The sequence below is a fragment of the Mustela putorius genome, unplaced genomic scaffold, assembly GCF_011764305.1.
Source record: "Mustela putorius furo isolate JIRA1106 unplaced genomic scaffold, ASM1176430v1.1 tig00537227_pilon_pilon_pilon, whole genome shotgun sequence".
Lineage (NCBI taxonomy): Eukaryota > Metazoa > Chordata > Mammalia > Carnivora > Mustelidae > Mustela > Mustela putorius.
Window position 1 is genome coordinate 2,252,036 of NW_025422368.1, and position 72,089 is coordinate 2,324,124.

Consider the following 72,089-nt stretch of genomic DNA (forward strand, 5'->3'; position numbering starts at 1 on the left):
GATGACATAGTCAATTAAGTGCCCAGTTCTTTTTTTTTTTTTTTTAAGATTTTATTTATTTATTTATTTGACAGAGATCACAGGTAGGCAGAGAGGCAGGCAGAGAGAGAGAGAGGAAGCAGCAGCTCCCTGCAGAGCAGAGAGCCGGATGCAGGGCTCAATCCTACGACCTTTGGACCATGACCTGAGCCAAGGCAGAGGCTTTAACCCACTGAGCCACCCAAGGCCCCCCCTCCTTTTTTTTTAAGATTTTATTTAAGTAGAGTGAGAACACAAACAGGGCAGAGGAGCAGAGGGAGAGGGAGAAGCAGACTCCCACTGGGCAGGGAACCTGATGTAGGGCTTGATCCCAGGACCCTGAGATCATGACATGAGCCAAAGGCAGACACTTAACCAAGTGAGCCGCCCAGGCACCCCAAGCACCCAGATCTTGGTTTCAGCTCCGGTCATGATCTCAAGGTTGTGGGATAGAACCCCACGCTGGTCTCCACACTCAGCCCAGAGTCTGGTTAAGATTCTGTTTCTCTCACTCTCTGCCCTACCCCCTCCCCCACTCTTTCTTGCTCTCTCTAAAATAAATAAATCTTAAAAACGCAAATTATTTTAAAAATTAAAAATTCTCGATTTTGTTATGTACATTATACCACAATAAGAAATCATAGTGGAGGCAGAGGCCATAAAAAGTTGGTGCTACTATCTAACTAGGACTAAAATCCAGGCCCACTCTAGGCTGAGGAGCTAGCCAAAAAACGAGCCTCCTAGAGTCAAAATAAAATCTGGAACCACCCCACCCCCATCCACTTCACTACTCTACCATAAGATAGGTTGCTTCTGTTCTTAAGGATTTGAAAGAAAAACAACTACATTACAAATGGATTTCTGTTATGCCTCCGAGCTGGAGCTGCACGGCTTGAGTCACTAGGAGCTGCTGTGCATGGCTCTCCTTGCTCAGCAGCCAGCAAATGAAAGAAATCAAGCTAACGATGAGGAAAGGCAAGCTCCGAAAATGCCCAGGCTCAGAGTCCTGGGGAACATGCAGCTCTTTCTGGCTCCATAAGGATAACTGCGGAGAAAAGGGATGAGCTGAACTGGTAGAGAATGAAACAACAAATTGAAAAGAGCTACCAACTGTCAAGGTTGGAAACATTCCTATGAAGAAAATAGTGGTAGCTGCCTTAAGAGGCCAGAGAAGCAAAGAAACCACTCTGAAGCAAAGAAATTGCTCTGCCTCTACTCAGAGGCAGGGAAGACAGAGGCCAGCAAGAGTGGAAGAAAACAAAAAGTGCCTCTTGGGCTAGAGAAGAGGCTACACAACAGAACACCAGTACAATGTTCTCACGTTTCCACCAGGGGCAGGCTGGGAAAGAGGCTGGCCGGAAAAGAAAGGATGAGCCTCAAGCCAGACAACTGGAAAAAAAAATCCCTGACAGGATTCCAGGGGGGAGGGGTACTAGGCAGGGAGTTTGGAAAACCAAAAACTTTTCTTTGGGTCACTAGAGAGAGGAAGTCTTGGAGAAGTCAGGCAGTTGCTCAGAAGCCCGATCCACTGACCCATCCAGTGCAGAAGGATACTTCACTGCAACATATCCATATGGGGGAGCCCAGTGAGCAAGGGCTCCAGGAAGCTGAGAAGAGGCTGGCTTCCCACCCTAGGATCCAGGGAAGGTCTCTGCCTCTTAGCAGCCTCTGCCCCTGCTCCCTGCCTCCACCCTCTGTAGGTAATGAGGTGAATCCAGCAGTCATTAAAAGGAGAAGAGCTTGATGGTATTTTCTGACTCAGGGCAGCCTAGTCAGACTCTTAATTTCTCTTTGGAAATCCATCATCTGGGATCGAGCGTCATAGCACTCTCCCATGTAATCCTCGGGCTCCTCCCCAGTCATCAGAGCAATTCCCCTGTCTCCAATGATAATGCAAAGGAATTGCATTGTGATCTGGGAGGATTTTGCCTGTTATTTATGCCCTCGTAGGCAGGTGTTTAAGAGCTCCTTTCTGAAGTCTGCCCTCAGTCCCTATTACAACATTGAAAAGCATTTGTTTTCTTCAAGGAAATTTTTTCAAGGGACATGGATTTTATTTGCAACAGAGGTCAAAGAATCACCATCTACAAACAATGAGTAAAGAGAAAGGAGGCTAAAGGTAGATATAACTCATAATTATTTAAAATTAGTTTGTGGGGTATACTATTTGTAGGAGAAAAGGCTGTCCTCTATCTCCACTGAGAAGTCAAGAGGGAATCCCTATCTAACATTCAACAAGTTTTTATAAGATTTTACACCCATTATTTCAACCAATCTTCTCAAGCATCTTATATGGGAATGGGGAAAGTAGGTATTAGTATTATGATGCCCATTTTGATTAAAAAGGATAGGTGAGTAAATGGAAGCCCAGGGAATGATCTTCCCACCAGGAAGAACTAAGGCTAGGCATTGAGAAGAACTTACCATCTGTAGAAATTGTGAAACATTGAAATGCACTACTAAGAGAATGTGAGTCAATCCAACTTGTCACAGCCACAGGAGGACTCTGAAAGAAGGCCAAGGGGCTTTGCTTGTCACATTACATCAAAATTGCTGGAGTACTTTGTGCCTCCTCAAATTTCTCAGAGCCTGTGTGCCCTTAGAACCAACTAGAGGATCTGGCACATAACAGGTACTCAGTAAATGTTTGATGAAGGAAGGGGAGGGAGGTAAAAGGAGTGGAAGCAGGGCTGAGGACATTGTAGGGAAATGAACAGAGGTTGAGAGGAAAATAGGAAAAGGAAACAAGAGCTAAAGAGGGACAGAGGAAAAGGTATAGGAGCTACCAGTGGAAGAGAAACAGACATTGGCCGGGGGCGGGAGGGATACAGGGGTAAGAGAACTAGAGAACTAGGTAAGAGAACTGGTATCCACAGGATACCAGTGGAACCAGAATGGGGACAAGGTCATGGGAAAATAAGGAGGTGGGGGAAATTTTCTGTGCAAGAGGCATTCCCTCATAGCCTCACAGTTGGTGCCTACAACTGGAAGAGGTAACATCTCAGGGACCCTGTAAGTTAGGTGCTAAGGATATAATGACAGAGGAACTGAGCACAGGACAGACAAGCAGGAGACAGATATTTTTTCAGCAAACATCCTGTAGCAAATCTCTGAGAATGGAGGAGCCAGCATTGGCAGCTACCTCACTCTAAAGTCACTAGACAAGTCAGGCAGGTGAAAGGAATTTGGGGAGCACACAGAAGCTACTGTGCCTAAGACATGATCTCATTTTGCTGGGGACCTGAGCACACACTTCAGTTCAGAAATGATTACAAAGAGGTATGACTGGAGCAAAAGTCAAGGTACTCTGGGACAGGAAGCAAGTTTTGAATCCTCAGTATGCTAGGTGTCTTTTGGTAAGTCACTCAAGTTCTCTGGCCCTCACAGGGAAGGTAAACAGAATGGTATAGTCAGGAGTTTACAATATCCAGTCCTGGCACATGTGATACCTGAGCCACAGAAGTGACAGCTTCTTCACTGAAGAAGCTACCACCCCACCATTATCAACCTCTTTCCCCATGATTCAGTGCCCAATGCCCAACAGCAGCAGACCATGTTGAGGCTCCTTGAAGAGCTGGAGAGACTCAGAAATAGGTTCCCATTGCTGCAAGGGCAGTTTCAGGAAGACTCATTGGACTGTGGAGACCCAAACTTAATCTCTGGTTTCAGAGGAAAGGCCCAGCTGGCTATAGTCAGGTCAGGATAGCCCTGCTTGAAGGACTCCCCGAAAAACCCCAGACCACCCCACTGGTAAGAAGGGTCACTGGATTCTGCTGCTTCTTTTCATCCACAGATTTCTTAAATGTAATGAGATATCAAAGGAGATAACTCAATCAGTCTTGGAACTAGAGACTCTATTCCCACCAAAGGCCCCTACCCTCACCAACCTCCCCAGCCCACCCCATATCTTGATTCTTTTGAGGAGGCAAAAAGGTAGCAGTTCTCCCTTATGGCTTTTCCTGACCTGCTACCAGAAACAGGTGAATAGAAATGAAGATTTTGGCCATCACCATGGAAACCAGCAGTCTCTCTGGCTCCCCCTCACACACGCTCCCCCAGCACCTCCTTCCCTCCCACCTCTAAGTCATATCAGCTCATAAGATTTCTTTGTGGCCAATACACCAATTCGTTTGAAACAAAGAACAGAAAAAATCACTGGTTTAGAGGGAAAAAGGCTGACCTCTAGCTTTCTGACCACTCACCTGAGCTGAGGTTCCCTCCCTACGATCACAGATGCCGCTTCTGTTCTCACACAGATGCTCCCCTAATCCCTATCGTTCAACCCCACTAGCCCTCTGATCCCGTCTCCCTATTCCCACACAGTTACCCTCATCCAGAACTCGTGTTCTACTGGGCCCCAAATACAGATCCTTTAGCTGCTTAAGCCCCCAGTGTAGACCTGCTCACCCTCAGTCTGCCATCCTCCAAGGCCATGTGACTTCACTCCCTTCTAAACCCATTCTTCAAACCACCCCTATGCATATTATCCCCTATTTTCATGTCCCAGAGCCTTCATTCTTAATGTCCTCCTACTCGGATTCCTCATTGCCCCCTGATTCTCAAGCATTCTGTAATAACAATAGTTCTTACAAAATATCGGCATTTCCCATTATCCATTCCCCTTTTCTCTCTCAGTCTTAATTCAACCTCCAAACTGGATGTTTGAACACCAAGGTCCCTTGAGAGAAGAGGGAGATAAGGGAACTCTCTCAGTGCTCTCTTCTCCTGACCTTGGTTTTGCCATGGTCCAGCCCCAGTCCCCACCGGGGGCTGTGAGATTTAATTAGCCTTCCCAGATTACCCTGAGATTCTTGAGAGAAGATCCAAAGACTATTCCGAGCTGGGAGGAATTTTATCGGCGTCTTTTACGGCTTTGTTTGTTCTTCAATTTCTCCAGCTCGGACTCTTTATCCGAGTCTCTTCAGTCATAAAACAACCTCAAAAGGACAAGCTGAAACCAAACTGCATAGAACCACCTTGATACCTGCCCTTAGCCCCACCCTATGATTGGGAAGAGGCACCTAGATCCCCACCACTGTCCCCTCAACCCACCAAGTACCCATCCCCAAACATGGTATCCCACTGCCACCCCCATCTGGGAAAATGGAAGCAGAAGATGACTCAGGGGGTCAGGGAGGATCAAGGCTTGTTTGGAGCTTTGAGATCTCTGAATAAAAAGTAAAAAGGGTGGGGAATTGTGAAAAAGTCAGCTGAAGCGTCTGGGGCTCAGAAGCAAATCACTGTTCACCCCACCCACCCACTTCCCAGACTGAGGTTCTTAGTTTTTCACAAATGGGTGCAAAACAGGTTTGCATCGAAGCATGAGCATTTTAAGCTAGCCTGAATAGAACTGCCCATGTATTTACTTCTCTAGGGAGTTGAAAATTGAGAAGACAGACACATTTATTTAGGATAGACTCTGCCTGTTTCAGCCAGATGAGCTAAAAAATTTTCCATGAAAGTTCAGCCTCTTATTGTCCTGGTCAAGATCCAGAATTCAGTGGAGAAAAGAACTCTCACAGAGGGCTAAGCATAGGGTCTTTTATGTATCTAGAAAGTTATTTAACCTCACTTTTCAAGAGCAAGACAAGTAAAGAACTGGCCACAACACTGGAAGACATTCAAGGTGACCCTATAATGAACTCTCAACCTTTGCAAAGATACCTCCAACTTCTTAGTTTTCCCCTGAAACACTTTTTTTTCTCAATTGCCTCATCCATTTTCACAGCTTCAGTGATTATTTTTATGTGAGTGAGTTCTGAATCTGTGTGGGAGTGGGGGGGCCTACCAGCAATTTAAAGTATAATTCATATTCCCTCCACAACCAGCCTCTTCTAACTTCCTCTTTTTCTATTACAGTCACCACTATTCTACTAACCACCACTGAGAACCTCCAGCTTCATCTTTGACTCCTCTTTCTTTTTCCCTCTTCTCTCATCTTACTCATACTCCCCACCACTAGCCCATCAAAGTCCCTCAGTGACCAGGTCTGTTCATCATGCTTTCACAAGGGTGGGACCTCCACACTTTCATGTCTGTTCCCACGCCATCGTCCTAGTTTAGTCTTGTAGCCTCTCTCATCTAGACTTCATTAGCATCCTAACTGGTCTCCCTGCCTCTGTCTCTTCTCCAAGTTATCTTCCCACTGCCTCCAGAATAATCTCATTTAGGGGCGCCTTGGTGGCTCAGCCAGTTAAGCTTCTGACTCTTGATCTTAGCTCATGTCTTAATTTTGGGGTCATGGATTCAGGCCCTGCACTGGGCTCCATAAGCTTACTTTAAAAAAGAAAAAAAGAAGAATTTTATTTAAACCACTTTGTGTGTCATTTTATCCCCTCTACTACAGCCTACAGTTCAATTCATATCTTTTCAAAGATCCTCACATGAATGCTCTGTGCCAGATAAATGGGTCATTCATTCCTTCCACAAATAAGCGTTTAACATCTAGCTACTCTATCTTTGGTGTGTTGAGAAAGCAAATGTGAATATATATCATCCTTGACCTTAAGAAGCTCAGAGAAAGCTCTGTTTGGTATACCCAGAATATTATCTTTTAGTTTCCTGCTCTCGTGTCTTTATACCATTTCATCCATGTAGAGTGTCCTGTCTAGTCTTAAATTTTTCCTTAAAATCTACCACTTCCATGAAGACTTCCCTAGCCATCCCATCATGATTTCTCCTCCTTTTTCAGAATTTTAGTAGCACTTAAATCTGTATCACTCACTAGGTATTGTCTTACTGCCTTGATGTATATTTTGTCAGTGCTATACTTGAATATACACTATCAATATTAATATTACCTATATATATTATATAAGATCTATATTTAACATCTTCAAATGGACTTCAAGCACTGGAGGTAGGGACCCTGCTTTCTTTTTGTCACCCCAAGACATTTAACACAGTGCCTTACACACATGATTGTGCATGCAATATAGTTGGACACCACTCTGGCCAACAGAAAAAGCAAAATTCCAGGATAGAAATGCAGTGTAGAGTCGTGGAAAAAGCAATGGTTCTCAAGTCAGAAGAAGTGAGCCTGCCTCCCAGCTCCACCAGTTAGTAGAGACCTTAAATTCTGAGCCAACTGTGCAGAGTTTTATGAGGATTTAACTTGGTAAGAAAACATATGGAAAGAGTAGATAAGTGCCTAGCACCTATTAATAAGTACTCCATAAATATTCATTTCCTTCATTTATTTCAGTTTGGTTCTGGTAAGAAGACAGGTTGGATGGAATAGTGTCCTTGGACCTTCTGGCTCTAACCTGTACAGGTCTCAGGAACATAACCAAGAGAAGCATGACCTACTCAATCATTGCTGGATTTCTCTCCATCTTTATTCTTAAAACCCTAAACACTTAGCCTACTTTTTATCATTTTATCATTTTGTTATATCCCAGCACCTATTCTCTAGGAAGCTTTCCACTTGATTTTTATCCAGGATTGCCCAAACTAGAAAATTAGTCCCAGAAGTCCAAGTCTGGAGAACTGATTTTCTCCATCCTCCCACTTCCTAGGCCCTACATCATCGATTAATCTTCTCTGAAAATTATTGAGCCTTCTAGGGTATTATGTCAGAGGGTCTCAAATTCCCTTCCCTTCTCCTCATCAGGCTCAACTGCCACTTCTCCCAGTATCTCACAGATATTCTGAAAAATCTTAGGACAATGACCTGAGCAATGAAGTGGCCACAGAAGGCTCATGGAAGTCTAGCACCTCCTTGTTCAATTGAAATAAATCAAGGGTAATCCATCCCAGAAGGAGATGAAGTGACTAAAACATTATTTTCATTTTTCTTTATTTTTTCTTTTTTTAAGATTTATTTATTTATTTGAGAATGTGTGTGTGTGAGCGGTGGAGATGAGCAAAGGGAGATGGACAAGTAGACTACATGCTGAATGTGGAGCCCAGTGCAGAGCTTGATCCCAGGACCCTAGGATCATGACCTGAGCTGAAATCAAAAGTTGGACACTTAACTGACTGAGCCACCAAAGTGCCCCTCAATTTTTCTTTAGATTGAAGTAAGGATCAAAAAACAGAAAAATAAAGAAGAATAAAAGGGTAAAACCCAGCAGAGGGAGAGGCATCCACTCCCATCACTGCCACCTCAAACAGCCACAGCAGGCCTCCACAGGGGCCAGGAGAACTCCTCTAATGGAGAGAAGGGGAAAGGGAGGGATGAGTCAGCGGGTATTGGAAACAGAGGGTTTTGTTCAAGGAGAAGAAGTCTGTGATGCAAGCTCTAGGGAAACAATGTGCTCCCTGTATCTTCACCCCCTCCCCTCCACCTCCTCTCCCCACACCCCAACTAGGTCATTGACCAGGTCTCTGGTCAGAATCAGAACCGAACAAACTTGCTAAGAGCCTGTGGCTTCCATCTAGCCATTCCACACTCATCAATCGTAACCTTCACTGTCATCCTGATCTTTCCTCTTCTCGGGGGCCTTTGGGTGCCTCACAATCATCCCTAATTTTAAGTCATCCTTTCTTAGCTTGAGCTTTAGAGCTTAAGCTTCCCGCTGTGATTCCACAATGCTCTCTCTCCTTTAAGCTAGCAAACCTGTTTCTATTCTCTCTGCCTCCAAATCCTCACACTGACCTCTGCCTGGCACATCCTTTTCTATTTTCCACCTAGATCTAGCCCTTCCTTTCTTTCAAGCCCTGCCCAGGATTCTCCTCCTTCAGGAAGGCTTCCCTAAGTAAGCCAAATTTCCAATTCCAAAAATTTCTCTTTTACACTGGTACCCAGTTTGCAATTTCCTGTGTATGCATCTATCAGACTCAAACTTGTATAGCCTGATGCTCCTCCTACCCCTCAATAATTTTGAGAGTTTTAGGTTCAGAATCGAGCATAAAAAGAGTCCAAGTTACAGAGTTATAAAAAAACCCGAGTGGCCAACCTGGGGAGGGGAAAGGCAGTAGTGATGGTGGAAGATCAGGAAGGTGGGAATGTGGGATGTAGAATTGATGGAAGAGGCAACCATAAGAAAACCATCATTAAGCTTTTCTTCATCATCTATGTACACATACCTCTGGGCTGGGTTATACAGAAAGAAATTATATTGATTAGCCTCCTGCACATTCAAGTTTCATAATACAGTCACAATAAATTAATAAAAAAAGGACAGACAAACCCAAAAAGGAAAGATCAGAAGGCTGAAATATTAAATAATAATATCCCACAGAAATCAGAAGTAAATATAAATTGAGACTAAAGATGAAGATATGTGCAAAATGAGAGGGAAGGACAGGGTTTGAGAAAAGGAGAAGGGAAGGGATAAAGTAGGAGGTGGATTTCCAAGTCCAGCCATCCTGAGCCCAAGGAAGTCACCAGCTCATCTGTAATCCAGGAAGGAATCCTTAAAATGAAGGAGCTCTGGGGATGTTTTGAAGGATAGGGAAGAGATGGTTTGTTAAAGAGCACAACCCCTGTTTGAGAGAGAGTGGAAAGCAAACAAGTACAAGAGGATCATAGCAGATAAGCCTGAGGAGGGGGGTGGGAGGCAGTGTTCTGCTCCCATCTCAATCCTCCACCAGTCAGCACTGTAATCCCAGGCTCCCGTGGCTGCCTGGAGTCGAGCACGATGCATAATAGTTAGACCCCGTATCACAAATAGACACAGGGCTCCTAGTTCCTATTTCACAGTGCCTGGCACCTAGCTGGTGCTCAATAAACACCAAGGAATAAAAGGTTGATTAATTGATCAAATATTTTAATTTCAACAGAATGGGGTGAAGTTTGATATCAGAACTTACTTCCTGCCTGCATGAATGGGAAGACAGTAAGAGCCAAAACCATTTATAGGCACAAAATTGTTCCACAGATTCTCAGGCCAACATGGACCTCTAAAATGTCTTGTTCTCCATCTCTCACTTGTAAGAAAGAAGGAAGGTGATACTTATTATATCCCTACTATGTGCCTGTAGTAGGTGCTTATGCATCGAGTATTTCATTTATGCAAGCCATATTCCAGCCCAGCCCTTCCAGAAAGACTGCTTATACTTTTTCCTTTAATATCCCGCAGAGATGGTAACTTCCTACTTCCATTTTTAAGGCTTTCCTTTTGACTAAGGGCCATACTTTATGGTACAATTTAAACTCATTTTCATTCAAATTTTCTCTCATATAATCCTTCCCTTATACTTCTCCCTATCTTATCCCAGTTCCCCCTACATACCTCCCACATACACATTGTTTTCTTCTCTTCTGCTTCCTTGCTCCCTTTTTGCACCCCAAAAGCAAAAACCCTCTCTAAACCAGTGAAAGGTAGATGGAAAGAAGGAAGGAGAGGACACTAGGCTAAGATGGAAGCCTTGGGCCCAGAAAGACGAACGAGGGCGGGAGGAGAGAGCAACCCGCCCTCCGTCAAGGTGGCTTTGCCTGCAGTTTTTATTATGCATCGATTTTCTTATCCATCTTCTTTAGAGCCTCTTAGATCTTCAGGCTGCGGCTGTTTCTCCAAATTGTCATTCACTCCAAGCTCTCCAGCTCCTTGCAGCAGCTAAGGGGGTGGGGGGGAAGGAGGGGGAGAAGGCAGCCAAGAGAGGTGAATGAGGGTTGCTAAGTAACTGTTGCCTAGGAGCCAGTACCAAGGAGCATCCCAAGCTGCCTGCTTATTCCAGCCTACCCCCCCTTCCACATCCTCCCCTCACTTAAGTTGTCTCAGGTCTATAAAGCAGCTTGATTCTGTCACCTTTGCCAGCTGCAGAGCTATTTCCTTAGACTCCAGTGACTGAGAATCTCACATTCCCAAACCAGGGCAGGTCATCATGGGCACTCACCCATCTGTCCTTCAGATGACACAGTTAAAAACAAATTATTAAAATGTTTTAATTTAATTGACAAAAATAAAGATCCTGAGTTAAAAGGGCAGACAAGGGGGCCAGGTGGAGAGCCAGAGTGTGTCCAGCTCCCTAAGTGGATTTGAACCCCGTCAGGGAAGCTCCATGATCTGATCTGAAATTTCGTGAATTCCAAGAACAGAAGATGTATCTTGTTCCAATAGCAGATCATTTCCAAATTAAAATGATACTTTGATTAGTTAAAATTGGGACGATTGGGGCGCCTGGGTGGCTCAGTGGGTTAAAGCCTCTGCCTTCGGCTCAGGTCATGATTCCAGGGTCCTGGGATCGAGCCCCAGATCGGGCTCTCTGCTCGGCAGGAGCCTGCTTCCCCCTCTTTCTCTCTGCCTGACTCTCTGCCTCCTTGTGATCTCTATCTGTCAAATAAATAAATAAAATCTTTAAAAAAAATAAAAAATAAAATAAAATTGGGACGATCTTCTGATAAGGATTATCCATAACTGCCCCCCTCAGTCAAGGCAGAGACATCAGACAGTACTACATGATATTTTCTAACAAATGTACCATTCAACTCAAATAAATATTAGAAATTCACACCCCTTCAGAGGTAGTAGAGGGAGTAAAATAGCAGAAAAAACTGAAGGGAGTGCGCAGGGAGAGCGTCACTCTGGAAAACCAGTCTAGAATTCAAACTCTACCACAAATAACTTAGAAGGCAGATAATCATTCTTCTGCCAACAACCCCAGATAACCCTGGAGTCACTGTCTCTCTGTGGCTGGTTTAGAGGAGCATGGACATTACCCTGGGCTCTCAAAAGTACCCCCATTTCTAAATTGACTAAGGGCATTCTCTTCACTGACCCAAGTTCTGTCATATACCATTTGTTCTCAGGATGGCCAAAAGCAGCCCTGTCTTTGGTCAAAGGGTTTCTCAACCACACTCTTGTCATTACTGAGAAAAGTGTATTCCATGGTTTCTTAAAGAATCTATCAATTTTCTACTCCCAAGAGTCAATACATCCTAAATTTTTCTGATGCTGCTTTCAGGCCAATCAGTAACACTAAGGATGAGAAGTCCTTATATGTAAAGATTTCCAAAATGTACTTGTACAGTATAGCACCGTGGTAGGTAAAAACAAGACTTTTAAGTCATAAGCATAATTTCTTGAACAAAGAACTTTACCTCTCTAAGCTTCCATCTCTCATCTATAAAATGAAAACAACATCACCTATTTTGTGGAATTCTTATAGAATTACAGGAGGTGGAATTTTTAAAATATTTGTATATATTTATTCAATATTTGTATACATTGTGCAATGATATGTGTAGGATCTTAACATAAGTGCTCAAAAATAGCTGCTGTCATTATTGTCACCATAACTATTATGATTCTGGTCTGCTCAAAATTAGGCAATGGACAAATGGACAAATCAAAACATGGAAACTCTCACCAAAAAAACCCAAGTTTATATGGCCACCCAACTTCCAAACATGAGCTAACTGTCAGTGAAGTAAAGCTGGAAGGCTCAGGCTATATCTAAGAAACAATATGAACCCAAGAAGGTAACCTCCACTGAAGGTGGGATAAAGCTGCTCTTGGGGCCTTAACCTTGGCCCATACTGTATTCCTAAGAATTCCCCAATAAGTCCACCAAACAAAGTCCAAATTAAGAAATTGATAAGAGGGGTGCCTGGGTGGCTCAGTGGGTTAAACCTCTGCCTTTGGCTCAGGTCATGATCTCAAGGTGCTGGGATGGAGCCCTGCATCGGGCTCTCTGCTTACCTGCTTCTCCCTCTCTCTCTGCCTGCCTCTCTGCCTACTTCTGATCTCTCTCTCTCAAATAAATAAAATCTTTAAAAAAAAAAAAAGAATGAATGAATAAAGGAGGACCAAAGGTTCCCTCTGCCTGGACCCCTTAATCTAACCAACTTTATTTAAGTATCCGTCACTTGCCTCTCAGCCCCATCTATTCGGGAAGATGGGTCAGAAGGCCACTACCACACAAGTCCGTGTCTATCAGGTTCTTCTTGATGTCTGACCACCATGCCTTTTGCGTGGTGGCAAAAGTGCCCACAACTCACTCCCTCAGAGATGCAGCCCTTAAAAATGTATCCTTTCATCTCTTCCAAGTTGGAATCACAGCTGAAGAAGGTTAAGAGGAAAAGAAAAGGAGAAAAGAGGGAGAATTAAGGCAGGAAGAACTGAACAGACAGTGGGTGAAGAGGGGTTAAAAGGATGGGAGGGAGGGAGAGTTTGCAAGGGGAGAATCAAAAGAATGAAGAAGCAAGAGTAGAGTAAATGAAATTTATAGAACATTATCCCCAACTCCACGAAGTGGTTGTAGAAAGAAATAGACCTGGTGAGGAGGGAAAAGGGGAAGAAGGGAGAGGAATAGAGAGGGAGGCAGACAGCTGTTCTATAGGAAAACAACATGAGTTTAGGCCTAAGGGAGAAATCCCCAATATACACGTTGCTTTGGTGTTGCAGAGTCTTTTCTGGAAGGGACTTGGGACTTAAAGCTGTTCTCCCTGAAAGTGACGGGTCACAGGAGCACCTGCTGAAGGGAAATTTGACAAGGTAAACTCACGTGCTGTGGAATAGAGGATCGGGGAAGTGATTAGCAAGCTATTTCCTATTTCAATCACTTGGATGATGGTTAAAAAGGGATAAAGTATGAAAGCAAGGTAGTTAAGAGAGTCCATGATTCTGACCGAAGCCTCTCCTTCTCTTCCATCCCCTAATCCACTGAACCAAGAGAAAATAATTGGACCCTCTTCCTTCCTCTATCTGCCATCCTCTCATCCTCTATCTTTTGAAAAAAAAAAAAAAAAAAACTCCTTGGGAAAATCTGTCCATATTCATCCACGTTAATGTCAGCTCTGACACCAGAATCTGTCCTGGCCTGCCCTAAGCTACATGCCCCATCCTGTCTGCCTCAGAAGGGAGCCAATAATGCTGCTGCCCACTGAGAGACTCCAGAAAGGACCTTCAGCTAGAAACTAGAGTATTGGTATAGTTTACAGATTATGAACTCTGCCATGGATTTAAGTCTGGGCTCCCAGGGTTCTGGAGTCAGCTTCACCATTCCTCTGCCTCCACGTATCTTTGGGCCTTGCTCTTCCTTTTCCTCCTCCAAGTAGTGTTCATTCTATCCTACCTCGCTTGCCTGTACCCATAGCATGAAGTCGCTTGCCAGATGTGAAACCCACTTGAGCCCATCTCAGGTGCCAGACCTAATACAGATGTTAGATCCTGCGTCAGGTGCAGCAAGAGGCCCAACTTGGACAAGAACTTGGCTGTTTGACTTCAAGGGCTCTGTAGGTACCACTATTCCAAAGTGCCTGTCGGTCTCCAAAGATGAGAAGTGTGTCTTTTGTATGCCCTGAGCAGTGCAAAGTATAGTTCTTCCTTCTCCAACAAGTATCTCTTCAAAACAAAGCAATGTGAGTCCTCTAGGCATAATTCTGGACTATGGAGCATAGAGGAAGGACTTCTCTTGAAGCAGATGTACAGCATTTACCCTTGTACAGGACAGCCTTGCACGGAAGCTGGTCCCAGTGGGGTGGGCAAGGTGAGGGCTACAACTTCAATCAGAGGATCTTATGGTAACCTAAGTAAGACTTCTCAGCCATCTGAGGGTCCCTCAGCATGACCAAGGAGGTCAGGGCCTTTGTGAGAAGAGGAACCATTACTTTTGAGCTAGCAACCAAACTGTGTTATTCTAACAGGAAGCAGAGCTCAAGCAGGTGTAAAAACTCCAGTACCAGTACCAGTCTCAGATTCTCCTTACCCATTCCCAAGGCTTTCTTAATGTGACCACTCCTCTACAAGAAGCAAAAGCTAATGCTACCAACTTGTGCCAGCAGGAGGCGGGCAGGAGAGTAGAAAAAAGAAGACCCGGGTAATGAAAGAACTAGCTGAGGCTGCCTGGAGATTGGCAGACCGCATGCTCCTCACAGCTTTCGTGGTCTTCAACCTTGGAGCACAGATCCAGGAATGACCAGGGTGAGTCTCGAAAGTCAATCAGGGGATATCTTCCCCCTCCCCCAAATCCAAAATCCCTGATCAGCTCCCCCAAGAAGGACAGAACCCAGAACCCACTGAGACTGAGGTGGGAGGTAAAAGGGAGTCTCTGTGACAGCAATTTGCCTCTCTCTTTGTGTACTTCTGTCTCCATCTCTTCCCCAGCTTCTCACATCCTGGGGCATTATTTCAGAGGCCTCTACCTTGATCTGTCTCCAAGTCTCTAATAAGATCAAAGCTCTTAACACCTGTTTTGCTTGCCGACTCCTAGGCTAGAGAAGAGGGGGCAGGGTCCATCCTGAGGCAAGGGGAGGGCCTTGACTTCCCCTCTTCCCAAGGCAGTTGGGAGGTTGGGAAGTTGGACCAAAGGAGGAACCAAATCTAAGGTTGGGTTAACAAAAACGCCCCCTGGTGGGAAGGTTGCTGTTCTCTTTCTGTCGTTGATTTTATTATTACTGCTCTTCAGGTTTAAATTGAATTAATTTATAATAATAATAGGATAAATATATTACAGTGTCCATAAAGGCCTTTCCTAACATCCCTATCTAAAGAAAATTCCCTGTTATTCTTTATCACAAGATCCTGTTCATTTTCTTCAGGTGTTTATCAAACACTAATTATTTGAACACTCATTTTCTTGTTTATCTATTTCCCACTAGGAAAAGCTCTAGATTTGAATGAGGGAAAGAATGAATTAAATCTACTGGTGGAAAAAAAATTTCCTAGTTATATATCTATACCTGGAAGTATCATGTCCAAACCTTTATTAGCAATAATATCCTTGGGGCGCCTGGGTGGCTCAGTGGGTTAAAGCCTCTGCCTTTGGCTCGGGTCATGGTCTCAGAGTCCTGGGATGGAGCCCTGCATCAGGCTGTCTGCCCAGCAGGGAGCCAGCTTCCCTTCCTCTCTCTGCCTGCCTCTCTGCCTACTTGTGATCTGTCTGTCAAATAAATAAATAATATCTTTAAAAAAAATAATATCCTTGGGATGCCTGGGTGGCTCAGTTGGTTAAGCCGCTGCCTTCGGCTCGGGTCATGATTCCAGCGTCTAGGATCGAGTCCCACCCACATCGGGCTCCTTGCTCAGCAGGAGCCTGCTTCTCCATCTGCCTCTGCCTGCCACTCTGTCTGCCTGTGCTCACTCTGACAAATAAATAAATAAAATCTTTTAAAAATATATTTTAAAAAATAATAATAATAAAATAAAAAATAATAATATCCTTAATCAATAATCATAATGGCCCCTACTTCTACATCCCTACCCATGGCCTCTTCCCCTACGACTCTATACCAGGCATGAAAGTCATTTAGCAATTCTTTTGCTCTGTGTTAAGCGCCATGGAGAGAATATAAAAATATACAGGGCACAGTCTCCCCACTCCAGAGGTGGAGAGTTGAATGGTGGAGAAAGGGAAGACACGAGGTAGTCACAACTGAAAACAGTGTGCAGAAAGACAGCTATGAGAAGACTGACAAAAGGAGTAGAGGAGGTCAAAGGAAATAAATTGTTTCTGGTACGTATTACCCAGGAAGGCTTGGGCAGGAGGTAACTTCTAAACTGGAGCACAATGACTGTAGGATTTCACTAGTCAGTGACTGGGAGGATGGAATTCCAAGGAAAAGACATGGCAACTGGGAAGGACTTTTTACTTCAGGCATTATTTGATATTGAATTTTGTTCATCATTAGAAAGTGAACTGCAAGGACCAGTGAAACTGAAGATTAAAATGCAGAAGCTGGAGGCTTTGACTAGGGAAGACAGGAGCCAGGACCTGGACCCTGGCTCAGGATCCATTTCTCACTTCTCTTGCGTCTGTCTTATTTAAGAGGTATGCGGTTCAAGTGGGACAGGGTACCCATGATGCCTCCATCTATATGTCTCTCATCACCTCTCTCCCCCCACTGAGTTCTTTATTAACAACAAAATGATTTCTTAATCTCATTACTGAGAAAAACACAAAGCACAGAAAAGCATATGTTACACAAATTAAGTGAGGTAATTTGCATACCTGGAGAAAGGGAGAAACCTCTCCTCCTTCTATCCTAGTCAATTTTTCTCAATCTTCGGACACTATATGTCAATAAATATCTATATTTCCTCCTTCTCTGGACAAGAGATGCTGTTAAATGTCAAATGTAAAGTAAAGTTTGTCATAAAAATCCCTCATAAAAAAAATCTCCCAACTACCAGCCTTGGCAAATGGAGGAGGAGAGTTCCTGGGCTGTGTTTGCCTTCAAACCATGTGCAGGTTGTCCTGCCTCCTGCTTCCAGGAGCTTTGCTTCAGGTTTTCTTTTCTTTTTTTTTTTTTAATTGCTTCAGGTTTTCTAAAGAAGTAAACAGACGCATTCAACTCCTCTTGCCATCCCTGCTTCTGTCAAAGCTCATTGCTTTCTATGAAATTAGTTTCACAAATGATTCGTTTCTCATAATCACAACCCTAGATTTCTTAATTAGTAAAATTTTTTTAAAGGATTTTATTTACTTATTTGACAGACAGAGATCACAAGTAGATAGAGAGGCAGGCAGAGAAAGAGGGGGAAGCAGGCTCCCCACCAAGTAGAGAGCCCGATGTGGGGCTTGATCCCAGGACCCTAAGATCATGACCTGAGCCGAAGGCAGAGGCTTAACCCACTGAGCCACACAGGTGCCCCCTTAATTAGTATAATTTTTAATTCTCCTCTTTCCGGGATGGCTCAAATGGAGAGTTCCACTTGAAAGCAAAGAAGTAAATAAAATGACTTCTCTTAGTACCTTCCATCAGGGGGTTCTAGGAGAGGGGAGGTGGTTACGTGAATGGTGTACATACAAGGGCAGCTGTGTATTAGACTAGAAAGTAAAAGACAGGAGGGGATTGCCTTGCGGCTGCTGTTTCTCTTTCTCTGCAAACCTCCTCTGATTATAGCAGATTTATAGGGGCCCCAAAGCAGCCCAGCATCTTAGCCATAAACTTCCCAGAAAGAAAACTCATTGAGGTTCCCTTGAGAGGCGATGAAAAATAAATATCAGGGTTTGGTACAAACACATCAACCAGGGCCAGGGGTGGAAGGCAGCCAGTTCCTTATAGCTGGTTTAAGTCCTTCAGGATTTGTGTACACACACACACACACACACACAGAGCACACATGCACATCACACCCAAATATGCTCATGTTTATAGACCTACCGAGATAAATGTACCCCACTCCTCCGTGCATATTTCCACTCAAATTCAAACACTTATGTCCATATAGTATGCACACACACACATGACTTTCAATGAGTTGCTTTATGACCATAATATACCCAGCCTCTCCCCCTTCCCAAGGCTCCTGACTACAGGGTGGGGCACAGTGAAGGTGAATGAGAGAATGTCTGAGTATAAGCTTGCATGTGTCACTAAGTGTGTCTCTGACTACATTCCATAAAACAAATAGAAATTGTTTTTTCATTATTCATTATTTGGAATTATCCACTGTCTTTCAGTTACTTCTATGCCATCAAGTTTCAGTGGTCATCTATCCCTTACTAAGCCATTATTTCTTGCAGACTGTAGCTCAGGGTTGAGCAGTATGAGTTTTGCTCAAATTTGGTGCAAATCCTAGCTTCACTACTCACTTTGCACAGATCACTTCACCTCTCTGAGCCTTAGATTTGACTTTTGTAAAATGAGGATAACAATACTCACCTCATAGAACTTCTGTATTAAATAGGTGATGGGGGCACCTGGGTGGCTCAGTAGGTTAAAGCCTCTGCCTTCGGCTCAGGTCATGATCTCAGAGTCCTGGAATCGAGACCTAAATTGGGCTCTCTGCTCAGAGGGGAGCCTGCTTCCCCCTCTCTCTCTGCCTGCCTCTCTGCCTATTTGTGATCTCTGTCAAATAAATAAATAAAATCCTTTTTTAAAATAAACTAAAAAATAAATAGGTGATGATGGAAAGTGCTTAAAACACAGTATAGGGGATAGGTGAAGGAACTATTGTTATCATGATCATTTGAGGGGCACTGGAGATATAGAGAAGTAATTCATAAAAGAAATGTTATTTTCTCTTAGGAGTTTTTACAATCTCATCAATAAGGCAAGAGAAATACTGGAGTGGAAGGACAAGGCAACCTAAAACTCTTCTTTGAACCTGAAAATGCAACATATTCTCCTAAACCCAAACCCTGTTTTAAAATTTTTAACAAATTTTATTGCTTTAATAAGATTGTTTCTTCTTTCTCACCACCTGACTCTCATTCTTTCTCACTCCAGGCTCTCATTTAAGGAGTTGACTGGAGAATTCTTGGGAGAAAAAAGAATTTGAGTGTTCATTTTGTGCATTTCCCTGATTCTGGGCAGGAGCCCATCTGAGGCATTCCAAACCCAAGTGAGACAGCCATGTGAATGACCAGAGAGACTGCACCTTCCCAACTCCTCCAGTTACCCTCTAATCTCAGAAAATTCTCTCCAATGTTCAATCTCAAGATGTTTTCCCTCAATATTGGCCTCTTCTTATCACTCATTATAATTGTGGGTGAGGTATACAAACCCTCAAAAGCTGAAGAAAAGGGGTACCTGGGTGGCTCAGTGGGTTAAAGCCTCTGCCTTCGGCTCAGGTCATGATCCCCGGGTCCTGGGATGGAGCCCTGCATCAAGCTCTCTGCTCAGCAGAGAGCCTACTTCCTCCTCTCTCTCTGCCTGCTTCTCGGCCTACTTGTGATCTCCATCTGCCAAATAAATAAATAAAATCTCTGGAAAAAAAAAAAAGTTGAAGAAAATTCTCAATGCCCACCTGGTAAAATTGTTGCATTGCCTATTACCCCAAGTCTCCAGAATTATAGGTCTCATGTATTTTGTTATTAACCCATTAGAAATCATCAAAAGATCCCTTACAAAGCATTGATTTGGTCGCTACTGGGGTATAACCCCTTACCCAGTCATCTGGTCTCTCCTTAAAGCTTTTGAAAGATGAAAATATCTTTGAAAGTAAAAATATCATGAAAATATCCTAATTCCCATGACAATTAAGAACTCCTATTTCAATCCCTCCAACCCCCATAGGCTCCTCAATTAGCATCACCAAATTATCACTCATTTGATTAAGGGACAGTACAACCCTGAGGCGGGGCATGACTAACATGACCTCCCCAGTCCCTTTCAGTCCATCACATGAAGTAGGGGAAATAAAATTGGCAGCACTCCCAACCCACGCAGAGCTCGCCCCAGGGGAGCCCCTGAGGACCAGGCAGACTCCAGCGTGGGCACGGCAGGCATTTTCCCAAAGTGGGCAGAGCGCCAAACCCTGGCATAGTGACTGGTGTGGGAGGCCTAGAGACAGGAGGGGAGCCAGGGCCCACATTTCTCCCTCTTCCCCAAATTAAATTTCCCCAGTGTAGATCCCTCCTTGAAAGAGCATACAAATCACTTGGGAGCTTATTAAAAATGCAGATTCTGATTCAGTACATCTGGATTGGGGCCTACGATTCTGCATTTTTAACAAACTCTCAGTAATACTCATACTGGTGGTCCACAGACCATACTGTGAAAAGCAAAGCTCTAGATGACTGTAGTAGTTTCTACAACTGTCTCCCAAGAAGTCTGTCTATCCATATCCTTCTCTCTGTCTATCCACCAGATGGCAAAGAGAATCGTATCTCATTCCTTCCTAATTCAGAAATCTCCCTCCATGGCACAATATACAATACAAACTTGGCTCATAAATTCCCTTCAAATGTGAAAAAACACATCCCTCACAACAGTCTCATCCTTTCATGACTCTTTAACGTCCATGCAGCCTAGAATTACTGTCCCATTTCTTTTGTAACTCACCTATCCCTCTCTTATTTCCCAAATTGCTCCATAGGCATCTTCCTCCAGGAAGTGTCTCTTGACCAATACTTCTCTCTCAGTTTTTTTTTTTAAGATTTTATTTATTTATTTGACAGAGAGAAAGATCACAAGTAGGCAGAGAGGCAGGCAGAGAGAGTGGGAAGCAGGCTCCCTGCTGAGCAGAGAGCCTGATGCGGGGCTCGATCCCAGGACCCTGAGAGATCATGACCTGAGCCGAAGGCAGAGGCTTGACCCACTGAGCCACCCAGGCACCCCTCTCTCTCAGTTTCTACTCAGACCTTCCCTTCCAAAGGAATGAGGCCTCCATCCCTATCCAGTTCCTAATCCTTCTTATTTCAGTCCATTTTTCCCCCATTTGGAGTGTAAAATCTCTCTCTCCAAAGAATCTTAGATACTCTCACAAGGTTTTTGCACTGGTCTCTCAAAACAGCATCTAAAGGAATTGGTAAATATACAGGCAATCCTAGCAGGCTCCCCTGGAGTCACCTGCTCCCTATTGGGAATATGAGAAATTCTGCCAAATAAGAAGTAGCTTCCTATCTCTCCCTCCCAGGGCAGGCCCCATACATAAATACAATAGAAAAACACTGGCCTGTCTATGCCACAGCACATAACTCTGCTTCAAGAAAGATGCCTGTTGTGCCCACGCTGGAGCCAGTCTAGACTTCAAGGATTCAGTGGAGTCAGGTAGAATGGGTTGAGCCTTCTATCAATTTTGCTACTTCCTCCCCCTCCCCCAAATCCCATGGGAATTGTTGGAAAGGGACCAGAGGAGGTCCTTTCAGGCATTCTCCTGCCCCAGGGCTGTATTTTCCCTGCTGCTCTTTGAATGAACAGCACTGTTCTTACTGCTGGGTCTAGAAGAAGGAGAGTTCCTCCCCCTTGCCCTGAGCAAGATTCCACTGTGATGGAACAGACAGGACAGGACAATCACCAGAACTCAGGCATAGCCAAACAAGGGCAAAATTAGAAGTGCCTGGTACAGTTCTAGATGCTGGGCATAGATCTAGATACAGTTCTTGGTATAGTTCTGGTTGGACAGAAATGTCATTTGGCAAGGAGACTTTCCTAGAAGATAGTTTGAAAGGAATAGCACAGTACTAGCCTGAAAGGAAGGAGAATTTTCTGTACCAAAGGCATGTGTAAGGTTCAATTCAATTTAATATGAATTTATTGAATGCTCTTTTTGTGCCTGGCACCGCAGGTATATGTTCTGGAGGCGTGAACAAGATACACTCCTTAACCTATGATCTACAATCTAGGGAACAAAATAAATAAAGATAACTGTAGTGTTTTATTTTTTTCATTTTGGCTTTAGTGAGGGAGCATAATTGACATATAAAATTATAAGATATTTAGAATTATAAGATATTTAAAATCATAAGATATTAGAAGATATTTAAAATTATAAGATGTTAAAATAGACATATAAAATTATAAAATAAAGGTACGTTGTGGTGATTTCATATATACACACACTGTGAAATGATTCACTATGATTTCCCCACTGTGAAAGGATTAACAATGGTATTTTAACCTGATTGTTCCATTAAATGAGGGTGAGTGTCAAAGGGTTATCTTTACACGGGGACAGGCTTTCAGATGGAGCTTCAGTTTTCAAAGTGTGGTCCCTGGACCAGCAGCATCAGCATCAGCTGGGAACTTGTTAGAAGTTCCCGGACCCCACCCAGACCAACTGAATTCCAAACGCTGAAGCGGGGACCAGCAAGCTGTTTTCACAAGCCCTCCAGGTGAGGTGACACCCCATGGAGCTTGAGCACCAGTGAGCAGTACTACTCCTGGCTGCTCTCAAGCCTCACTCTCCCACTGTGACTTTGATCAGTGAACTGGAGAGACAGCTCTGAGCATGCCCAGTTCCGCCTCTTCCAGTTTTTTGTTGGTTTCTGTTTTTTATCCAAAACCAACCTGCCCACAGGACACATGCATTCAACCTGCTCACACGTGAAAAAATCTAATAAAAGCAGGCTCTCTCCTGTGGTAAGAGGAAGGGGCTGCTCTCCTTGTGATGAGGAGTATGTCTTTCTAATTTAGTGACACAGTATTCGCCAGCCAACTGGGCTGCAGCTCTAAAGCGGATGGTTTAACCATATGTCTGTATGTCTTGATTATCAGTTGGTTCCAAACATAGGAGGGAAATGCGATGTCATTTATTGTATCGCTACAGCTCCAACAATGGGTTACAGAGAAAAGTGGGCAGAATACAGATTCAGATTTCATGCAGTAGGGAGACCCAGTTAAGAGAATAACAGGACAAAAAAAAAAAGAAAGAAATTCTTATTTTTTTTTAACTAAACAACTTGAGAAATAATCTGTTCTGACCGCTCGTGTTACAGATAAATAAGCAGAGCGCTAAAGGAACTGAGTGGCTTGCTCAAAGTCACATTACTAGTTAGTGGTAGAAACAAGACTTACACCCGGGACACCTGGCTCTCAGCTCTGCACTTTCTAAGCAGCTGGACTAAAGCAGACAGTGGTAGAGAAAGTTTCCAAGTCCAGGAATACAGATATCACCAAGTAGGAGAACCAACCCCAGGGATTTTCAGCATGGGTGGTGGGTTCAAAGCCAAAGTGCTTTGTGCTCCTGGGGAAACTCTGGCTCCAATCCAACTATGCATGTTCTGTTGCCCCCTCACACTGCTGAGCCTCAGTGAGCTCTGAACCCTGCCTAGTTTTCCTGTCCTTTTCCTAGTGTTGTTCTCTCTGCCTACAATCTCTCTTTGCCACTCAAATATCATTCCTCTACAAAGTTTTTTCTGGTTTCACCACCCAACCCTCACCACTGTGCCAGCCACAAATGATCATCCTCCGATCTGAATTTCCTAGACACTTTCTTTGGATATTTCTTATGACACTTTCGACCTTGCGTGGCAGCTATGCTTTACCCACTGTAGTGGAATATAAGCTCCTAGGGCTGCCTGACTGGCTATGTTGGTAGAGCATGTGACTTTTGATCTTGTGAGTTCAAGCCCCACATTGGGTATAAAGATTACTTAAAAATAAAACTTCTATTAAAAAAAAATAGGGGGTGCCTGGGTGGCTCAGTGGGTTAAGGCCTCTGCCTTTGGCTCAGGTCATGATCTCAGGGTCCTGGGATGAGCCCCACTTCCGGCTTTCTGCTCAGCGGGAAGCCTGCTTCCCCCTCTCTCTCTGCCTACGTCTCTGCCTACTTGTGATCTCTGTCTGTCAAATAAATAAATAAAAATTTTTTAAAAACTAATATAAACTCCTTTAAAAAATAAATAAAAACAAACTATAAGTTCCTTAAGGGCAGGGACTATATTCCAGCTTTTTTTTTTGTCTGTTTCTAGTACATTTTTTAATGAAGTATAATTAACATACAGTGTTATCATATTTGTTTCAGGTGTACAACATAATGATTCAACAATTCTATACAGTACTCAGTGTTCATCAAGATCAGTGCACTCGGGTGCCTGGGTGGCTCAGTGGGTTAAAGCCTCTGCCTTCGGCTCAGGTCATGATCCCAGGGTCCTGGGATCGAGCCCCGCATCGGGCTGTCTGCTCCGCGGAGAGCCTGCTTCCTCCTCTCTCTCTCTCTGGTGCCTCTCTGCCTACTTGTGATCTCTCTCTGTCAAATAAATAAATAAAATCTTAAAAAAAAAAAAAAAAGATCAGTGCACTCTTAATTCCCTTTATCTATTTCACCCTTCCTCCCACCCACCTTACCTTTAGTAACCACCAGTTTGTTCCTTCTGTTCAAGAGTCTAGGAAGAGTTTTTTTTTTCTCTTATTTTATTTTATTTTTTCTATTTCATTTGTTCTATTTCTCAAATTCCACACATGAGTAGAAATCATATGGTATTTGTCTTTCTCTGACTGACTTATGTCACTTAGCATTATACCCTATAAGTCCACCCATGTTGTTACAAGTGGCAAGTTTTCATTCTTTTTTAAGGCTGAGTCATATTTCACTTTGTATATGTACCACATCTTCTTCATCCATTCGTCTATTGATGGACACTTGGGTTGCTTCCATACCCCGGCTATTGCCAATAATGCTGCAATAAACATAGGGTTGCATACATCCTTTCAAGTTAGTGAAAATGAAAACCTTTTACATGGCAAAGGAAACCATGAACAGAACGAAAAGGCAACCCACTGAATGGGAGAATGATATATCCAATAAGGGGTTAATGTCCAATGTCCAAATACATGAAGAATTTATACAACTCAACACCAAAAAACACACAATCCAATTTAAAAATGGGCAGAGGACCTGAAAAGACATTTCTCCAAAGAAGAGATACAGATAGCAAATAGAAACATGAAAGATATTCAGCATCATTCATCATCAGGGAAATACAATTTAAAACTAAAACGACTTAGCACTTTATACCTGTCAGAATGGCTAAAATCAAAAAGACAAGAAATAACAAGTATTGGTGAGGATGAGAAGAAAAAGGAACCATCATACAATGTTGGTGGCTGTGGGTACAACAACTATAGAGCTAGTATGGAGGTTCCTCAAAAAATTAAAAATAGAATTACCATAGATCCAGTAATTCCACTAGTGGGCATTTACCCAAACAAAACAAAAACAAAAACACTCTTTCTAGTTTCTTTTAATAATAATTTTTGAGGGGCACCTGTGTGGCTCAGTCGTTAAGCATCTGCCTTCAGCTCAATTCATAAACCCAGGGTCCTGGGATCGAGCCTCACATCAGGCTCCCTGCTCAGCAGGAAGACTGCTTCTCCCTCTTCCACTCCCCCTGCTTGTGTTCCTTCTCTCACTGTGCCTCTCTCTGTCAAAAATAAATAAATAAAATCTTTTTTAAAAAAATAATAATTTTTTAAAGCCAGTAAGCAGACACAATTGAAAAGTAGACAAGTTAAATATATATATATATATATATATATATATATATATATATATATGACAGAGCAAAGACACAACCTTCACTCCACAATAAGCACAGAGCTCTATTAGTGTTTCCCCACCAACATCCCATGGGAGGCCTAGCTTTCTGTGTGCTTAGGAGTACTCTCCACCATTGTGCAGGGAGACCAGACAGCATTCAGGTGCGATGTTAAATCGAACTTGTACTGGCACCATTGAGTTCAAGGTCGTCCGTTTGCACCCTGACTGAAGTGGGTTTAATCCTGCATGCGTGCTGGATCCCATAGCCAAAGTAGATAGCCAACCCAATCAGCATCCAGACACCAAATCGGACGCAGGTGCCAGCTGCCATCTGCATCATAAGGTAAACATTCATAAAGATGCTCAGAAGTGGGAGGAGAGGCAGAGCAGGGACCTTAAAGTAAAGGGGAGTGGAGCTCTGTGGCTGTCTCCAGATGACCCCAGTGATCCCAGTGATGAGCACCAGGAGCAGCAAACCACTATAATCAGTACTGCATCTCCAGAAAGCAGCAGAACTGGCCACTGAGCCAGCGCCAGGCCAAGAAGAGTCAGCAGCAGGGCAAGGAGTGAGGAACAAATGTAGACAACCAGGCCAGAGAGTGTGGTGGGGGTGAGGCTGCCTGGATAAAAGAGTCCCCACATGGTCAGCTTCTCCAGCACAGGTCCGCTGTTGTGCTGCGCCCCTGCTGCATCATCTTCATCCTTCATTTCAGGCTGATACCCGACGATGAGAACACAAATAGTCACCGGGGAGTATGTAAGCAGGGTCCCAATCGACATGAGGTCCACCAGATCGGTGAGTCCAAAGAGGAATGTCACAAAAGCTGTGACAATGCCCGAGGCCACAGTGGCTATGATGGGGAGGTCTGTCCTGGTGTACATCCTGGCAAGGACACCGAACAGGAGGCCATCATCTTCCATCACATAGATCATCCAACGAATGAGGAACATAGAATCCAAGATGCCGGTAGAAAAAGCAGAGAGGGCTCCAACAGCCACAACATAGCGGGCAGGGGCCCAGCCAATATGGAGAAATGCCTCAGGCAAGGGGCTCCCAGGTTGAAGCTGGTAGTAAGGCACCATGAGTGTAAGTGCCGCAGAGACAGCAAAATATACCAAAAAGCAGATGAACACTGAAATCACAATGCCCGTGGGGACAGAATGCTTTAGATTCTGGGCTTCTTCGGCAGCAGGAATAATGCTGTCAAAACCAGTAAATGCATAGAAACAGGTAGCTGATCCACAGAGAATTCCCTCAAAGCCAAAAGACACAAACCCTCCAGAGCCCAGAGGGCCCAAGCTAGAAGTGTCATTGAGTCTAGACATAGTCATTATGTAGTCCTCTTCTGTGAGCTTCCAGTTGTGCAGGTTCCCCTTAATGAACCCAGAGATGATGACAAAACCAAGAACCAAAAGGTTCACCACTGTGAACACCGTAGTAACCAGGAAAAACTCACTAGCCCTCAGAGCCAGCAATCCAGTGCACAACACCACCAGGCCCACAGCAAAGAAGTCTGGATATTCCGTAAAGGACATAGGGAACATACAGTGAGATCCTCTCACTCAAGGTCCAAGAGATCTGGTTCCCAATCAGGCCATCAAAAACTAAACTCCAGGCCCAGGCCATACTGGCTATACCAATAACATAAGACAGGATAAGGTTCCAGCCAGTGATGAAAGCCCAGAGTTCACCCACAGTGACATAGCTGTAGAGATACGCAGAAGCAGACTGGGGAACCCGGGCACTAAACTCTGCATAGCACAGAGCAATCAGCACAAAAGACAGGGCAACCACCAAAAAGCAGATCACAATGGATGGCCCTGCTATTTCACTGGCCACCTCGTCAGCCAGGACATACACACCTGCACCCATTGTGTTGCCCACACCCAGGGCCAATATATCCAGAGTGCTCAGGCTTCTGGCAGGAGAAATCTTAGCCACGTATTGCGCCAGTGTATGTCTACGTACCAGCTTTTTACCAAACCTGCAAAGTGCCTTGCACAACATCCTAGATGAAACTGAAGAGGAGTCTAGGATCAGAGCACTGTAGCAAGTCCAGGGAGCCCAGAGTCTCCGACTGGGTTCAGTGAGGCTGAGTTAAGCCAAGCTGGGTTGGGGTTGCCAAGTTCGGGTGCTCAGGCTTCAGAGCTGCTGCTTCATGTTTCATCTTACGTGTGCTCTCCCTCCAGGATGCCTAAGACACAGTAAACAATAAATATTTACTGAACCCATATTCAACAACAACCAAAGCTCAGGAGTCACATGTCACCTGTTACAGCCTAAATATCACAGAAAAGGACACCAAAGGACATTACAGAAAAAATTAGTTCTGCTTTCCCCCCCAGAAAAAGTGCCAAATACCTCCCAACATTCTGCTTTTTTACGCACCACATGACATAATCCCATTTGGGTTCGTCTAACTCATGTAGCTTCATGTACTAATTAAGCTGTAAGACACAACAGGGCATGAATTTATTGTGCAATAATTCACACGCGGGATGTTTGCGCAGTGCTTGGGCGTGAGTTATGACACATTAATTCACGGCCTAGAGGGCCTCGTTGCAATTACAGACCCATTTTTTAAATATCATCTGAGTTTAAAATACAAATATTGGTCCCCCAGTCTTAAAACCCTTAGCCCCCAAATCAGCTAGCCAAGGTCAGATGGCATTTTGGCCCTCTTCCTCCTCATTTTGCATTATCCATTTAGCTGTGCTGATGGCCAAGGAAGTACAGTCCAACCCTTCACCTTACCCACATAGGCCCACAGGGCACTGTGAGATGAGAGAAAGAGGGAGGAAGGGGCAGGGCCTTCCTAACTACCTGCCAGAATGGGAGGAACAGGCTGTTGGGTACAGAAGCACAGGAAAAATGGGTGCAGCCGTCAACCCAGGGTCCATGACTAAGAAGGGAGAAGAGCCAGAAAGGCCATTTTATGAATTCAGACATTCAGTAAACTTCACCCAAAGCAACCAGGCAAAATTCACTACAATTTTTATGTCCACAGTTATGAGAGTGTGATGGGCAGGGAGAAAAGAAATGTCACCTAGCTCAGTCGCTCACAACCACAACAATTCCTTCTGTCTCCTCCCTCTCTAGGTTCCAGGAGAAAAGGAGAGCTCACTTCTGTAGACAATGCTCCTCGCTGGCCACACCATGCTCTATAAACACCCTATACCATCTGTGATGTCAGCTGCCAGCCACCTGGAGAATCTGCCCTGCTCTGTGAGCTTGTATTAAAACACTCACTTATAACTCCCTATTAATTTTTCACGAGGAGTTATTTTTAACTCCCTCAAACCATTGTCTGAATATGCCAAATATATTTTCTTAATGAACGAACCCGGCGTGTGGTTCCTCCTTCCCCTACTCCCCTGCTGCTATTCAAATGGTCCCCTCCTCATAGGGAGCAAGGCTTTGGATGAGCAATTCACAGCAATGCCCCGGAAATGAGTAGTGCAGAAGAGATAGAACAAAGTCATGCAACCCCCACTCTCCTCCCTACTCAGGCTTCAGTTTTGAGAGAATTTTAGGAAATGCTGTCAGGGGCTTGTAAAGACAGAAAGATCAAGTCAAAACCGAAAAATCTTCCCTACAGATTTTCAAAAGGAACCCTTAGGTTATTGGGTCAGACCTTCCACCTACAAATCCATCAAGACTCTTTATTTGCCACCCACCAGTTCCAGTGCTCTGATTTACTAACAAGCACACGAGATAGATAAGGAGGGTCAATTCTTAACTCATGGGATCTCTCTATACTATAAATGTGATTGAGGTGTCTCCCACTCACCCCAGGCTTCAAACCCTTCAGTGGTTTCCCTATTGCCCTGCTTTTATAATCCTCTCTTCCTTCAAAACCTGACCTCTGCTTACTCCTCTAATCTCATCCCCTACCCAGTTCCTGCTCCAGCTACTCTCACTCTGTTCCCTTGCCTCTAATGCCCTCTTAAGCCCACTTTGCTTAGCTAAGCCCTCCTTATCTTTGAATTCTCAGCTCAGAAACTGCCTCCCCAGGAAGGTTCCCTGATCCTTACGCTGACTTTCCTATGTGTTCTCAAAGCAGCTGGGCTACCCCCATCGATCCTAAGGTATCAAAATTCCAGGGGTACTTGGGTGGCTCAGCCAGTTAAGTGTCCAACTCTTGATTGTGGCTCAACCTTGATCTCAGCAGGGAGTCTGCTTGATATTCTCTCCCTCTCCCCCTCCCCCTGCTTGCTCTCTCTCTTTCTCTCTCTCTCATATAAATACATAAAATCTTTTTTTAAAAACCCAGTTCAGCTGCCTGTCTCCTCCTGTGAATTAGGTGCTCAATAAATATTTTTTGAACAAATGTACAAATTGAGGAGAGAAACCTGAAAGAGCACATAATCCAGAATTCCCATCTACTTGACCTTGAGATACACACCTTGTAACCAAGCACCTTTATAAACCTGACTCAGGTAAATATATAAATGGTATTACCTTCCTTGTAGAAGGCAATCAAAATGGAAAGTGTGGAGGGAAAACAAACTGTGATAAAACCTTGACCACAGATCATTCATGGCAGGTATAAGCCACACATAGGTGATAAAGAATTGCTTGTCTTTGAGGATGCTTGTTTTAAAAAATATCAGGTGACCTTGGGTTATAGGCAACCAGCCACCCACACCCAGATAGAGAATCCCCACTTTTTTGAAGGCATCATATCCAGGACCTATCATCTAGGCAGGATGCCCTAAGGCAAAGGTTATCTTTCACCTTGAGGGACAGAAGGAGGCCTAATGAAGACACCTGGGGAACATTTTCAAACTTCAGATCCTTTCTCTCAGGAGATTCTTGTCCACCTACCCCCTCACTTCCCAGGACTGGTCTAAGCCACCCCAACTGACAAGACATTGTCCTACCTTTCAAAGGCAAGATGTTCTAAAAGCTTCCTTCACAAGAAGGCATCCCAGTTTAGCAATTAGGGGTAAAGGCTATGCAGGTAGACTGTTCAGCTTCAAATCACAACTCAATCTGTGGAAAAATTAGTTCCCCTCTCAGTGCTTTGATTTCCACAAATGGAAGTAAAAGTAAATAGTTCATAGGATTGTTGTGAGGAGTAAATGAAATGATGCTTGGGAAGTACTCAGCTCAGTGCCTGGTAACCATATGCACGTAATATAATCTACCTAACATTTAATGTTAACATCTGATCCAAAGTCCCCAAACTTTGAAAAGCAATTAATCTTTATAAATAATCTTTATAAATGTCCAGCCTCAAAATCATGCACTGAAAATCAAACTTGTTAGCTAGCCATCAAGAGAAAAGAAAACTGTTTTTTTCATATAATTCACTTTGAAATTCTAAGGACTCTAATTAGACATCCTCATACATGTTGGTGCTAAACACTCTGCGGTCCTAGGCTGACTGAGTTAGACCAAGCATTGAAAAATGCAAGGCTTGGGGCACCTCTGACTCTTGGTCTGGGGGTTGTGAGTTCAAGCCCCACTTTGGGTGGGGATCCCACTGAAAAATTAAAACAGAGGTCAAAAAAGAAAAGAAAAATACAAAGCTCAAATACAATAATAAGGGGCGCCTGGGTGGCTCAGTGGTTTAGGCCTCTGCCTTCAGCTCAGGTCATGATCTCGGGGTCCTGGGATCAAGCCCCACATCGGGCTCTCTGCTCAGCAGGGAGCCTGCTTCCTCTTCTCTCTCTCTCTCTCTGCCTTGGTCACTTGTGATCTCTCTCTGTCTATCAAATAAGTAAATAAATAAAAATCTTTTTAAAATACAATAATAATTATATACAATAATATACAATAATATATATAGTATATATATAATATATAATACAATACAATAATTATAATACTATCTTTGTCCACAGATGCCTCATCTTATTTCTAGAAGAAGCAGTGCTGGATACAAAGTGGTAAGAGCGAAGAACATTATGTCAAAAATTTCAGATTTGAGTCCTGGCTCTTTCACATGACTATATAAACTCTGGTAATTTGCTCAATCTCTCTAAACCTCAGTTTCCCTGTCCTTAAGGAATTTTACTTTACTTCTCTGGATCAGTATGGGAATTCAATGAGAAGAGACAAACTATCACACACTGTTACTGGGAGCATCACTGATGCCACCATCTCGAAGCACAGTCTTAGTGGAATTAACAATGCACACACCTTCCCACCCCACAACCCCTCTCCTGTGGGGTTATACAACTGTGGTCACCAGAGGTTGGAAGCTATGCCAGCATCTGTTACTAGAGGAATTTATAAATAAAATGTGCTATACATACACGAGGAAGTAACTCACAGCAGTCGGAAATAATAAAGTAGATTTACAGAGAGCAACATGGGTAGATTTCAGAAACAACGTTACCTAGGAAAAGCAAAAGTATGTGTATGGCACAATGCCATTTATATGCATGTTAAGAACAGCCCCCAAATGCTATGTGTTTGTCAAGGATACACCTACATCTGCTAAAATGTCATGTCATTCCTCTGCTTAAAGCCTTCTGCAGGTGTCGCTTTTCTACTCAGAGTAGAAGCCAAAGTCTGCATTTACAATGGCCTACAAAGTCCTACAGTATTTGCACTGACCAAGCTACATCTCAGTTTCCTGCTTCTCCTTCTTCCCTCCCCCTCATTACTCTCCAGCTATTGGCCTTCTCAGCATTCTGGGCTCCAACATATCAGGCAAGATCTTACCTTAGGGCCTCTGTCCTTGTCGTCCCCTATAAATGGACCACTTCCACCCCAGAGAGCCACGTGGTTGCTCCCTTCACTGCATTTGGTGAAACACCACCTTTGTAGCAAGCTTTCCTTGATCACCCCATATAAAACTGCAGTCTGATCCTGACCACCCACCATAGACAGTTATCACTATTTAAGGTACTGTTTTACTTACTTATTTGTTATGATTTGTCTCACTCCAATAGAATTTAAGTTCCACGAAAGCAGAACTTTTTTATTATTTTGCTCCTGCTTGTATTCCTCGTACCTACAACTTCGCCTGACACAGTCGGCACTGTGTATTTGGTGAATGGATGAGTGTATCTAAATATACATTGGGGGGTGCCTGGGCAGCATCATCGGTTAAATGTCTGACTCTTGGTTTTGGCTCAGGTCATGATCTCAGGGTTCTGGGATCGAGACCCACATCAGGCTCCACGCCTATAGCAGAGTCTGCTTGAGACTCTCCCTCTGCACTTCCCCCCTGGGTTCTTTCTCTCTCTCTCTAGAATAAATAAAATCTTTTTAAAAATAAAAATAAATAGGGGCGCCTGGGTGGCTCAGTGGGTTGAGCCTCTGCCTTCAGCTCAGGTCATGATCTCAGGGTCCTGGAATCCAGCCCCGCATTGAGCTCTCTGCTCGGCAGGGAGCCTGCTTCCCCCTCTTTCTCTGTCTGCCTCTCTGCCTGCTTGTGATCTCTGTCAAATAAATAAATGAAATCTTTTAAATAAATAAATAAAATAAACATAAACATAAATAAATACACCTATAAAGCATGGATTGGAGGAGCATTTGTTAAATGCACTAAAGCAAATGCCTCTAGTGAGGAGGGGAAATGAGAATAGAGATAAAGATGAAAAGGAAAAAGAAAATGCTTTGAAAAGGGGCCTGACGGGAAGCGGGAAGCGGTGATGCCAACATGCCACGACTGAGGGAGGGAACTGACCCCCTCCAGGCACTGCAGGTTCAACAAAGGAATTGCAGGAGACAATGCTGTGAGAGTACCTGGTACAGAGCCTGATCAATGGCAGACTCAATAGATTTAAACTGAAGGGGACCAAGAATCCTGCAATCATCAGGATGTGGAATATACAAAGAAGAAATATCTGCTAGAAAGAGGGTGGAAAACAAGGGAAGATGGGGCACCCCTCTTACTAGTTCTCTCTGAACCCATGTCCCTTTTCCCAACTCCTCTTTCTCCTTTATTCCCTTCAGCTATCTCTGGAAGGTCCTGTAGCTGGCACTAAGGATGCCTGCACCACAGTTCTCTCTCTGTGGGGAACCGACCCAGCCACCTACCTCCCCACAAAGAGTACAACAGTGGTTTTTCATGTTTGCTGAATCATAGACTCCTCTGAGGTTGCTCACCTCAAAGAAGAAGAAGGAGGGGGAAGAGGAGGAGGAGGAGGAGGAAAAGGAGAAGAAGAAGGAGGAGGAGGAGGAGGAGGAGGAGGAGGAGGAGGAAGGGGAGGGGGAGGGGGAGGAGGAGAAGAAGAACTAGTAGTAATAGTCGTCGTCGTCATACTCTTCGGAGGTCCATCCATGGACTGTAGGCAAGAATCTCAGAGGAGGACCAACTGAATGGCAGGGTGGGACATGCTTTTGATCATTCATTTCCCTCAACTCTGTCATGCAGGGTGGTCCTTGGGCTCTCCCCACTTTTGCTGAAGATGAGTGAAAATGGGCCTACAGACAGAGTAGGAAGATACCAGGGAAGCAACGCAAAGAAGAAAACACATGGGAATTAAAGAATCATAAGCAGGCAGAACAAACAGATGAACAACCAGACTTACAGAGGAAAAAGTAAACCCATGACTGGGAATCCTGAGAAAGTCTATCTGCAATCCAGTTCATAACAATCTTCCTCAAACACCCTTTCTCCATGAAATAACCTGCAATTATTCCAATGGTTTATATTCAGTCCAGACTCTCTGACCCAGCTGTCAGTGTCCCGTCCTAATTCCCCCCTTCCCTCCGGCCCATCACCTGCTACCTAACTCAGCTCCTCACATCCTGACTTACCCCTCCTGGGATGAACCCTGCCCTACCAGAGATGCCCTCCTCTCTGCTTTCCATCCAGTCTTTAGACCCTCTAGCTTTTCTCAGCCCTATTCTACAATTTCCCCCCATATCTAGGAAGCCTTTCCTAAGCCATCTTGATTGATCCCCCATCTCCAACCTTCCTCTGCTCTCGGCCAGCACTTAAAGCCTGTCCTGATGCTCAGCTGAAACTAATTTCCCCTTTCAGTCTGGTGGTGTCCTGGGTGTGTCACTTAAATTCCTTTACAGTCTAAAAGCTTCCAGAGGGCAGGGCCAGGATCCATGTACCTCCTCCTGAATTCCACACTCCCATCCCCAACCCTCACTCCCCAGGACAAGGATCTGCTCCTAATTGTACCAAGTAACCAAAAGAGGCATTAAGGACAGAGGATATGAATATATAGATGTATTGATCGACTCGTTTATCTTGAGATTCCTAGAAATAGGATTTTTTTTAACTTTTTCATTTTTTGGAAAGAGAGAAAGGGCCAAAGAGAGATGGAAACAGGAGACCGGAACATGCACCATCATTGATTTCAAGAGCATTTCCTGAGAACATTTCCTAATGAGAGCTCTGGGTCTGTGAATCTCAGTCTAATTAGGAAACAGTCTCTCCCAAAGGAGGTGCTTGGCGCAGGGGAGGTACTTAAAGAAACGCAGAGAGAGGCCAGGGAACATGAAGCCAGCTTGTATGAATTCCATAATGCCCCCAGCTCCCCCCCTTCACTCCCTCCTCCTCCCTCTGTCTCTCTCAGTCTCTGAGCTCATTCCAAACTCCAAAACAAAAGTTCCATCCCAAGTCGCCAAGAACTCCTGTCAAATCCAACAATCCACCCACTAAATTGCAGGCTGTCTTGTTTTCCCAGCCGGCCCCACCCACTCTCCTCCATCCTGGAGGTCACTGTGTTCACTCCTCTCTCTCTGAGAAGGGTACTGCCCTCACTCTGGACCTTTCCTTTTCAAAACACTCTTCCAAGTTAAGTTCCTTTCCAAGCAGTAAGTTCCACTGGTTCCCATGGTTGGGTGTTAACCCTCCTGCCAGTCAGGAAGTTGGCCTTGTGGCTCCTCCTGAATGGCTTCAAATATAGTTTGGATACCAGTTGCTTTGCTAGAAGTTTGGTAAAGACTTGAGAGGAAGGCTAATGAGCCTGTTCAATAATTATTTTCAGGTGCTCAAAGTTTGAGAGGAGGGACTTTAAACACAACATCTTCAGAAATCATATCAATCTCTTTCTGTCCAAGCCCAGCTCCTTCCCTGATACCAAATTACATAAATTCTCTCATCCACCTTAAAATTTCCAGAGAATGAAAACTCCAGAGCCAATCAAAACAGGGACTCCCAAACAAGTGTAAAGTGTTCTGGATAGCTGAGCTTTCCAAGAGTTTCCAAAGTCCTCATCCAAGCAGCCCTGCAACTCTGGAAGGGGGAAGACAGGAATACAAGAGTAGAGGCTTTGGGTTCAGGTCAAGAGCTTGAAATAACAGCAAGTGTGATGTACGTAGTACACCCATATTTCCAAAGTGGAAACAGTTCAGAATACAGGCGAAAAAGTAAACAGAGCAAAAGCCACCATGAATGCTGGGGCCAAGGCTCATACCCAAGCGTAGAAGGAATTTGTTAACAACCCAAAGAAAAAATGGAATTTTCTCTTTCTGTTGGTGCCTTGTCTAGAAGTGTGTGTGTGTGTGTGTGTGTGTGTGTGTGTGATCATGGTCATTCATTTATTCATTCAACAGATATACTTGTCCCCAATTATTCAACACTGCTATAATTATGGCAAATTAAAAAACACAAAAATCCCTCCACTCAAGTTGCTTACATGCCTGCAGGAGGAAGCCGACCATAAACGAGTAATAAGAATATAGATTGTGTCAGATTTGTGATCAGTGCTGCAGAGAAAAGTAAAGCAAGAGAAGGCTAGGATGTGCTCTGGGTGGGTGTTGTGATTTTGAGATGGGTGGTCCAGACAGCCTCATGGATGCTCTGCAACCATCACAGCATCCAGCTCTGGAACTTGTTCATCTTCCTCAACTGACACTCTGTACCCATTAAACAGTAAATTCCCATTCTTCCTTCCCCGCAGCCCCTGGCAACCACCATCCGACTTTCTGTCTCTATAAATTTAAACTCTCTAGGTACCTTGTGTAAGTGGAATCATACAGTGCTGTCCTTTGGTGCCCAGCTTCTTTCACTTTGATGTCTTCAAGGTTCACCCATGTTGTAGCATGTATCAGAATGTTCTTCCTTTTTAAGGTAGAATAATATTGCATTGTATGTATGTACCACCTGTTGTTTATCCATTCATCCACTGATGGGCATGTGGGTTGTGTGGGTTGTGAATATGAGTGTATAAATCTCTTTCTGAGTCCCTGATTTCAGTTCTTTTTTTTAAGATTTTATTTATTTATTTGACAGACAGAGATTATAAGTAGGCAAAGAGGCAGGCCGAGAGAGAGAAGGAAGCAGCCTCCCTGCTGAGCAGAGAGCCTGATGTGGCACTTGATCCCAGGACCCTAGGATCATGACCTGAGCCTACGGCAGAGACTTTAATCCACTGAGCCACCCAGGGGACCCCCTAATTTCAATTTTGAAGGATATATACCCAGAAGTAGGATTGCTGGATCACACAATAGTTGCATATTTAATTTTTTGAGACATCACCACACTGTTTTCCACCATGGCTGTATGATTTTACATTCCCACAAGCAATGTACAAGCATCCCGATTTCTTGGCATCCTCACCAATACTTGTTGTATTCTCTTTCTTTAATAGCAGCCAACTCAATGGGTGTGAAGTGGTACTTGGCTATTTTTGAAGCACAACAAGGAGGCCTATGGGGCTGGGACAGAATGAGCCAGCAAGAAACAGTAGGGGATGAGGTCAGAGAGAAAGGAGGAAGGCAGATCCTTCATGTAGGGCCTGAGAATCACTGTGAGGACTTTGGGTTTTACTCTGAGTGTGATGGAAACCCTAGAAAAAGTGATAGTTTCATATGTTGGCTACTGATCTTCATGTTTTTTGGACAAAGTATTGGGTTTTCAAACTAAGGAAAGGCTTTCTCCAGAGTTTGGAAACAAGGCATGGAGACAAGTTTTGCAGAGACCTCAATAGATGTCTGATGCTTCTGACAACAGAGGAGGGCTGAACAAGCTGTGTTCTTGCATCTATCTCCCTCTCTAGATGCCAAAGAAGAGATGTCATACAGAGTCCCATGGGACAGTAACATGATAGATTGCTTTCGTTGAAAGTGTTCACGTTATGAATTATCTCTAGGCAGAATTCAATCACTTAAAAATCAAATAAAAGTCATTTTAGCGTCATTCACTATTTTGGGTTATTCCCACCATTACTGTGGATAACCAAGAGCTGACATGGAGATAAAGGGCGCTTTTTCTAGAACCTAGTGAAATACAGGACTGCAAAGACAGAGGTAGGTAGACTCTCAGAAAGGGGGCAGGAACTATGTGAATCAGGCACTTGTAATCCTTGCAGAATTAAATAGATGAATCCAGTCCCAAGCCCCAGATGCCTCAGGAAGGACTGTCAGAAATGTCTGAGATGATCAGGGCTGGAGAGAGAAAGGGCCCCAAAGGGAAGCCTGAAAACACATTTCTGAGAGGCAAAGAGTACCTCTCATAACCTCCCTTCCCCCAGGCGACAGGGTTGAAAGCTTCTACATCAAAATGAGAAGTCCAAGGAGTTATAGATTTTCTCAACAATAAATAATCTGGAGAGAATGGCCGCCCAACCACCGTTTATAAATGTTAGAAAATACACACTTGTGTGTGTGGGCTGGGGAGGGAAATGGAGGGTAGAGAAGGAGAGAATTATGGGTTGTCCCCACTGGGAAAGGAGGAGGGACAGAAATCAATTTTCACCATGGCATTCTTAGGATTCAAATGGGGATTAAGGGAGGAAAGTATAGTAAAACCTAGAAACCAAAATAACTAATTTCTCTCAGCAAGGAAACAGGCCATGTACTCCTACGTTCTGTGTGCTGTTTTTCTCTCCATCTGAGGACCACCTTATTCAACCTCCAGTCTTAACCTAGTATGATCACCACTCATCCCCCAGGAGAAAGAGACTCCACAGCTTCCCTCACATCATAGTTGCCAACTCCTTTCCCTTCTCTGTGGGCTCATTACAGAGGTCCTAGGTTACCTTTAAGCCTTCACACATGTATAATAAAAGTGGGACTAGGATATAGGAGAAAGCCGCTCTTTCCTCTCCTCAAGTGGAAAAATAGTAGACCTAAGTAGAAGGGGAACTTTTAGGTCATTCATTCAGTCATTCATCCAGTAAATATTAAACACCTTCTAAATGCCAGTCCTTATGCTTGACCCTACAAACACAGGGTAGGAACACCTGTTCCCTGCCTATATGCCATTCATTGTCTTTAAGAATGTTCTCATGGGGCGCCTGGGTGGCTCAGTGGGTAAAGCCGCTGCCTTCGGCTCAGGTCATGATCTCAGGGTCCTGGGATGGAGGCCCGCATCAGGCTCTCTGCTCAGCAGGGAGCCTGCTTCCCTCTCTCTCTCTCTGCCTGCCTCTCCATCTACTTGTGATTTCTCTCTGTCAAATAAATAAATAAAATCTTTAAAAAAAAAAAAAAAAAAAAAGAATGTTCTCATGGGGCACCTGGGTGGCTCAGTCAGTTAAGCATCTGCCTTCAACTCAGGTCATGATCTGGGGCTCCTGGAATCAAGCCTCAGATTGGGCTCCCTGCTCCACAGAGGCCTGCTTCTTCCTCTCCCTCTGCCTGCCGCTCTCCCCCACCCCCCCCCGCTTGTGCTCTCTTTCTCTATATTAAATAAATAAAATCTTTTAAAAAAAAAAAAGAATGTTCTTATATAGGGGCACCTGGGTGGCTCAGTTAGTTAAGCATCTACCGTTAGCTCAAGTCATGATCTTGGCGTCCTGGGATTGAGCCCTGTATTGGGCTCTCTGCTTAGCGGGGCATCTGCCTCTCCCTCTCACTCTCTCTCTGTTCTCTCTCTCCTCTCTCACTCTCACTCTCTCTCTCTCTCAAGTAAATAAAATCTTTTTTTTTTTTTTTAAATAATGTTCAAGGGGGTGGGATTATGGACATTGGGGAGGGTATGTGCTTTGGTGAGTGCTGTGAAGTGTGTAAACCTGGTGATTCACAGACCTGTACCCCTGGGGATAAAAATATATGTTTATAAAAAATTAAAAAAAATAATAATGTTCTTATAGATTTTCCTGCCCCAAATGTTTAACCTGAATCTAATGATAAAAAATGATCCACCTACAAAACAACTTTCTATAGAAAGTTGACTTTCTATAAAACAACTGACCTGTGCCATTCAAAACTGTCAATGCCAGGAATGATAGGCTGAGGAACGGCTGCAGATTAAAGGAGAATCAAGAGACACTAAAATGAGACATAATGTAGAACCCTGGATTGCACCTGAATTAGAAAGAAACACTCTACTAAAAAAAATAATAATAATAATTGGATTATTAGTGAACTTTGAATATAGACCATACCTCACATTCATATAAACACATACACACACACACTAGAGAGAGGATGCAAATGTGGCAAAATATTAACAAGCCATGCTGGTGAAAGATAAATGGGTGTCAATATACTATTCTTAGGACTTTCTGTAGGTTTAATATTTTTCAAACGAAAAAGTTAGGAAGACTGGGGCATCTGGGTGGCTTAGTGGGCTAAGCCTCTGCCTTTGGCTCAGGTCATGATCTCATGGTCCTGGGATTGAGCCCTGCATTGGGCTCAGTGGAGAGTCTGCTTCCCTCTCACTCTGCCTGCCTCTCTGCCTACTTGTGATCTCTCTCTCTCTTTCTCTCTCTGCATCAAATAAATAAATAAGTCTTTAAAAAGAAAAGTTAGGAAGAAAACAAGACTGTCCCAGTGGTAAAGGTTATGGATTCTTATTCCCTGAATGACCTTTATAAACCAGCATGCCATCACTTTGGGTTGGAACAAAATCCTACCCAGAATGATCTAGCCCCAAATCAGGAACTTTAGATCAGAGGAGTGGGTGGGAAGATAGAAATCCTTTGTCTTTGATTTACAACCAAAATTGTCAGCAAGCAAAAATGCTTAGAAAGAAACCACAACCTTGGCTCATGTTAGTACAGTTATAAAAACTACATACTGTTATTGTCATTTTGTGGGACTAACACAAATTAATAAATCAGGGCCCTAGGCTTGAGCTCTAAGAGGCACTGGGGAACATGTGCAGAGGTTGGAGGCAGAGAAAAATAGTATCTGGCAAATAGGGGACCAGGTATATGTGTAAGAATTAGGGATACATGGACAGAGGGAGAGAGGGGTGAAAGAGAACCAGAATTTGTTGAGCTATAAGAAATGCACATATGTTATTTAGTTTAACAACCAAAAGAAATAAGTATTATTATTCCACTTTACAGACTGAGAGGTGAGACAACTGTCCTAAGCTCATAACAGCCAGTAAAAAGAAGAGCTGGAATTTAAACTCTGCTCTTTGTTACTTCAAAGATCATGTCCTTTCTACTGAAGCACCTTACCTCCACAAAGAGTCAAGACTCTAGAACTTGGCCATTAAAGGAGTATTTGAGCCAGTTCTTATCTTTGAGTCCAGGCCACCCTCTGCCGATGTTTTCCTTTTCATCCTAAATAGGTATTAATGAACCAGAGCTAAAACTAAAGGGATCACTAAATCGGAAGGCTCCATCTAACCATGTCCTGCCAAAATCCTAACCCAGTCTTGGTGGGGGTTGGTGGGGGTGGTGGACTGCTTGGCTGGTTCCTCCAACAGAGCATCTGACTCTTGACCTTAGGGTCTTGAGTTCAAACCCCACACTGAATGTAAAGATTACTTTAAAAAAAAAAAAAAAGTAAAAGTCTAACCCAATCTAGGGGCAAAATGTCTCCAGACTATATTTTTAGATGCCAAAGCATCTAAAAGATTCCAAAGCATCCTCAAACCTATTCTAATAGTTCCCAGTTATGATTTTATAACTAATTATAATTCCTACCCAAAACTTTAATCCTTCTCCTTTTGCTTGGCTTTTAGTAGAAATATAAGATAATAGCTCTCTAGTTGCCAAATATGTCACCCACCTGAGACTTCTTTCATCATTCTATCCCAAATCTTTTCTAGTGACTATCTCATTCTTGAGAAGAAGAAGAAGAAAAAAAAATCCTCAGTGGGGTCAGGAGTGCTAGAGAAGGAAATGAAGTCTTCACTCTCATTGCATTAGGAAAATGGGGATGGGGACCGGATATTTCTACAAATGTGAGCTCAATAGCAGGAAGATAGTTGCAATTTCCCTGAAAACCTAAAAACCTCCAGATTTGCCCTTCCCAAACCTCAGCCATTACCCAAGGCTTCCAGATGTTGCTGGCACACACCGTTAGGAAACATCTGTCTCAAAGGACAGCCCCAACAGGGACAAAGGAGAGTAGGAAGGCAGACGGTGCCAATTTAATGAGGATGGTTTAACAAAACATCTTTTTAAGTTTTCTAATTCACTTGGCCATTTGTTCCCCAGACTTGGCTGCCAGTCAGGAGCAGACTGGGAATGTTTGCCAGAGAATGGCAATCCCCTCTTTATCCTTAACCCAGAAGGACACGGAACCAGAAAAATGTCAGCTCTCCAGTCACTCCAAAATATGATTTCCCCATTCCAGATCCAAAACTTCATGATGATGCTGGGAAAAAGGACTTGAGCTCTGTCAGACTGATCGTTCTGGTTTGATTGTTGTTGACAGACACCTGACCCAATAGAATATAAAAAGTGAGCATTAGTGTTCCCCATTGTGACCCAAGTCTCTGACCAACTCTGAACTCACAGACCTAAGAGCATTGTTAGTATCTACTAATCATCCATGGAAACAAGCACAAAGACCAATAGACATGAGCCACCAATATAGACTTCTCTGTTTATTCTTGTATCTCCTCATTATTTTTTAAGGCTATTAAAAAAATATGGACTTGAGATAAGGAACGATGAGTATTCTGAACATGCTGTTAGTATAGGAAGATCAAAAAAGAAGATAAAGGATTGCCTTTCTATTTTAGTTTCAAAAAGAAGAAAACCCCAAATATGTCCAAGAACAAGAGTATTGACAAAGCAGTTCCCAAGGACCCTGACTTTATTCAGGGAAATTGCATAAAAATTTGGATTAAGTCTAAGGAAATGAAATCAAATGAAAGCCACTGATTTCAGATATTTGCTGATCACCAACCTAGCCCTCAATTCAATTCAGCTGACATGAAGTCACTTAGACACTTAGCACCTTGTCCACACTAGACCTCCATCTAGTAGGTTCCTACCGCTTGAAAATAAGTGCATACCCAGAGCCAGCCTCCTGCCATAGTTCCTGGTCCACCCTCCTGGTCCATAAAATTGGTAACTCTACAAAATGAGATCCTCTCAGCTCTCAGATTCACCCAGCAGCATCAGACAGTGCTGCCCTTCCTTGAAGCAGGATAAAGCCCTAAATCACATTCTTCCTGACTACTCTGCATTGCAGCAGATAACTGAAGTGTGAGTGCCCTCTACCCTCCTTCTGGAAAATGACACTTTCCTCAAGTCTTAAAAAGACTGTCTCTCTCTCACTCCCTCTCCCCATCTCTCCCCCAACCAGAACTGCAGTTTCCTGCTCTCTATTAAATCCAAACTTCCAAGATTGCATTTCCAAGGCTTTCTTTTCACTGTTCTTCTACCGCTTGCTCCTGCTCTTAACCTTTTCTGTGGCTCCTGCTTGAATGGGACAAATCCTTACCCCACACATGCACATTACTTGACGTCATTAACATCAGCCCTCACACAAACTGTCCCTCTCTGCCTAGAACTCACTGTTTTGAAACCCTGTTCAACATGACCCTCCTTCCAGAAGCTTCTCTGGCCACACCTACAGATAGATATCTGAGCTCTCTAGTTTGCTTTCCTTGTGTCTCACTCTCTCCTCATGAAAATCCAGTGGCATATCTCACTGACCTAGAACTCTGCACTGAGAGAACACCCAGTCAGTGAAGAAGGCAGGAGTAGTAGGTGAAGAGGTGGAGCCCAGAGCTCCTGCCTGATGACTTTCAGCTGGCCTTACCTTCCCCAGCAGAAGCCTGACGTACAAAGAGTTAACTGGCCACCACCAAGGAAATAAACCCCAGGCTCTATAGCCCATTGTGGTGATGTCAACGATCTAAAATCAGAATGGAGGCCCAAATCTCTCTCGCTACAACAAAGTGAAAGTCGAAAGGAAATAACCCAAGTTGGCTGAGACCAAGTGCATTATCTGTGCCATTTATGATTTGCTCCTATGTCATCCCCTTGATGTGTGACAACCGAACAGACAGACAACGCAGAGTCTATTACTTCCACTGCTTTACTTAATTTGAAAAATAAGTCACCTCGTGTTTTGGCATTAGGCAACTCCGAGTATAATAACTATATGTAAGGCTTGCCTGCAGAGTGGGGGAAGAGGACAATAGTCAAATGACCAAATGGTGTACAGAACAGGACTTCACTTGCTTCAGGAGAGGGAAGTATCCATGAAATGCCCTCGTCCTATAAGCTCCCAGAGAAAAGGATTTCCTGTGTTTGCTACCATTTTTCCTGTACTGTCTGCACATCACTAAACAGATAGATTCTGCAGACTTTGGTTTGGGTCTAAACTGAGAAATTGGATGGTCCCTCAAGTAGAAACCACAAATAGTTTTTAAGTGAGAAAGACTGGATTCAATCTATTAAAGATCAGATTTCAACTAAGTGTAAATAAATATAAAGGCAAATTCCAAATTAGAAAATCCAGGCACCACAATGATTCTTTGTGGAAAAGAATTCAAGCAAAAGCAACATTTTTCTTCCCCCTTAATTATTAACACCAGCACTGTCACCCCCTAATCACCAGGCACTCATTTACACATTATGCAAGACAATGGTGGCAAACAGAGAACTCTTGGAAATTTAAAATTAAGGGCATTTCCTGGATATTTCTTTCTCCTGAAGGAATTCTTCCCCACCTGCTAAAAAAAAGTAAAAGACACATAAACTATGAACCGGAAAGGTCATTCCTAAATCAGAAATGAACAGTTGGGGCGCCTGGGTGGCTCAGTGGGTTGAGCCCCTGCCTTCGGCTCAGGTCATGATCTCAGAGTCCTGGGATCGAGCCAGCCCCCCCCCAATTGGGTTCTCTGCTCAGCAGGGAGCCTGCTTCCTCTTCCCCCCCTCTCTCTCTGCCTGCCTTTCTGCCTACTTGTGATCTGTCGAATAAATAAATAAAATCTTAAAAAAAAAAAAAAATGAAATGAACAGTTAAGGGGCACCTGGGTGGCTCAGTGGGTTAAAGCCTCTGCCTTCGGCTCAGGTCATGATCCCAGGGTCCTGGGATAGAGCCAGCCCCCCCCCAATTGGGTTCTCTGCTCAGCAGGGAGCCTGCTTCCTCTTCCCCCTCTCTCTCTCTCTCTGCCTGCCTTTCTGCCTACTTGTGATCTGTCAAATAAATAAATAAAATCTTTAAAAAAAAAAAAAAAGAAATGAACAGTTAAGGCGAGGGTATATCAAAATCCCAGATGGCTTCATAGCTGGTGGGAAGTTAGAATAATAAGGACCTGGTTTTCCAGTGTTGGCAAGACTGGAGAATATCTTCTGTGCACTGTGGGTTAGCCTGAGAAGGCCCCATGGAAGAAGCAGCATTTACCCCATCTCAGCATTTTGTGTAACTGTTTCCCAGGAAAACATCAGTTCCAGCTACATCTTCAGCTTGGGCCACGATATAATAAATAGAGCCTCTTTTTTGGCCTTCCTTCCATGCCCCCCACCAAAAACACAAAACAAACTCCACCATACCCTAAACCAGTAAATCCAGTTAGTTTGCTCAATGATACAGATCCACTTAAGTATTTGCTACAGATACTAATAGAGATCTAGATGTTAAAATACAATAATAATTCTCAGTCTTGGTCTGTGCAGAAAAGGAAAAGAGAGAGAATCATTTCAGTGTTACTTCTCCCCAGGGGAAAGATAAGTAAAGTTCGGGCAGTTTCCCTGAAAGGTTGGAAAGAAAGCTGAAATAGGGCACCTGGATGGCTAAGCTGGCTGGGCCTCCAACTCTTGGTTTCAGCTAGGGTCATGGTCTCAGGGTCCTGGGATCAGCCTCCACTCCATGTCAGGCACTATGCTGGGCATGGAGCCTATTTGAGATTCTTTCTCTCCCTCTCCTTCTGCCCCTTTCCCCATGCTGAAGCTCAAGTAACCAAATACAGCTCACGCTAAGGAAAATAAACATCCAAACTTATCTCCCAGGAGTCTTCTGAGAACAACCTCACCAAATGGATCACTTACCAGGCATTTTCCCACCTATTATCTTACTTTGTACTATATTCTGTTTCAATGTTACTTGGAATAATCCATTGTCTCCCTTTCTAAAATAAAAACCCCTGGGGCACCTCAGTGGCTCAGTCAGTTAAGCATCTGAATTCAATTCAGGTCATGATCTCAGGGTCCTGGTATCGAGCCCCACGTCAGGGCTCCTCACCCAATGGGGAGTCTGCTTCTTCCTCTCCCTCTGCCCCTCCCCTCATCTCTCTCTCTCTCTCAAATAAATAAATAATAAAATATTTTTTTAATTAAAAAATAATATAAAAACTCCTAAAAATTTAATAAAATGGGGCACCTGGGTGGCTCGTCAGTTAAGCATCTGACAGGCTCAGGTCATAATCTTGGGGTCCTAAGATCAAGCCCTGCATCCGGCTCCCCATTTAGCAGGGAGTCTGCTTGTCCCTCTCCTTCTGCCCTTTCCCCCAATTGTGCTATGTCACTCTCTCTCTCTCTCTCTCAAATGGATAAATAAAGTCTTTTTTTAAAAAGTAATAGGGGCACCTGGGTGGCTCAGTCGGTTGGATGTCTGCCTTCAACTCAGGTTGTGATCCTGAGGTCCTGGGATCAAGTCCCAAGTCGGGCTCCCTGCTCAGGGGGAGAGCCTGCTTCTCCCTCTCCCTCTGCTGCTCCCCCTGCTTGTGCTCTCTCACTCTCTCTCTCTGTCAAATAAATAAAGTCTTTTAAAAAATTAAAATTAAAATTAAATAAATAGAAACTCCTTAGGGTAGAACATGATTCATGTTCTATCAATGAGGTGAGAAACCATAATTCTACAAGTAAATATTACTAGGGGCAACCTAGACTTGAACTTGAAGGCATGGCAGCCCCTAGTCTGTCTGCTCATTAGACCAAGAGGTAACATAGTCACTCCTCCAACTCACCTACCTACCCTCCTACCCCCAGCACTACACCTCGCAAATCCCTTCTCAGTCTGGCAGAGGCTGAATTCCAAGTCAGTGAAAACCCGTCCTGATGCAGACTAACACACATCAGATCAACTGTATATAAACCAAGTCCATCCCCCCCAAACATAGACCAAAATCTATGTAGATATAGACCAGAGCATTTGTGCTTTCTTCCTTCAATATCTATGGAGTTCCTGCTACATGCAGACACAACACTAGTTTCATTGCACCATTATTTGGGTAAACAATCAAATAGCCAGAGCTTCTCTAGAGAGTCTATAGCTTCTCTATAGACTCCAAATTGTCTAATATCATTCTGGAATGGTTATGAACAAGTGGCTGTTCTTAGACATTCTGGGATAACTTCTGAAAAAACAAGAGTTAAATCCAATGTTCCTCATTCATGATTTGACACATATACAGGTTTGGTTTCAGTCAGAATCCAGTTTTGGAAATTCTTAACATTTCTATCACACCAAAACAAGATGATCAAGTTGACAAATCAGAAAATCCTGAGCCTCTGCTTTTAGATGTCTTCAGAAACTAGATGGGCTACCAGGAAGAATCAGAGTTAGATTTTCCAAACAGGAATCAGAGAGAGAGATGGGGAGGGGTGCCTGACTGGCTCAGTCAGTTGAGCACCGGACTCTTGGTTTCCGCTCAGGTCATGATCTCAGAGTTGTAAGATCAAGCCCCACTTCTCCACTCTCAGCAGGGAGTCTATTTGATTCCCTTTCTCTTTCTCTGTCTGCCCCTCTCCACACCCATATGCTTTCTAAATCAATCAATCAATCAATCTTTTAAAAAGAAGAAGAAAGGGGCACCTGGGTGGCTCGGTGGGTTAAAGCCTCTGCCTTCCACTTGGGTCGTGATCCCAGGGTCCTGGGATCCAGCCCCGCGTTGGGCTTCCTGCTCAGTGGGGAGCCTGCTTCCTCCTCTCTCTCTCCGCCTGCCAATCTGCCTACTTGTGATCTTTGTCTGTCAAATAAATAAATAAAAATATTTAAAAAAAATAAAAAAAGGAAGACGAAAGAGAGTTGGGTAAAGCCAAGAAAGGTGTGAAATTAAGGGATTAGAAAGTGATGTGATACGTTGATGTCAACAGTGAAAATCAATTTCTTCTCTCCTCTCGGTATGATTCTCTAACTCCCCTTTTCTCAATCCTGAATCCTGTCAGCCCAGAACACCTAATAAAAGTCCTCAGGATAAAACAATAGAAGGAAATCCATCTGCCTGCCACTTATTTTCCAAACTACCACTGCAAGGTAGGATGGCCTTTGTCTACAATGAGCACTGATCCACATTTTTCCCCCCAAATCCTTCCTTTCCTTGCAAGCATAGATTCTGGAAATCCTTCCAGTGGTCCCATCTATCACTATGCCCTGTCTCTACATTTAGACTAGAGGTTGTGTGTGGTCAGAGTCCACGGATCCTTCTTCCATGTACCTCCTCCCAGTATACACCCTCAGTAGTAATACAATGCACACAAGGTGGCTTAGGAAAGGCCAACTATCTCTCTGGTTATCCTTCCTCACATCTTTAAATGTGTCCTTTTGTCTTCCCATGTAAGTACTTGACTGTTGTCTTCCATCTGTCCTCTCTCACCAGAATTTGCTTGGTTGCTTCCATATCCCTAGTTAACTGCTCCACACTGCCACCTGCTCCTTTGGAAAGTTAATTTGTTTTTTGTTTTGCTGTAGGAAAGACACCAGATTCTGAACCATATGAAAGTTGTATCATGCCTCAAAGTCCTGAGTTCTTATCCAAATACAGAAGATGTGACTTCTCCATCAAGACCCATCTGGGGGCACCTGGCTGGCTTAGCTGGTACAGCATGAGACTCTTGATCTCAGAGTCATGAGCTGAGCTTAGAGATTACTTAATAAATTTGTAAAAATAATTTAAAATGTTAAAAAGAAAAAAAACAGGGGTTCTTGGTGGCTCAGTTGATTAACCATCCAACTCTTGATTTCAGCTCAGGTCATGATCTCAGGGTTGTGAGATGAGCCTTGTGTCAGACTGCACTGGGTGTGCCTGCTTAAGATTCTCTTCCCTCTCCCTCTGCCCCTACACCCCTTCTCCCCTTCTCTAAAAAATAAATAAATAAATATTTTTAAAAGACCCATTTGCCACTCCCAGCTCATGTATCACGATGTACAACAAAGAGCCTCCACCACCCCTTTTTTAAGGGAGACACTTTATCCTTATTCCCTTGTTCTTTCTTTTTTTTTTTTAAGATTTTATTTATTTATTTGACAGACAGAGGCCACAAGTGGGCAGAGAGGCAGGCAGAGAGAGAGGAGGATGTGGGGCTTGATCCCAGGACCCTGAGATCATGACCTAAGCCGAAGGCAGAGGCTTTAACCCACTTAACCACCCAGGTGCCCCTCTCTTGCTCTTTCTAATCCCCAATCTGCTTTGTGATTTCTTCAATAATAAAAGAAAAATGGGATGAGGGTAAACCAAAAGAACATAATCCAAAAATCATTTTTTTATCACTTTGGAATATACTTGGTAAAGGAAATTTCACATGATTTTGCTTAAACCAAGATCAAAATGAGCCTGCTTTCTGGAGGCACATAAACCATATCAATTGATAATGAGAGAAGTTGCCCAAGAACTGCTGGAGGGTAAGAGAAAAACAACCTAGAAATCAACATTTGCCACATATAATCAATACAACTGATGTCACGCGTGGATAAGTGTTGTCTGGGCTTCTGGTGTCGAGGTACTTCGTACAGGGTACATCGTGGGGGAGGTGTGGGGGGGGGCTGGCCTGAGAACAATTTAAGACTCCAAGGGCCTTAGAAATTAAAGATAACAAATATGTTTTGTGATAACAGCAAAATGCCTCTTGGAGACCCAGAAAGCCAGTCCTATTTCAGACTTCTCCCCCAAGCCTTTATCAATCAATAAATATGCCTATTATGTACATAAAATTGATAGATTCCAAGACAGAGAGGACAGAGCCATCAAGTTTCAATGTTTGCACTGGCCCCTTTACAATATATTTGGGACCTCAGATAAGCCTCCATACAGTGTTTTAAAGACCACTAGGCAGCCACACCCCAGAGGAACTTGGAAATCTTTCCTCCTCCAGGCTGACCTGGCAGATACTCAATCCCCACCGCAGCTTTTTTAAATTAGATAAGAAAGGCGAGGAGATACACTCACTCAGCAGCTGTGAAAATAGATACCTAACTCCTTCAGACTGGAGAAAGGAGACCCACAAGTCTTCTCTCCTACCGGACTGCGTTATCAAACTGAACCGGCTCTTCTTCCAAGTCCGCACCAATGCCCTCCCTAAGAAGGCAGGACACAGAGACTTTCAGAATCAACAGTGAGAAAGGAGACGTTACGTAACATGGAGGGGGCAGCAGAGTCAGGTGGAAGATTCTTCATTCCTTCAAGGAATGGGTCTAAGCATCCTATGTGCTAGGCCCTGTGGGAAAGACAAAGAAGAAGAAAGCAAGCTCCGCACTAGGCCAGAAAGGAAAGGCCAGGAGGGAGGGCATGGCATGTGTGGGCCAAGTGATGCTAGAAGCTGATCTTGGAAGAAGGTGGGCACTCGGGCAGGAACGAGGGAGCGTTCAGTCTGTGTGTCCACAACCAGAGTGGGGAGAGCCGTGTGTCCGCAACCGGAGTGGGGAGAGCCGTCCTCACGACCCCACCCCGCTCTGAGAGCTTCTCTTCATTTAGAAAAAAGGGTCTATATCCACAGAAGCTGTGAGGACGGGATTGGTGGGAACAAAAAAACTACAGGCGCCTCAGTGTTTTCTGCAAAGCCCCTCCTCCCAAGCCAAAAGCTGTGCGGCTGAACGTGGCCGGGGCTCCCGCTCAGCCATGTGCTCTTCCAACTCTGATGACGTTCAGTGTTCATCAGTGTGGGTTTGGGAAGCAAAGAGCTAACTAGTTTTTATCAAAAATGGAAATAAATGCAATTATGACAAAAATGGAAAAAAAAAAAAAAAGTGGGAAGGACACTAGAGGAGAAGTGCCAAGAGCAACCTCCCTGAACTCATATTTTCCTCAGCAAAGCTGAGACGCTTTGTGGTCTGGAGGAGAACAGAGTGTAGGCCTCCATAGTTCTCCAACCACCACAAACCTACCTATCCTTCCCAAACTCGCAAGGCCTCTGGTCTGCACCCCCTAACCCCCATGCAAAGTCTAGCTCCAACACCACACAGCTCCGCACACCGCACCCGGGGGCAGTCCAAGCCCCGCCTACTTTCTCTCTGGCCCTGTCACAGTTTTCTTGCCAACTCTATTAACACAAAAAAAAATCACTTACCCGTGGGCTTTTTCTACCTCAGAGGGGAAAGACCTGCAAAGAAAGTGCAAGCTAAACCTAAGGAGAGCTAAGGAGCTTGACCAAGAACTATCAAGATACGGAGCAGAGCCTAGCCTTTGGCCCTCAGGCAGGCGTGGCCCTGGGGGGGGGGCGGGGAGGCCGACCCCATGTGGGAGGCGGACCCTCCAGGAGGCGGGCCCTCAGAGAGACGGGTTGGGGAGGCTTTGGGAAGGATGGAAAATTGGGAAGGAAGTGGCTTAGCCCCATTCCAAGAAGAAAGCTGGAGGTGGGCAAAGGAAGATTAGTGGGCTCCTGTCTGGGTGAGGAGGCGGAGCTTTGGGGACGTAAATGGGACGGAGTTTGAGACTGGGTAGCAAGATGGGAATTCAGAAGCAAACACCGTTTCCAGAATCCTATGCATGGAGGAGGTCCCAGTTGGCAGGGGAGTGTGGGGAGCCAGATGGAGCCCAACTTGTGGTGATTTGGGGGCCATTCCCAGATCCAGCTAAAGAACCCACTCACGAGTTCTTTAAGCAAGGATAGAAGCACCCTCCAACAACCTCACCCAGAATATCCTACTAGGTTATAGAATATCCTGCTAGATCCTACCACCACCACCAGTCCCTGCCCCTTCATCCACGTTCCATATCCCTCCAGAAATAAAACTAAAAGGGAACTGGTATAAGTTCACCAGGAGGGATTTCCTGAGATAGTCATTCAATGGTCATAGCATATTCTAACCTGATATGCATTGAGCATTGTACTGGAGGAAATAAAGAAAAAGATACAGTCCCTACCTAGAGAACTTCCTGCCCCAGACACTCAAAACGTAAGGTTTCCAAAGCACCCGGGTGGCTCAGCCAGTTAGGTATCAGACTCGATTTCCCCTCAGGCCATGCTCTTGGGTTGCGGCCTGAGACCCTGAGGTTGCAGGGTCTCAGGCCCCATGTCGGACTCTCCGCTGAGCACAGAGTGTGCTTGTCCCTCTCCCTCTGCTCCCCAGCAACTTCTCTCTAAAATAAATAAATCTTTTTTTAAAAAAAAAAGTAGGGTTTCCAAGACCCTGAAACAGTGACCAAAGGAAAGTGCCTTCTACTTCCCAGTGATCCTTCTTCAAACAGAGTCAAGAACAGAAAAGGAGAAGGGGGCTGAATACACATGCAGTTGGCCCAAAAAGCCATGGGTCTCAGGGAAAAGGGGCAACACTGCCTTTACTTGATAGCACTGAGATTCCTCTAAACCCTCAATTAGGGTGGGTGTAGGGAGGGGAGAGAAGGGACCACAAGGGGACAGAAGCTATACTAAGACAGAACATCGAAATTGGAGAAGAAAGGATTGCTTCAGATCTCAGAAAGAACCTCTAACTGAGGAAAACCTGAAAATGACATTGACCCTGCTCTCACACATCTCCGTGAGGCACGGACCAAAGGCATTAAAGGAGCACCTCCTTTATTCCAGGCCCTATTCTGGGCAGTGGATGAGTGGCCCAGCCAAGACTATAAAGCCAAAATTCCTAGAGGCAGAGGAGACAGGCAGGAATTGGAAGCATGGCTGTAATGACAGCACGGTAGGGGAGGGGCATCTGGGTGTTTGATTTATGTCTGTTCCAACAGTCCTAGGCTGTCTTCCCCTGCCTCAAGCTGGGATTTTCCCAGATGTGCATCTGCTTCAGGGAAAGAAGGGCGGGTGCTGGGGGAGGGTCTCCATGTCCTTGCATCTGGTCCCAAGAGCTATCCCTTCCCCTTTCTCCCTGTACTATTCACTGCCTGCTGGGTAGAGGGTGGGAGGCTGGGGGAAATGCCAGGGCCCCCAGATAATCACGAGGTAATGAAAAGAACTCGCCCAGGGCTGGGGGGGGGATGCAGAGGACACAGATTTGGGGCCATAAATCTCTCCTGGAGGAGGGGTACAGAATGGGGGGACCTGGTAGTTGGAGCCCATCCAGGTGATTTCACACGAAGTATCTGAACCTTGAGGGGTGGGAGGAGAGAGGTGGAGAGGAGGCAGGGGTATGAGCCAGAGACAGGGGAAGAGCTCAAAGACAGAAGTAAGAGAAGCAAGGGAGAGAGACGGAAGGGGGGTGAGTGGCAAGAGAGGGAACAGGGATGGGGGAGGCAGCAAAAGGAGAGAGAGCAGAGGAGATGTGGATGGAGAAACTAAAAGGCACACACGGTGAACCTCATAAAGATGTGATGGGAACAGAGCCCCTCGGAGACTGAGGGAGGGATGCAGGGAGGGAAGAGGGAGAAGGGAGAGCTGATGGCAGACACAGCCCTGGAAAAACTCAGACCAAAATACATCTGGAGTCAGAGAGACAGACAGACCGACAGACAGACAGATCTGCCTGACAGAGATGAAGGTGAAGGAGGCAAAGTAGGAACAAAGAAAACAGGGATGCGGTGAGGAGGGGGAGGGAGCAAGACAAAGAGAGAGAAGGAGGCAAGTGTGGAGCAGGAGGAGGGAGCGAGGCCGGGGAGGAGGATATATATTTTCTTTATGATCCTCTTCAATCTCACTCGGCTCGCTGCTGAGCCGGTTCCCCTCTCAGGTGCTGCTGGGTGGTGGATGTGCCCAGAAAGCTGATGGGGGGAAGCTGCTGCGTTGGCTGCCCTCGGGCTCTCTCCCATTGCCAACCTGGGGATCTCAGGGACTCCTGCATGGATAGAAAAATGGCCTCCCTTGCCCTCGCCCCCAAAATGCTGCAATCAAAAGAGGCCTGAAGCTCAGCCCTAAATTTTTCAGAGTTAATGCAGCCTGGCAGACCCAGCGCACGGGGGCGTGGGGGCTGAGGAGAAAGAGAAAGCAGACAAGAAAGGCACGCAAACGCTGGAAAAAGTGTTGGGGACAAAATGGAGAAGAGTGAGGAGATGTGAAGAACTGGGACCATATCTGCATTGAGAGCTGAATAAGAACCGTGCAAAGCATAAGCAAAATAAGATACTAGGGACTGTCCATTAATTTGAAGTCAACAATAAAGACACCTTCCAAGCAGTCGTGATCAATGCCTTTAAGCAACGCTCCACCAAAGGCCCCCACAGATATACATATGAAACCCACAAAAGGAGAAAGTGAGAGAGAATAGAGACCTTGAGGCCAGTATACATGTGTGAATCTAGGTTTTAAGGGACCAGTGATGAAGCGACCAGCTAAGTTTCTGAAGACCTGAGATTTAGCACGGCAAGCTGGCCCCTGCCTTTTCCCCCCAAGCTTTCTTGGGGCTCTGCAAAGACTAGCTCCTCTAGCTCCTCTCAGGACCAGGGGAGACTCTAAGAACATTAACTCAAGCAATCTAAAGGGGAAATGTTCTACCCACCCCCTTTCCTGCCAGCCCCCTATTAAGGTCCCAGAGGCCAAATGTCTGGTTATAGCTACAGCACAAGGAGTCTCTTTAGCAGCAAAAAGAAGCAGCAGGAAGAACCTCAACAGGGCAGCTGGGTGGCTCAGTCAGTTAAGTGACCAGCTCTTGATTTCAGCTTGAGTCATGATCTCAGGGTCCTGGAATCGAGACCCGGGTCAGTGTCTGCCCTCAGCACGGAGTCTGCTTGTGTCTCTCTCCTTCTGTTCCACCTCTCTCTCTCCCTCAAAAAAATAAAATCTTTTAAAAAGGGGGTGGGGGATAACCTTATCACAGATGGTTTGGGCCTCCCCGAGGGAAGTTCAGAGGTTGCAGGAAAGAACTGAGGTCACCTACTCTTCCTAAACACATTCCAAAGAGGTATGTGTAGATGGCCATGGAACAGGGTCAGAAGGACTCCACAAACCAGGGGAAAGGAGGACTCCATCCCCAGAGTCCCTGACAATAGCTAGGTAGGTCAATATATCTAGAATAAGTACCAAAAGTTGGGCAGCCCAGGCTACAGGCCAGCTGAACGACACCTCCCCACCCCACCCCCCCACCAACACCCTAGGCAGTTCTATAACTGTTTTTTGGCTGGGTCCCACAAAGCCAGCAACTAGGAGGCTCTGCAGTACCAGAGGGGAACGCTAGGGGGTGCTCGCCAACAGTCAGGCTCCGGAGAGGCAGGAGCCGGCTGACTTGTAGGAAGGCAATCGATCAGAGTCGCCCTGGCAACCGGGCTGAGCCCGAGACAGACAGCACGTCGATAATGAAATCATCGTTAAATGACTTCAAGCCCTAATTAATAATCTGGGCCAACCGAGGCCATGCCTGACTGGGGTCGGGGGGAGGGGATGTCATTGTTGGGGGAGCATTGGAAGCTTCTGGACAATTAATCAATTAATTCACTCACTCAATAATTGGCTCCTTTGTCCTCTGCCGTGCCCCCTCCCCCACCCCGTCCACCTCTGACTGTGGAGAGGGTAAGATGAGATGTGGGCCTAATCGTTTCCAAGGGCCACACGCCCTCCCTCTCTCCTTTTTACCACCTGTCTGTTTTCTGGATGAACTCACAAAAGCCTTCCACAAGGTGGGACTTCCCTGTGCTCTTCGACAAGACCCACCAAAGAGTGAATATTTTAGAACCTAGAGCCCTAGCTGTCTAGATACCTCCCCACACCTCCCTACTTCTCCTATTTCATCCCCGCCCATGTGCACACGCACACATAGACACATGAGCAACCCACAGCCCACCCAGACTGAGTAAAAGAGCACTGAACTGAGAGTCATGGAAGTCAGGCAAATCCCTGTCACACAAGCCCACCATTAGAAATGTGACTTTGGGGTAGGTTACGTGCCCGCTCGAAGGCCTCAGTTTCCCCATCTGTTACCTGAGGAGACCCAACTCATAGCTATGATTCCTTCCTGTCCTCTCAACTATTATTCCAATCATGGGATCTGGATCATCTCCCAGCCTCTCTACTCAGTTTCTTTACCTCAGGGAGGGAAGAGGAAGATAGGGAAGGAGTGCCAGGTACTGATTTATCAAGTGTCTCATCCCTAAGGAACTCACCTTGAGACCTGGAAAGAGCGGATGGCAGAAGAGTGATGGAGGGATGCTTCGCCCAGCCCATCCCCCAGCTGCCCAGTCATTCAGTCTGCCCACCCACCTTGCTTATTGCTCTCCACAACCCCCAGCAGGAAATGAAAAAGGTACAGGAAATTGCACTTTAAATCCCCCAGCTCCTGGCTCCCTCCATCAAGCCGGGGAGCTTGGGAGGGACTAACCTCACAGACCAGACTTTCTGTTTGTAATTAGTAAGCAGCTTAGGAGGAGACAAGGCTCCCTGCAGAAAGAGCCCCTCCCTCCAGAACAGCCAAGTGGGTTATCAAAAACATGGTGTTGGGGGAGAGCATTTGGGTTTGGGGAGAAGGAATCAGAGGATCTTTTTTTTTTTTTAAGATTTTATTTATTTATTTGACAGAGAGAGATCACAAGTAGGTAGAGAAGCAGACAGAGAGAGAGAGAATGAGGGGGAAGCAGGATCCCCGCTGAGCAGAGAGCCCAATGGGGTGGGGGGGCTCAATCCCAGGGCCCTGAGATCATGACCTGAGCTGAAGGCAGCAGCTTAACCCACTGAGCCACCCAGGTGCCCCTGGAATCAGAGGATCTTAAGAAAAATAAAGAGAGTCAGTGAGACACCTGGCCTGGGCAGGTGATCGCCTCCTTTCCAGAAGAGCTGATCAGGGTGCCATCTGCAGCAGGGTGAAAAGTGTGTAGCCAAAGGCTGGGTTGGGGAGGGAAGCTAGAAAGAGAACCTTCCAGAGGTCCTGCAGAGAAGATCAGGGAGCAAAACTCACCAGATCCATCCCACCCCCATGGACACTTAGAAGTTTAATAAAGTTTGGAATATCCAGGGCTTACATGTAATTAAAGCCAGGAGCTGGGTAATTACATTTCTTCTCCAAGTTCTACCCTTTACTCACCTCCTCCCCCATGGACACGTATCTTTTCTGAAAGACATTGAACCAGATACTGGACTTTAGAAACTGTCTCCACTAAAGACATGGGCTTAATTTCAGCAAAAGAAATTTAGAATACACTTTGGAAAGGATTTCTTTAGAGCTAGGACTGATAAATGCTAGGACAAGAGAAAAACACACACACACACCCTAAACAGGAAAAGGAAAGCCCTCTCTTGACTGCCCTTTCTTTTCATGTGGGATGGACCTCCAGATGACATGCCCCACAACAGGGAACAAAATATAGTCTCGCTAAACATTAGGGAAATAATTCCCTTCTAACCCTTAGCTCCAGGAAGGAGATGACTGTTTCCCTCCCCAGTCAAGGCAAACATTCTGAAGAAGGATTGACACAGCTTGGAGGGAAGAGTCCCACAAGCAGACACTTTGCTGTCTAGTTTGCGGTCCTGTCCCCCAATGGCCTCCATCTTGTGTTTGAACCTCTTGTGGTCCATTCTTTGAATTCACCCTGTGATCCAGCCCTAGGGGGAAGGAAGGCATCCCAAAGAAGGAGAAGACAGGGTCCTGTTCTCCAGGATGTGAGAAGAGAGACACAAGAGACAAGAAACCCTGGCAGAGGGGCGCCTGGGTGGCTCAGTGGGTTAAGCCGCTGCCTTCGGCTCAGGTCATGATCTCAGGGTCCTGGGATCGAGTCCCGCATCGGGCTCTCTGCTCATCAGGGAGTCTGCTTCCTCCTCTCTCTCTCTCTGCCTGCCTCTCTGCCTACTTGTGATCTCTCTCTGTCAAATAAATAAATAAATAAAATCTTAAAAAAAAAAAAAAAAAGAAAGAAACCCTGGCAGAGAAAAAAAAATGCATATAAATTAATAAAGTGTAGCCAGACCCTTCAAGGGCTGGGACTTATGGACACAAGAGATTGAGAAGATGAAGCAAGATCAGATGGAAGAAAATGCCAGATTCAGAGGATGGGGGGGCAGGGTTACAAAGAGCTGGGGAGATGTGAGGCTGATGTGCTCAGCAGATCTGGAGAGAAGAAGCTGAGAAGATAACAAAGATGAGGATGAGGATGGTTTAAAACGCCTAATATAACTGGATTTACAAACCTTCACATAAATCTAATTTTATCCTCAATAACAAACTACAGAAGCAGGTGTTAGTACTGCTATTTTACAAGTAATGAGACTGAAGCGCAGAGGTGTTTAGTAACTTGCCTCAAGTCACAGAGCCAGTAAAGGGCAGAGCAAAGAATCAAACAACTACATTCTGGTGCCCCCTCCTGCAGGTTCTGCCCTGGGCAGCAGCCAGGCCTGGGGCCTATTTGTCTAAGGGAGAAATCACTCCCCAGAGGACAAAGACATGCTTCCTGGTACCCCTTCCAACACATTCTGCCCAGGAGAGCTTTGCCAAGTTTAGGCCTCATCTGCAAAGTGGAGATGTAATAGCTTACCCTCTGAAGATGAAAGGCTAAGCCAGGTCATTTACTGAAGATTTTTTTAGCTTTAAAACACACAATTCAGTCCATGGAAGGGCTAGGGTAAGGAGAAAGCCAGGATAAAAGTCTCAAAGCCTTCAGTCTTCCCATGACCCCTCCCCATCCCCAGCCCAGTCTCTCTCTCTCCCTCTTTCTGTCTACTGACCCCCAGAGGCCTCTTCCCCACATTTCATGGCCTGAGCAGCTGTCTCCACCCAGCCATGGCTCACTAGCCTAGGAAATCCAGGCTCATTCATCCTCACAGCATATGAGGACACATCAAGGCCAGGGAAGTCAGCCTCCCTTTCCAACGTCCTGGTCCTGCCCGCCCAGCCCCACGTCACCCCGGAGCTAGACCCTGGCACGTTCTACATTGCTGCCTCCCATCCCCACCACCACTGCCACCCCATCACATCCCCCCTTGCGGCGGGGTGGGGAGGGGTGGTCCTCTAGGTCATCTCCGCTCAAGCCCTCTCATCCCCTCTCCAGGTGACACTGTCCCCTCCGTCCCTCTGCCTCCCTAACATACATGCACACCTACACATTTCCTCCAGTCTGTCTCCAAGATTCATATTCCTTACCCCAAGATAATGCACTTCCTCAGAGCTCTGACTTATGTGATCCTCTCTTCTCCATTTTCCTGCTCCTTGCTAACTGCGTATCATTCTCCTTGTCTCCTAGCAAACCTTCGAGACCCCTGTGTCTTCCTGCGTCTTCCCTCCTGTGGTCATTGCCCATCTCCCATCATCCGAGCCATGGGGTCTGGTCCAGTTGCCCTTGACCTACTCAGCTCATGAATATTTGCTGAGGGAGTGCCCAGAGCGCTGTGCCTCTCTGTCCCAGCTGTCAGCCTCATCTCCCCAGCTGCCTGGGAGCTTCTGCACACAGGGCCCCTGCTCCTCCCTCTGGATCTCCGCCTCGGTGTTCCGGGCACATAGAGAGGGAAAAGTGTGTGCGACTCATTGATTCTGCTCCCTTGGAGAGAGAAGGAAACTGAGAAACCCAAGCAGGGACAGCCTTCTGAGCTTCCACTGCCCTGTGACGTTGTGTCAGGGAAATGGCAGCTGGAAGGACTCCACGTCTAGTGGAGCAGCACTTCCCTTTAGAAATCCCAGGGCACCTGTGCATGTGTGTGTGTGTGTGTGTGTGTGTGTGTGTGGATGCGTGTCCCATGCGTGGAAGGGACAGGGGGATGGAGGTCTGAGGTTCTAGGAGGCCGGGTCCTGTCTGGAGGTGAGAGTTTTGGGGGAGCTGGCCTCCCAGGCCCACTGCAGCCCCCCATCAGACACAGGCCCATGACAGCATGGACAGAGGGTGCCCTGCACTGCCACCACAGGACAGGTGCTGGTTGGCCCTTTAGAAATGCCTCCATCCTCCCCGGGTTTGAGTTTGCTCCATCCTGGGCACCAATGCACGGTTTCCTGTGTTCTGTGGTTCAGTCCAGTCCCAGTCCTTCCTACTCATCTACACTCACAGGCATTCCCTGTGTTCAGCCCTTAGAGCATTCGCTAGGCTGAACCCTATGATATTCAAGCGACTTTGACTTATACAGCCTATTACTTTGGTAACATTTTTTTTTTTAAACTCCAGGCTAGGGAGAGAGGGAAGAAGATTGAGGACGGGCAAATAACAAGAACTAGTAGTAGTGAGTGGCTACTTTGTGCATAGTAGGACATTTCTTACCGTGGTGCTAACTCTCACTATAATCCCATGAAGCCCCTAAAATCCTTTCTCCCATTTTACAGGTGAGTAAGTCCAGGTTAAAAGGCTACACGGTGAGGATCAGGGCCAGGGTTCAACCCCAGCCCAAGGCCACTGCCACCCACAAACAGAGAAGTCCTGACAGAGACTAGAAACCAGCAACCAAAGGCTGGTTGAAAGGAAGGGAGAGGAAGAAACAGGCCAAACAGGACCTCTGGCTCGACCCGAAGAGCCCCCATGGTTGGGGTGGGGGGTGGGGTGCAAAGCTAGGGACCGCACCCGAAAAGGAGGCTGAGAAGGGCCGGTCGGAGAAAGAGCCGGGCAGAAACAGACCAAACAGACCGAAGGCCGGGCCGGAGACTAGGAGCCGACAGAGCGTGGGAGGCGCAGGGAGGACGTGGAGGGGAAGGCCCAGGCGGGTGTAGACAGAGCTCCAGGGCAACAACGCAGAGGAACTGGGCCAAGGGGTCTATCACGCCGCCGAAGCGGGAACGGTAGCGGCAGCCTGGGGAGGAAAGATAAAGTGGGGGCGAAAGTCTGAGAGCGGGAGGGAGAGAGAGACCCCGTGGAAGAGATATGGAGACTGCGGCAAAAAGAGGAACCGAGAGTTAGAGGCGGAGGCGGCGCGCGGAGAAGGGGAGACGGAGTCCGCCGCAAAGGGGGGACGAGGAGGGAGAGTCGTGGAGCGGGGAGGAGAACGAGATAGGACCGAAAAAGAAAGGCAGAAGCTCGCCCGGTCGGCTGGCATGGGGAGGGACCTTCAGCTCAAGGACACTGAGAAAGGCAGATGGATGGATGGTGAAGAAGTGGGGGAGCGGCGGACCCTGCGGGGCGGGCAGCGGCCCATCCGTGCCGCCCCCGGTTGGCCTGCCCCGGCCCCCGACGCCCCGGCTCGGCGCCCCGCGGACCCCGATCACGCCCCCGCCCCCGGCCCGCGCTCGGCGGCTGCATGAAATTGGCTGCAGCCGTAATGAGTCCGCGCCGCGCGGAGGAGGCTGAGGGCCCGCCAGGGAGCCCTGCGCGCCTCGTTTAGCTTGTTTATTGTTCAGGCCTAATTAAAACGTTCCACCGCGCTGCGTTTACATCCGCCCCCCGCTAATGAATTCTCGGCCGCCGGGCGATTTCGGAAACTGCCGCGGGCCGGAAGGGGGGGTGGGTGGAGGTGGCGGGACCGGGGAAGGAGTGAAGGAGGGGGCACACACGCATACACGCGCCCGCACACCCTTCCACGGCCAAAGGAGCGATTAGACATCCGCGGACTGGCTCCGAGGAGTGTGCGCCCCCTCTCAGCCCCATCGCCCCAAACCCTCGCAGCCGTTTGGAGGTGAGGGAAGGCAGGGACACAGAACTCGGAGGAGGGGTAGGGAGAGGGATGTCAAGAGCAAGCGTGTGTGGCCTTCTGTGCGTAGTGGGCCTGTGGGTGCACCTGCTCAGAGGAGCAGCCTGTGATCGCAGGGCTCTGTCTGTCGGTCGGCCCTCTAGCTCTGTGCGAGTTTCTCCCCCGCAGGAGTCTGCGCATGGTTTACAATGTTTCATGTCTCTCTGTGCGTAGCAGTTTGCCGTTTGCTGTTTGCCTCCTTGTCACGACCTCAGCGAGGGCAGATGGAGCCAGTGGAGGGAGAGAGACAGACGGTGATGCGTGGGCAGCCAGACCTCCCCGCCGGCCCCACTCCTCCTGCAGACACGGGCAGGCGCGCACGGGCGCGCGCGCGCGCACACACACACACACACACACACACAGAGCACACACGCCACACTCCACCGCATGCAACGTAAAAGCAACGGAGACACTGTTCACATATAAATAAAATAAAATAGGCAAAAAGCAATCGAGATACCATTCACACATGACTACATGGAAACACACAAATGAACAAACGCACTCAGACATAGCAACATACCAATCACACACACAGATGGAAAGACAAGAGCCCGCGGCACAAAGCCACTTGGCACAAAACCACCTGGATGAACACCCCCACCCCCCCCCCCACACACACATACACATACAGAAGACGTGCAAACTTGAATACACGCTTCTCCAGAAATTGTGTGCACACACATCACTGCCTAACACATGGCAGGGCACCCTCCATTGGGCACTCTCTCCTGGCAAATTCAGATCAACCAGCCTGCCCCTCTCCATTCCCCTTCATGCTGGTTCCCCAATCCAGCTCTTTATTCCAGGTTTATGTCTCCTGCCTGGTTTATGGTTTGCTCATCCTGCTCCGGAAACAACAGACAGAGAGGTTCTCTTGTTCATTTCCTCTTTCAATTCATACCCTGTTGGGCTTCTCCTTCTACACTCCAATCATAACTCCCCTCCTCCAGGCAGCCTTCCCTGAACTTACTGCCTCTGATACTGAATTTGCCCTAGTCCTTTGCACTTGTTGATCTATGCTGGGGGAGTGTCACCAGGTTACTTGGCATATTAGGCGGTGGGAAGGGGGACTGTAAGCTCCCCAAGGGCAGGACCATTTGACCCAGTATTTCTGGCAAATGTCAGGCCTCTGTCCTCCAGTACAGGCTTCCAGTGCTCCTGGGAGTATGACTGCCTGGTTTGAACAGGTAGAAAAATCAAACCGGGGCTCCAGCAGTCACCAGGAATGTCTCCTTCTGTCACATCCTGCAAGCTTCTCCTTGACAATGACCTTGCAGAGCCATGGAGGAGGGTGTATTCTCCACTGTGTCTTCCCACATTTACTTTGTTTTTAACTGGAAATACTGCTTCCCCGCTGGGTCCTCACCTTATTCTCCAGCCTCGGAGAAAACTTGGCAATTTTCAAAAATTAGATCCCTCCTAAAGGATAAAAATTGGCCTCTGGTGAGCATGCTCAGAGCTGTACCGCAGGCTGTAAAAGCGATCCCCAAGGAGGAATGCCAGGAGTGACCCAGGCACCTTCAGCAGCAGTTACAAGCGCTACTTTGAAGAGGATGACATGCCTTGGAATAGGTTCCTTGTATTTAGAAAAGAGGGAGGGACAAGGTCATCCTAAAAAGCACTCTTTGACCACCTCTCTACCTCACCATAGGATTGTTTCAACTCAGCCCACAACCTCTTTGGAGAGACAGGTGTCCTGTTTGCTCCTCCCACACACACAACCTTTCCCCTTACTCTGCCTTCTCAACCATGCCCACTCAGCCATGGCTCTCCCCCTGCTCCTGCCCCTCTCTCCCTCCTGCGGGGAGTGGCACCCTCCCTCTCCCGGTCTCTACTCCCTCTTTCATTATCAGTTTCTCTCCCTCTGATCTCTGTCATGGCTCTGCCATTTCTTTTCCTATCTCAGTCTTCCTCTAACTTCCATCGTTTTTGCTGTTCTCTCCCCCACCCTCTACCTCTTCTGCTCAAAGCAGTCATGGCAGAGGGAGGCTGTGAGGGTCTCTTTCAGCACCAGATGACTCTGGTATTTTTAATAGAGCTCTGAATTGCTGTGTTCCTCACACACACACACACACACACACACACACTTATGAGCCTCTCCTCCCAAACAGAGTCCCAGGTCCTGAAAGGCCAGAGGAACCCTTGACACAGACCCTGCACCCCACCCTCTGCCACCCCTACCTGCCCCTACTCACTGCCTGGGCCTCTGGCCCCCACCTCCTCCTTTCCCTTCTCTGTCTCCCTCTCCCTCCCTCTCTGTGTGCACTTCTCAGCCCTGGCCCCACGTCCATCAAATCGTCTTTGGCTCTGGGTTCAGGGCTCTTGTACCCCCTGAGTCTGGGTCCCACTCATGTCCCTGAGTCTGTGTCTACCCCTACTATCCTCTGGGTGTCTCTTTGTGTCTCTTCTGTCTTCCATTCTACACACCCCCCACCCCCCCCACCCCCACCCCCCGCCCAGGCTCCTCTCTTCTCTCTCCTTTCTCTCCGTTCTCCTCTGAGACTGTCTCTGAACTTGGTCTCCGTCTCTTTGACTCTCCAGGGCGCTCTGGCCGGCTCTGCCTTCTTGGTTCCCACTCTAGGGGTCTTGGCTTGAATTTCCTGGGCCTTTGGGCCCCTGTCTGTGTGTCCGTCTCCCCCTTCCCCGCCAATCGGCACCGCGGGGCAGTGACAGGGGTGGGCCGGCGCCAAAGGCTGGGAGAGGACGCGGCGGGCGGCCCTTTGTGTGGAAGATTGACGGCTCGCCGCGCAGCCTCCGCAGCGCTGATTAGGATGCAGCGCGGGCTCCGACTGCAGCATTCTTCTCCTCGCCCAACATCCTCCATCACTCCAAATACTGAGCCCCTCCCTGCCTGCTACGCCGGCCGCTCGGGTCGTGAGGCTTACCCCTCCCTCCACCCAGTTCGTTCCACTGGGACCCATTGGAAATTCGGGGAGGGCACCCAAGGCCCCCTCTCCCCCGCCCCCCAGGTATCTCTGCGTATTGAGCCCTCAGAGAGAAGGGGGGAACGAAGAGGCAGGAGGCCCACTGGATGTGCTTTGCCGGAGGGGGCGGGGGTGTGCAGAACAGAAATGAGCCTGGAAGCTTTGCCTCCGCATCCCGGGTGGAGAACTGCCGAGCAGCTCTTTGCACCCATCAGACAAACACGCGTGGAGCAACAAGTCCAGGGAGGACATAGGGCAGGTCTTCAAATACAGGAAGGAGAACAGGAAACATGCATGCCCCTCTTTTAATCCCCTCATAGCACTTATAACCCTTCGCAGTACAGAGGAGGCTCTCAAAACAATCCTTGGCTCCTATTTCATCAGCGCTCCCAAAATAAGTGCCTAAAGCAGTGAACTCAGTTCCTTTAAATATCCCTTCCCACCCCTGCCCCCATTCACTCACCCTCGCATCTCACTGTCTGCCCCCAGGACAGTTTCCCCTGACAAGCCTTCCAAGCACCCCAGTGATCATTCGACCCCAGCTCAAATCCCAGTCATTCCAACCACCCCTCCTCCATCATTTACCCGGTGTCCCTCCCCCCCTTTCGCTCCCCCTTTTGCCCACCCCCTTTGCCCAGGGCAACTTGGCCGACTCGGTTTCTCTCCAAAGACACGCAGTCACTAATGAGCACTGAGTACTAGAAGGGGAGGGCCAAGGGCAGCATGGTGGGTGGGTGGGGATTCCAAAGCTAGCAAATAACCAGTTCTGTCAGCATCTGTCAAATATACCATCTCCCTCCATCATCCCTGTCTCTTGCCTCCTGGATCCTGCCAATCCATCTCCCTGCTGACGCTGACGGACTGAGCTCAGGTGCAAATTCGCAGAAGCATAGACGCATAATGCCTGGTCTGCTCCAGACCCATTTTCTCCAGGAATGTCACCAGCCCCAGCCATCTTTCGTTGAAAATTCCCGACGACCCTGGGAAGCTGGGGTTGTAAATGGAACCCAAGGAGGAAGAGAAATTGCTCTCTCTGCTCACTTAATCTCAGGCCCTTGTCTCCACAGCGCACCCCCAAAAGCAGAACTTAAAACTTCAGGCAATGACAGAGGGTTAAATCTCAGGAAAGCTTTTCCAGTCTTAAGGAGGTCGTGAGAGCCTCCAGAAACTAGGGGAGATTGGAGAGGGTTGGACGAGGAGGGATTGGGGAGATGCAGTTGGACGACCCAAGATCGCCTCTTGTAATATATGAGATTTCCACCAGGGGGCGAAGGACGCAGTCCTGTGGATTGGACAGGATCCTTCTCAGCAGCGTCCTGCAAGGGGCTCGGTGGCCACAAGAGGGCGGCAGAGAACGGCTCTCCCTGCAGAGGCTGCCTGGGGCCCTGGTGCTGAGATAGAGCTGAGCAGTGGACGCCGGCAGAGTCTTTGGCTCCACCAAGAATCCATGAATTTCTGATTCGATTCGGGAAACCCCGTTTGCAGTCCTTCCCACTGGCATCGCTTGTTCTCTTTGACCCCTGAAATACCATCACCTGCTCCAACCCCTTATGCCTTTTTTCTGGTCCCCAACTCTGGGGCTCCTGGCACCGAAGGGTCACATGGCTTTTCCTTCCACGATTGTACAAGAGATGACACCCAGCTCCAAGAGAGTGATGCTTCGCAGGATCCCAGCTGATAACTAGAGCCAGAACTGAAGCCCAGCTTTTCTTAGTTCCCAGTACGGGGGTCTTCCTATTGGTGCTGAATGTGGCTCCTAAAAGAAAAACATACTTCGTAGGCCCCAGTAGGAAGCCACTCACCACCCTGGGTTTAAAACACTGATGTCCAGGGCACCTGGGTGGCTCAGTGGGTTAAGTCTCTGCCTTTGATTCAGTTCACGATCTCAGGGTCGTGGGATCGAGTTCCACATCCGGCTTTCTGCTTAGCAGGGAGTCTGCTTCCCTGTCTCTCTCTGCCTGCCTCTCTGCCTACTTGTGATCTCTCTGTCAAATAAATAAATAAATAAATCTTAAAAAAAAAAAAAAAAACTGATGTCCAAGCTACACCCATCCCCACGGTATAAGTTTCTACCTACAGAACTGTTGCACAAAGGACTGCTCACCACAGAGCACCGTGTATGCCACAAATACCTATTGTGAACCACTCATCCTCAGCACACACACCCCTCAGGTCCTCAGAGTCCCACAGCCCCTGCCCCTCTCCTCCTACTTCCTGACTAGCTAGAGGAATGTCTCTTCATTTATCATTTGCTCTTTTCCCTCCCCAGAGGCTCCTCAAAGCTGCAGACAGGGAAGCCTCCTCCTAGTTCTAATCTTGCTCCCTCCTACCGAAGCTCTGTACACGGGGAGGCGAGGGGCCACCCAGGATCCCAGGGGCATGCCCGTGTGCAAACTTGTGCACTGACAGGCTGCATGTGGGCATACAGGTGTGCCACACCCCACTCTTCCCGCATAGACTCCCCCACGCCTGAACTCCACCCCATTCCCCAATCCAGGACTCCTTCCTTATAAAACAAGATGAAAAAAACCCATGCCAACCTCCCAAATACCTCATTGCAACTTTCATCCCATACGCAAAACCAGAAAAGACGCAACCCTCCCCTTTTCTTTCCCTCTCACCATGTGCCCCCTTGTCCCCTCTGGCTTTTGCAATTTCCCCTTAGACCCACTGGGTGCAGCTCCCACACCTTCCCCAGAATGGAAGAGGCACCAGACAGCTTCCTCCCTGTAAAGGACTGAGACAAACGCCAATCACGCTGGGGCCTCTCACGATGCCCATTCTGCTATGAATTCCCAAGGTCAAAACCATTCTGGTGTTATTAAAAACATAAATGTTGCATACCAGGCAGCAGGGGAAAAAATTATAAGGCAGCCAGACGAGAGGGAGACGGAGGGGCCGGTAATTGTCTCCGTCTTCCCAGAGTCAAGCTCCACGGGGCTGGAGCCGCACACAGAACATTGCTTTTTAATTTAACTCAGTAAGGTCAGCAGCAGCAAATGAGGCCGGGGAGGAATGGCACCTCAGAGGGAGGGCGTCAGGGCCCAGCCCCCACCCTGAGCCCTCAGAGCCAGGGCTCCTGGCCAAGATCTCCAAGCAGTGAGGGGGAAACAGAGGAGAACGGCAGGGAGGATTCAGGGACTCTCGGCCCACCAAAAAGCGATCCTGGAGTAGGGGAGGGGTGGAGGAGGAGGTATCTTTGTGAGGGCTTCTGAGGAACTGGGATATGGGTGCCAGGGACCAAAAAAAAAAAAAAAAAAAAGACTTCAAAAGGACCCTGGATGAGACCAGAAAGGACTCAGGCTGATGGAGACAAACCCTACCCGCCCCCATCTTCCCTTCCTAAGATACCCCCTGTATAACGAGGATCATGATTGGAACTCAGAGCTTCACCCTTTCCCCAGCAGCTGTGAATCGTGAAGCCCAAGCAGAGAGAGTTCTCCAGTGAAGGTAACCACGCTGTCCCATCTCCTTCATCTCCAAGGATCCCATGGGGCAGGGGAAAGGAAGATGTAGGAGAAACTGAGGCAGAACTGTCCTCCCTCAGAACCTTCCTCACAGGCTCCTTTCTCTGGCCACCTTCCCATCTGTAGTTCTTCTAGCTACATGGGGGATCTTTCTGTTTCCAGGGCTACAGGAAGGACTGAAGTTAGGCCAGAGAAGGGACTTCCCAGATTAACATCTTGGCCATAAGCATACACAGACTGGAGCAGGGAAGGCTGAGGAACCCGAGCTTTTCTGAATAGGTCCAATGAGCTGAGCATGGTGAGATCAGGGCATCTGGGGAAAGCAGGACAACTCAATAGGAGTGTTGGAGGGAGGTTCCTTTGAAAAAGCTGTGCACCTGTCAGAAGCAGGGGCATCCAAATACAATTTGAGATTTGTCGAGAAGCTCTTCTACAGGTCAGATATCAAGTCCTGCTTTAGTTTCAGACTGTTTCCCTTTTAGGGTTCTTTTGGGGGAGGGATAATTTGAATAGGAGGTTTGAGACTTGAGGACCGGGTTTCAATTATCTCTCTCCATCTAGACGTGTCCTTGCCCCCTTGGCTTTCCTCCCAGGTTTCTACTCCCCTGCCAATTAAAATTCAAAGGCTCCCTGAGGAAACCGGCAATGTCAATAAGAAATTCTGAGGCCCACTACCGTGTAATGTAAACCCCTGCCCGCATTCCCCTCTCCCTTCCCCTCTCAGCACGGCCCCCACCCTGCAGTTCTCAATATGGCCACAAGGTGGCGGCCAATGCATCGCTTGGTCCCGAGCTAGGCCTGGCGCCTCACCAGAGCCAGGACCCTCTCCTCCGCCAGGACCTCCACCCATCCTCCAATCCCAAGAGTCTCAGGAAAGGAAGAGCTTGCTGCAAGAACTCAGGCTTTGGGAATAGGTGGGCTGGGTGAGGATGGAGTGGAAAAGGGAAAGAGAGGGTGGAAGAGAAGACCGAGAAAACAGGGGCGCAGAGACCCAATGGGGAAACAGGTACCCAGGGGCAGTGTGAAGCCCAAGATGAGAAATCACTGAGATTGCCTGTCACACCCCACGCCAGACCCAGCATCTCAGGGCGTCGGGTCAGAGACACCCAGGAAGAGGAGGAGGAGGAGGAGCTGGGGATGAAGCCTGAACCAGAATTAAAGTCTAGGATACGGACAGGGGAGGATCTGCTCTGCCCCCTCCCTCCTCAAGCTGACACACCTGAGGAGGGAGGTGTCTGTCCAACAGAGATAATTTTGGACACCATTATCTCTGCTATTCCCAGAACACAGAAAATAAGGAAGGATTCAGTCAAGTCCTCTCAGAAGTCCTAACACTCCGAGTGAAGGGAGAGGGGTCCTGAGAGGGAGGAGAAAACCCAGCCCTGCCCACTGGGAGGCACAGGTTGAGGGCAGGGGCAGGGAGGTCAGAGAAGGGAGCAGAGACAAGAAACACAGCCAGGAAAGAGAAGAGAGAAGAACAAGGAAAGGCCTGCAGGTACCTTGGCAGTGGTCTAGAAAAAGATTTGGGATCCAGAAACAGGAAAAATAATCAAAGAAGACCTCCCAGAGGAGGAGAATATGGAGTTATACTGCAAAGGGCTAAGAGGTTGGTCTGCAGGAAGAGGAAGAAAGAAGAAGGGTTCAGACTGGGGATAGACTGTGAGGTCAGGATCAAGGTAAGGAGGGCCGAACACTGGGCTGACTGCCCAGGTAGAGCTAAGAGACCAGATCCAGCAAACCTGTGGAGGGAGAGCAGGAAGGAGAAGGTCAGCCTTTAAGCCCAGCTGGGAAGGCTGGAAAGGAGTCACTATAATTTTAAGCAAGAAGAAGGGGAACAGCACTCCTGTCTAGCTGAAGTATTCTTTCTCTTTCTCCCCATTGCATAAAACTAAGAAAAAAGGAACAGACCCTAGGGTCCTCCAAATGGGAAACAAGAAGGACTCTGAGACTGGGTGTCAGGGGCCTGGGTTTCCCAGAGGGAGCCATCACGGGCAGGAGACACTGAGTGTTCCCACCTGGAGGGCCTCTGGCTCTGTGTGTAAAGAGTGTTGTAACTGATGGTCACTGAACTCTTTTCTCTGAATCTGCCCTGATGATCATGGCCCCCCTGCCACAGATGCATCTGACCCATCTGTGAGCCACCAGGCTTTAGTCCACATCCTCTCAGTATCCCTATACTCCAGACTCCCTTTCCTACCCAGAAGAAACTATATCCAAACTTGGTGCTGGGTTCCAACTTCCCAGACTCAGCCTGGACTTATTTGGCACAAAGTGCAGCAAGAGGATTTCAGGTTAGACTCAGTAAGAACTTCCCAGCACAAGGGGTCTGAAAGCTTTTGTGAAACTCAGTAACAATGCTTACCTGGCCTTACTAGAGCCCCCCAAGAGACAAGGACTTGTTTTGGAACTGTCTGGGTTGTACTGACGAGAGAGAGAACTTTCCTTGTGATTATAGCCCTCCCAGTGTCAGAGGTTGCACACAAGGACTTCTGTGGACTCCATTGCCCTAAGGCAGAAGGAATGGAGCCTTCAGTTAGGAATTGCAGCCTCTGTAGATCATTCCCAAAACCTGGTGGGGGGAAGAGAGTTGGCCTGAACCCTCCATTGTCTAGCCACTCTCCCATCCTGACTGCACCTCTTTATGGCCCTCCCTGGTCAGAGCAGGGCCTCCAAGCACTTCCAATGCAAGCCCTGAGTGCAGGTCTCAGGACCCGGTATCCCCCCCAGCCTCATACCCAGGACCCTGACGCCCTCCCTCCTGTGCCTGGCAGGACAGAGTCACCCACTGCTCAGGTTGGCCTAGCCTCCGCACCCCAGCACCAGCAGCCTTCCTCTTTTGGCCTCCCACCTCCCCCGACCACATGCCACAGCCCCCAACCTGCTAGAAATTCGGACAATTCAAATCAAAAACATCTTCAGCGAGGAGTCTTCAGGCTCCCCTGGGACATCACACACATGCACACGTCCACATCTACCTACACACATGCAGACACACACACAGATGCTCACACTCAAACGTATACACAGACACTCTCAAAATACACACATATACACACCCAGGGGTCATGAGCATTCTCAAATGCATGCAACACACACTCACAAACACATTTACAGATAGGCATGCACACTCACACTTACACACACTCACACACACTCAAACCCCCGAGTGTACATATCCATATGCATCTCTACTCCTTGATTCTGAGGATCCAGAGCCCCATCCTCTAGATTCTAGAGGTCTAGAATCCAGGAGAAAGCACGGAACCCCACGGGAAACCTATTTCTAGCTTCCTGACCCCACACTGGAACTCTTTTGCTATATTCCTCTTCCTGCCACCAGAGTTGCTAAGACCATGGGCCACACCATGGAAGTGAAACCTGCAAAGAGAATTCATTCCTTCCTGAGCATTTTTGAGCACCTCCCCCCAACCCACCTCACCCCCCATCCCCAGGCCTGAAGGTGAGGCAGACACAAGAGAGAATGAGACCTTCTGCCCAGTGGTGTGGGGGGAAAGAGCAAGAACTAAGGAGTCAAGGACCTGAGTTCAAATCCTGCCTCTGCCCGTTTTAATAAGCTGTGTTACCTCCGGTACATTATGTAACCTCTCTGAACCTCAGTTTTATCACTTGTAAGGAGGGGTTCATTAAATTTACCCAAGCATTCTGTGAGGATTGAAAGACAGGGAAATCTTCCATCAGCAATGTGTCCAGCAATGTGTCCGCCCATAGAAAGCCACCGCATTCCCTTCCCTAGCCCCTGCGGTGAGCGTCTCCCCAACACATTTCCAATCCTACTGTCGCTGAAACAGAAACCCAGTCTCCTTCAGCCTCAGACCCCCAGGTGCGCACACCTCGGGAAACTTGATCTCGGACTTGGCGGGCTCCATCCGACTCCCCTGCCCCCACCTCAGCCCCCACCCTCCTAGTCCATCATGCCTCTCGCCCGTTTGCAGGTCGCGTTTTCCGTAATAACCTTTAATGCGGCTGGCCACGGCCCAAATGTTCGCGATGGAGCGCTGGGCCCCGCGCATCAGATGGACGATGAAGTGTTAATCATCCCCCAGGGAGCCGTCCCGCGGAAAGTCGTCATTAATTTCTCTGAATTACACCAATTCCGAGACATTCTTTATGGACAGACAGTGCGGGAGACAGTTATATGACAGGACTTGCTGTGCTAAGCAGATGTGGGAGAGATTGCGTCGCCCCATGAATACTAAACAATCGCTCGGAAGAAACCCCGCTCGCTTCTGCGCTCGGAGCTGGGAAGCGGCCCAGCCCACCCCCACCCTGTTGGGCACACCCGGCAGGTGCCTTGGGCCAGGGGCAGACGGGACCGCACCCCTACCCCTGCCTCTCAGGTGGCCTCCGCAGCTCCCCTCCAGAGTCAGGCCTCAACCTCAGTGGGAAGAGGCTCTGGAGGTCTTACTCCCACCTTCCTGGGACCCTCCAAGGACCCGCAAACCCCCTTACTGTCCCTGCCA

At 46.6% G+C, this 72,089-nt stretch overlaps 1 protein-coding gene across 1 annotated transcript; it reads right to left on the reverse strand.

The window, feature by feature from the left end:
- Positions 1–25,650: 25,650 nt before the first annotated feature.
- LOC101686549 (cationic amino acid transporter 3-like) lies at positions 25,651–50,925 on the reverse strand. The gene is given in 4 exon segments (XM_045073197.1): positions 25,651–26,027; positions 26,030–27,080; positions 27,082–27,748; positions 50,844–50,925. Coding segments are annotated over 3 exon segments (1,836 nt in total). The 5' UTR covers positions 27,562–27,748; positions 50,844–50,925; the 3' UTR covers positions 25,651–25,722.
- Between the last annotated feature and the right edge of the window lie 21,164 nt (positions 50,926–72,089).